Source organism: Colossoma macropomum, unplaced genomic scaffold (assembly GCF_904425465.1).
Source record: "Colossoma macropomum unplaced genomic scaffold, Colossoma_macropomum, whole genome shotgun sequence".
Taxonomy (NCBI): Eukaryota; Metazoa; Chordata; class Actinopteri; order Characiformes; family Serrasalmidae; genus Colossoma; species Colossoma macropomum.
Genome location: NW_023494786.1, coordinates 37,657 through 109,745, shown reverse-complemented (window position 1 = coordinate 109,745; position 72,089 = coordinate 37,657). Strand labels below are relative to the sequence as shown.

The 72,089-nt window shown below is 40.7% G+C and overlaps 4 protein-coding genes and 1 long non-coding RNA gene across 7 annotated transcripts in view; 2 read left to right on the top strand and 3 right to left on the bottom strand.

The window, feature by feature from the left end:
* The window catches only part of LOC118797808 (protein Smaug homolog 2), a 26,429-nt gene extending 11,442 nt beyond the window's left edge, over window positions 1-14,987 (bottom strand). Inside the window, 7 exon segments of the mRNA XM_036557081.1 lie at window positions 329-438; window positions 740-982; window positions 2,405-2,483; window positions 2,485-2,544; window positions 2,546-2,880; window positions 4,739-5,294; window positions 14,716-14,987. Of these exon segments, the coding sequence (XP_036412974.1) occupies window positions 329-438; window positions 740-982; window positions 2,405-2,483; window positions 2,485-2,544; window positions 2,546-2,880; window positions 4,739-4,934 (1,023 nt within the window). The 5' untranslated portion in view covers window positions 4,935-5,294; window positions 14,716-14,987.
* A 2,640-nt stretch (window positions 14,988-17,627) lies between these two features.
* On the top strand, window positions 17,628-26,951 carry gmfg (glia maturation factor, gamma). The gene is made up of 7 exons (XM_036557104.1): window positions 17,628-17,854; window positions 22,358-22,454; window positions 22,972-23,021; window positions 24,285-24,334; window positions 24,628-24,710; window positions 24,971-25,044; window positions 26,107-26,951. Exons 1-7 carry the CDS (start codon window positions 17,852-17,854, stop codon window positions 26,176-26,178), a joined length of 429 nt encoding a protein of 142 aa, XP_036412997.1. The 5' UTR covers window positions 17,628-17,851; the 3' UTR covers window positions 26,179-26,951.
* A 1,341-nt stretch (window positions 26,952-28,292) lies between these two features.
* On the bottom strand, window positions 28,293-45,827 carry paf1 (PAF1 homolog, Paf1/RNA polymerase II complex component). The gene is made up of 14 exons (XM_036557092.1): window positions 45,592-45,827; window positions 43,915-43,944; window positions 43,674-43,766; window positions 42,254-42,375; window positions 39,273-39,339; window positions 38,093-38,194; window positions 37,382-37,487; window positions 35,677-35,745; window positions 35,431-35,534; window positions 34,964-35,080; window positions 33,369-33,497; window positions 32,725-32,830; window positions 31,303-31,387; window positions 28,293-30,843 (listed from the first exon to the last, which is right to left on the bottom strand). Exons 1-14 carry the CDS (start codon window positions 45,636-45,638, stop codon window positions 30,455-30,457), a joined length of 1,566 nt encoding a protein of 521 aa, XP_036412985.1. The 5' UTR covers window positions 45,639-45,827; the 3' UTR covers window positions 28,293-30,454.
* A 3,362-nt stretch (window positions 45,828-49,189) lies between these two features.
* On the bottom strand, window positions 49,190-57,181 carry LOC118797802. The gene is made up of 4 exons (XR_005005962.1): window positions 56,738-57,181; window positions 54,767-54,902; window positions 53,944-53,988; window positions 49,190-51,757 (listed from the first exon to the last, which is right to left on the bottom strand). It is a non-coding gene; the product is annotated as an uncharacterized LOC118797802 (long non-coding RNA).
* Window positions 57,182-62,677: 5,496 nt separating this feature from the next.
* On the top strand, window positions 62,678-69,335 carry socs9 (suppressor of cytokine signaling 9). Of its 3 annotated transcripts, none has more exons than XM_036557049.1 (2): window positions 62,678-62,741; window positions 64,035-69,335. In XM_036557049.1, the coding sequence occupies exon 2, from the start codon at window positions 64,384-64,386 to the stop codon at window positions 66,025-66,027; it is 1,644 nt and encodes a 547-aa protein (XP_036412942.1). In that variant the 5' UTR covers window positions 62,678-62,741; window positions 64,035-64,383; the 3' UTR covers window positions 66,028-69,335. The 3 variants fall into 3 exon arrangements, with proteins under 3 accessions (XP_036412942.1, XP_036412949.1, XP_036412957.1); XM_036557056.1 differs by having other exon boundaries at window positions 62,722-62,824; XM_036557064.1 differs by lacking the exon at window positions 62,678-62,741 and adding an exon at window positions 63,654-63,697.
* Window positions 69,336-72,089: the final 2,754 nt, after the last annotated feature.

Here is a 72,089-nt window from a genome sequence, read left to right as displayed (position 1 = left end):
AAGCACGTTGGATGAATCAGCATCATTATTTAACACGTTTAAGGTTTACTGAAGATTTTGATGAAGACAGTTAATATTAAAAAAAGCATATAAACTCAAAAAAAAGAATTGAAAGCAGGTCAAAGATGCCATGGACCACGTATATTTTTCACTAGAAAATATCATGGTAATTATTTTTAGATATCGCCCGGGTTGAGCACATGTGCACACAAGAAGGTCCAAAACACGAGTGTGATCGTTTTCACGTTTGCACAGCCCTGCCGAACGCAGCAGAAGATCGTCCGAGCGTTTCCGTTTGCTGATGTGTGAGTCAGTGGGCGGAGCTCACCTGTGACTCGAGATGCTGCTCAGTCAGGACCATCATCTCCTCGTAGCTCATCTGGGAGAAAAGTGAGGCGTACTTGTGTAGGCGGAGGCTCTTCAGCCACGTCGGCACGTCTATCAGAACACATACAGACACAGAACCATCACTTTAAGACCAACTAGCTCAGCCTGAAATCTGAAAACTGGCCCCTCTTTTTACCTTGTTAATGCTGGTCCTGATCACATTAAGCACCATTCATCACCCCACATCACATAAAACACACAATCTTCCATTAAAACATTGACGTTTACCCTTTAAAACATCTTCTGGTTTCTGATTATCTTTATATGCACACACTGAGCTTCAGTGCTCGACAATGTAAATGCAAATGAATATCATATTTAAAGGTCAAAGTGCCCCAAGATGCTCTCTGACCTTTCATGCCGCTGCCGTCCTCCTGGAAGGTGTTTCGTGTGTTGGTCTGCTCCTCCGTCTGTTCGCTGCCTGATGACGCCACGCTGCCCTGCGGCGACAGAGGGGCGTGTTCGGCTCCGCCCACGCCTTGCCGTCCGCCCACCTCATCCTGGCTCAGCCAATCGGAGCCGCAGCCCGGCTGAGTGGCGGGAATGAGGGACATGGAGCGCTTCAGAGGGCTCGGCTGCACCTGACTGGGGAGGCCTGAGGAAGCAGTCAGAGAAAACTCAGCTTCTTCACATAGAGGAACCAGGATTTCTCAGTAAAGCTGAAAAATGTTTTAAAAATTAGGTAAAACGAATAAATAAAATTAAAATTAAACACAAAATAATGTTTTTATGCAGTACAAACGCCCCTTATCTCCCCTTATATTCAAAAATACCTGGCTATCTAGCTGGTGAGTGTTGTCGTGAGTGAATGGCTAGACTTCTCCCTCAGTGTCTAGTGTGTAAAAGCTACGCAGCGCCACCCAGTGTTCAGAAATAGTAACTGTTAAATTCTCACATTGTTAAGGATGAGACAGAGAAGGCAAATGCTACTCTAGCCGATGTTAGATGCGTCCAGAAACAAGGGAAATATTTCTCTGATGTTGGGACACTGACCACTGAGGAGACAACGCCTCATACAAGATGATCAGGATACAGTTAGCTGTAGTTTTAGCTCATCTGAAGAGGCAACTAAAAACTACCAGTGTCTCTCTGCTTTACTTGAATAAAATAATTCTTCCTAAGGTAATAAAACCGTGAAATTAATTTGTGCTACTGATTTTAATAGCCTTGGCCTCAGAGCCATCACCTAGACTTGTTAACCGGACACCCATTTATTACCTCGTGTGGATACTCAAAACACCAAAATTAGTAGGAAGACAAGAGACAACGGGATGGGACCAGCACCATTCTCACTGTTACTAATATTACTAACGTTGCTTCTATTTGTTCGTATGGACTCTTTCAGACGGTCTTTTTAAATAAAGAACTAAAATTTAATTTGAAAAAAATTACACATCTCAAAACTGAGTGCGTTTAAACGCATTCATTCTGATCAAAATCAGATTTCTGCAGTTATCCGATTATTCAAATGTAAACACCTTACTCCGATCTAGAAATCAGATAAAGAAATCAGATAAAGAGGCTGGATTTTAGCTCAGTAATCAGATTTCTCAGTGCTGTAAACTCTTACTCTGATTTCTTTCGGATTTCTCAGTCTGAGCAGAAAACAGACTGCGGTACCGGAAATAAGCGAGCAGCGTCGCTGCAAGACGCAGCAAAACACTTTTGGAGTGACGCAGAAACCAAAGACGTTCTCGACGAAATGAAGTATGTAAATATTCTTCATCTTCTAGATGATGTATGTTCATATTTTCAGGTAAAGTGGTGCGATGTTTGAGTTTTACATTCTGTTTACGTCGCGTCTTCTTCTGTGAGTTTATTGGCTGGTTGCAAAGCAGAAATCCGATTACTGTCTGACTCATGTAGACCTGGAGTTTCCCCCATTATCTGATTACTCAAGAACATGTAAACGTGTTGATCGGATTACTGACAAAATCTGATTTTCTGCAGTTATCGGATTGTTAAGTGCATGTAAACGCACTCAAACTATGCCCACACGGTCCCCCGTATTACTGACCCGTGCTGTTGCTGATATTGATTGGCGAGGGCACCCCGCCCGTGCCCGGGAAGGCCATGTGCCCGTTCTGACCGGCAGGGCGAGCTGCAGGTCGATGGGGGCTTATCGTGCCAGCCGTGCGCCTCCAGAGACTCCGTAGGGACCGGGCCACTCGTCCGAGCCCTGCCGGGCGTGGTGGTACGGTCCGGGAGGCGGCGGCGGGCGGGCCGACAGGTGCTCCTCCAGGTGGTTGAGCCAGAGGGCGAGGTTGGTGCGGTCGTCCAGCGTGGTGGCCGGGTGGATGAGGGCGTACGAGAGCAGCTGGCGGCTTTCCTCCACGAACAGGCTGCTCTCGATGGTGTGGCTCAGCACCTTCTGCAGCAGGTTCATGTACTCGCACTTCGCCTCGCTGTTCCGCGGCTGCAGCAGCGGCAGGTGAGACAGCAGCAGAGAGACGGCCTTCTCCTTTGGCTCCTGCTGCCACTGACTGACGATGGCTGGAGGAGGCGGGGTTGAAGGGGAGAGAGAGAGAGAGAGAGAGAGAGAGAGAGAGAGAGAGAGAGAGAGAGAGAGAGATTCATTAATAGATTCTGTATTAAAGGCCAAAGAGATGGACAAGGATTTTCATAATACATGATATGTAACTATATCATTTTTTTTTCCAGACAACATGTTCAGAAAATCATTTTGTACTGACCAAAAAGAAAGAAAAAAAAATTCCACAATAAATCACAATATTTTTTTTCCGAGAATTTTATAAGCTGGAACAGTCGAAATAGAACCTACTGCCACATATAAAAAGAAGCTATAATGATGATAATATTAATAATAATAAAGATAATAATAATAACAACAATAATAATAATAATAAATTATTTATAATAAATCTACAATAACTTTCATTTAATGTTTCATTCAGTGTTTCATTTACTGCACTGCCCTAAATCCAATTAAGCAGACCAAATTATGCTCACTCTGTAATGAAATATGTAGTTAGTCTGTGTTCTTTAAGTACTGACGATTCCCACGATATACTCGGAAAAGCTTACTGTGACATAACTTATCACTGTGATACGTTATCATAATACTTAGAACCAGACCTGGTTTTTGGGCTAAAAAGACCAGCATGTCCACCTTTTCTGAGCTGAGGCTGAACGCGCAGTGTGCCAGACTGCCAGTTAGTAGTGCCGTCATTCGCACAACACAAGGGTGTCTGCTTGCTTCAGATTAGGCAGTTAACAAGCTCTGTTATTAGGTTACATTTCTACAAAACTTCAACAAGGCTGTCGATAACATGAGCTATAATAAATTCGCAGCTCTTTCAAACTGCGACAAAACCGATTCATTCTTCAGGCCTAATTCTATGGTATTGATCTGATAACTTCAATACCATAAAATATCAAACAATCTTCATTATTTAAACCAAATTTCAGCGCCGAAGTACATGATCATTTATTTCGCTGTTGTCGGAACAACATGGCGACTTCAGAGGAGAAGGAAAAAACCTACTTCGCTTTTAATGTAAGTCAATGGAACCAGAACGTTTTCCAAGTAATTTTGGGCCGTTTCTCTTGGTCCATTCATCATGAAATTCACAAACAACATAAAGAGCAACAGGCATTTTCAAATTATGTCAGAAACCGAAAAAACGACAAAAATGGAGATACAAGGTTTTGTTCCGACAACAGCGATATGTGCAACAAATACCCCCACTTCACAGTCTTAACACTTCAGACTGCTGGGTACTGCGCTGTGACTGGAACTGCTGGAATATATGCTGTTCGTAGAACATCAAAAAAAAAGATCAAGGTACTGTATTGACATCAGTGTTGACATAAAAGTTTAAATGTTTTTCAACTCAGTGACAACAGAAGTGCTACAGAAATAAAACTGAATAAGGTTTAATGACTACAAATTAGTTATGAAATTACAATCCAGCTACCAAGATCTTCTGGCAATAATATGCCAGAAAAAATGCATGTTATATTAGTAATCAAATTATCTACATTTTCTGAACAATTAATCGAATAATCAGAGTTTGAAAAAAGGCCAAGCAACATAACAATACAAAACTACATATAATCTTTCAAAGAACCTAAAATAGTTGACTGGAAAAGGGGAAACTAGGAAGCCTTTAAAATGACTGAAATACAATGTATGAAAACCATCAAAAATTCATATAAAAAGCCATGTGGGTGGTAAATAATGCCTATTTTTGCCACATCGCCCCTCCCCAAACGTATTAATGACATAAACCACAGACTAATCACTGCTAATTCATCCAGATTTATTATTATTTTTCTAAATCGAGTTCAACCAATTAATTAGACAGTTCCTCTCTGCACACTGACGTACCTGCATTGTTGGCTTCGGCCTCCAGTAAGTGTATCTCGGTGCAGTCCGCCAGCCAGTGCTCCAGACAGATGTGCAGGAAGCGCGCCTGCGTCCGCGACACCCTCTTCAGCAGCGACAACAGCGCCACCGTCTGTTCGCACTCGTTCCAGCCCTTAAACCAGTCCGTCAGAATCCCCACCTGGTCCCGGAACATCATGGCTAGCCCTCGACGCTAACGGAAAGCTCTCAGGGGGCGGGGTTAAAGGGCCTTTAGTGTAGATCGGGGTTGGGGCGGAGTCTCTGCTCAGGCAGGAGTTAAACAGGGAGCCCCCTACAGGTCTGGAGGGGGGCGTTACTGCAACAGTCCTACAGTCCACTCAGAGCTGCATAAGAAGGGCTTCACATGGTTCTGGCCCGATGCGAAGGGCCACCAGCGCAGGGAGGAGCAGCGAGGTCAACGTCACAGCGCCAAAGGTGAAGAGTTAAGGTGTTATCCAGCAAGTGGGGAGTCGATGGCTCTCCCCTACTGCATCTCAGAGAGGAATACACATCCACAACGAGAAAGGCTGGCCAAGGGCTGAAGAGAAGAAAAGAAAAATATTACATTCTATTATATATGTTATATACTGTCCAATACAGTATCCAAGATCAGATGGAAATGAAAGTATGGACAGGTAAAACTGCACGGCTGATACACATCTCGCTCTTTTCGGAGCATCTCTTATTTACGGCCTTCTATGGAAACCACTATCAATGTTTAAAACTAGGCATCTGGTGCAGCCTATCAGAGTAAAGTGGGCGGAGAGAGGTGAGACTAAGGCCCAATCCCATTTCACACCTCACCCTACCACTCAGCCTCTACCCCTCTGTTATGCGCCCTCATGTCTAGGGGTAGGGTGTCCCGATTCTTGTTGAGATAGAGGGGGAGGGTGAAGTGTTGGGGCTACATGACCCTCCAAACGGAGGTTTTTCAGAGACTCCAAACAGAGAGATATGAGAAAAAAAGAAAAACCGGCGAGACGGCTGAACAAGAGACCGAAGAAACCCACAAATGTGAGAATTTTCTCTTAAAATTTACGATAAACCATAGTATGACCTTAGTTTAATGCTGTTTTAGTGCATTATGGTCATTTTCTTCACAACAAGCTTAAAACAAGTTACATTCTGGCACCTCAGGCATCAAAACTGATGCACCATTTAAGGTGGAACGGGAAAATTCATACAAGAATCTGGTGAATATCTGACTTCAGCTTTATATCACTGAAGATTAGGGGTGGGTGATAATAAATAATTGCCCCCTCTTTGAAGGCATATGATGCCCTAAATGTAACTAAAGCCCAGCAGTGAGGAGCTGAACTTTACCCCCCTCTGCTGTCACTGCAGACTGGCAAGAACATTTTGCCCTTTAAGCATTTTTCATTAATAACTTTCTATTGATCTTTATAGTTAACATTCTCTGCATAGCAATACCAACAAGGAAAAGGACTGGAGGGGGGCCCAAAAAAGAATATATACTATATATCTATATAGTATATGTTTATATATACTGCATGTACTTATATACATAAATAGATAATAAACAGACAATATAAAAAATATTCAATACAAGCACAACAATGATTAGAGTCTTATCATAGTCAATGGCATCAGCCCAACAACGAATCGTTGCTGCCTTGGCGTTACAGAATCTGGCCGTCGCCGGGTCCAGAATAAGAACGTCCAGGAAATATCCGCACCGTAACTGAGATAAAGACAGGTTAGGTTCAACCCAACCTTTCAAGATCGACTTCATGGTTGCAGTTAAGGCTGCGCTCATAACCTTTCTGTGTTGTACGTTATACAGCAGTTAGTTCCGGCCACGCAAGCTGATTGGTTGAGGAGCGTTCTAACGGCGAAATAACATCATGGTTTTTTCACTCCGCTGAGACGCCGTTGCTAAACGTCTTTGACGGCTGTAGGAGACGCTCAAGACATTTGAACGTTTTTACTTCTTACTTTGCCGCAAACAGAAAATGGACACTTTTAAGATCACATTTGACCGACAGCCGATTTGGTCAGACTCTGAAGATGAGACGACACTAAATTCCCAAACCGTCATCACCACTGAGCAGCTTTTCAGTCGGCAGCTGTGACAGAAGAACAGCTGAACAACCTGGAATCAGCCAGAAATGAACCCAACACCATTCGCCAAACTAAACGGGCTGTAAGATGCTTTACAGACTGGCTGGAACAGAACAACATTAATACTGATCTGGCAAAAACTGACAAAACTGAGCTAAACTTGATATTGCGGCAGTTTTATGGCTCAGTCTGATTTGGTCAGACTCTGAAGATCAGACTACACGTTTGGCGAATGGTATTGGGTTCATTTCTGGCTGATTCCAGGTTGTTTAGCTGTTCTTCTGTCACAGCTGCTGACTGAAAAGCTGCTCAGTGGTGATGACAGTTTGGGAATTTAGTATAAGGAGCTGGAGAACGAACTGCCGGCTGTGCAGCGAGTGGGCGGAGCTCGTTACTCTGACGGAGCAACAAGCTGCTTGTTAAGGAACTATAATTTGGCGGAAGGAACTGCGAACATTAAAACATATAAATGCCACATTATTTTATTTATTTAACTGTTGTATAAAAGCAACAGATCACTGCCAATAACATCACGGCAGTGATGATCTACGGCGACCAAATCACAGCTGTGATGTTATTAAATATACAATAATACTGTACATTATATGGAACAAATAGAGTATCGAAGTGGCCCTGGGACTACAGTGCTGCACCAAAGATGTGCTGTAGATATGACTTGGTGGTGCCAAGAGTCATGAGATCCAGATGAAACCGCAGCCTTTTGTGGGAGCAGATATTTCAAATAGAAAACAAGCCGTTATACTGCCTCGAGTGCACAGACGGGACCCGAAACAACGTACGCTAGCAGAGAGCTGGTCACTCAAAGACAAAAATAAGTACTCACTTAAAAAAGTTGGTTCTTCATGGGTTCTTTAGTAAAGAAAATGGTTCTATATAGAACCATAAACACCTAAAGAGCCCTTTGCATGAGTGAAAGGTTCTTTGCATGGTGAAAGATTTCTTCAGATTGATGAAAAATGTGTTTTACATAATTCTACATAGAGCCTATTGAGACCATGTCCAGGTTGTAACGATATCAGAACCATTTTGGTACTATACAGAACCACATGCACATTCTCCATCAATTCGAAGAACCACTTCACCATGCAAACAACCCTTTAATCATGCAAAGCGTTCTTTGAGTGTTTATGGTTCTATACAGAACCATTTTCTTTAGCAAAGAACGCTCGAAGAACCAGAGTGAAGAATATTAATGAAGTCGAGGTCCAGAACTCATAACGCTGGACTATAGACTGAAGATGATTCAGCAGTTTGAGGGTCAGTGACCAAACGAAAAACCAGAAAAATACCATCATCGCCATCATCAGCATCATCATCTTCTTAACCAGGTCAGATTACGGTAACACTTAACGATAATCAGCTTCATGGTGCAAATGAAACAGAGCACCTCACTGCCGACTACAGCAACTCCTAATTACAGATTAGCCTCGTCCAGCAAACCATTCAGCCCCACAGACTAATGACAGATCACACTGTAACCTGAGCTTCCTCATTAACTTAGTCAGCATGATGATTCAGACCATCACCCAGTTCACACAGACACACATCCTGAATCTATTCTTCTATTTGACTTTCCAAAGGTCCAATTATGAAATCTGTGTAGATTCATCCATAAAAACACAGTCACAACTGTTTACGTGACCGTTTTCCAACCTGTTTACACCTTAGAACCGAACAGGCTATTCCTGTTACTGTGCCTTTAAGACCAATATGTAAATGAGCTTTGTTCTGATTGGTTCTGCTGCATTGACAAAACAGTCAGTGCTAAAACACTAACTTTAGTGTGAGTGGGCGGGGCTAAACTGCTGTAGGCGGATCTGTCCCAGAGGGTCCAGCTTCATCTTCGCCAGCATCACAGATACAATCGTGAAGCTTCAGCAGCCACGTTCACATGCAGCCTGATAATCCAATAGATCAGAATAGTCTAGTCCGATTGAGGCCTTTCGGAATACAGCCTCTATCCGATTGATCGAGGTGGGTAATCCTGTAAATAATCTGTTAAATAGAAGAATAATATCCGTGTAAACGTCTGTATCTGATTACATTCCCTATCGGAAAGTTTAAGTCCGTTCTGATCATGTTCGTCGCGTCATAGTGAGAGTTTATACCGTTCAACATGGCGGAGCAGAAACTGGTCTGCAGAGGAGACGAAGTTTCTGCTCTGATCTTTAAAAGACGGCGGTGGGACGGACGTCCAGCTTATGTGTCTCAGAACACGACGTCTTCCTCTCGGCCTTCTTTAATAAGGACATGTGAGGGGCGTTTTCCTGAGTCTGACACCATTTTAAAGTGATTAAAAACACAAGCACTGCTCACTGCTGCTCATCTCACTCTGACTGGACTCACGTGATGCTGGTTGTCATGGTAACGTCTACACTAAGTGGTTCTCTAGGTATGAGTGTATGTTTGGATCTGATCCCTTGTAGTGAGCATGTAAACAGAGATCTTCATCAGATTGTTGAGTAGAGTGAGAATAAACACCTCAGTCTGAATCTATAATGAATGTGTTCAATCAGACTGGAGAAAATCTGTGCATGTAAACACAGACACTGACTGACAGCTGGGCTCATCACCCAGAATGTGTGGGAGCCATAAAAAGGGCGCGGCCACTTCTTTGGTTCGTGTCCTCGGATTCTTTAAACTCTGCTTTCAGACTTTTAGCCGTTCTTTGACGCTGCAGCCTCGTTCTCCTGCGGCCACGATCGGACATTTCTTTAGAAATCTCTTCAAACACTGAGGATTTGGGTGAGTCTCTAATTTTAGAACAGAAACATCAGCCCAGATGTTTTTTAGGTCTCAGCAGTGAGAAATTATGACGAATGTCAAGTTGGATTGACGTAAAAGTCGCATGAACTCCGATCTGGCTTTTTGTCGCATATCGGATACGTATCGGATTTCAGTACCAAATACAAAAGCGTCTCAAATCGGAATTGAAAAAGTCAGATTCAGTGTGTTTATCTGTTCACACAGACACACAACTTTTACCTGCTGTGTTTACAAAGCCTAAATGACCGAGACGGGAGCGGCTACTCGATTTACCCGCCTTCACTTCAGCAAAGAGTAGAAAAGACGTTAAAACGTTTAATTCAGCCGTTATTTCGTTTACCCTAACCGCTCACCTCGGCGTTTTAAGTGAACGCAGTGCTTCATTAGCACTGTTAGCGTGGGAACTCACAGCAGAGAGTCAACTTCAGGGCATTAAATGAAACTTTTTATTCTGAATTTTTACACGTAAGACAGGACAGCATTGTTATATATCGGCCTGATTTTAGTCACAGAGAACGACGAGGCTGAAGGCGGCTTCCTATTCGCCAGCTTCCTGTTCGAATTTTCCCGTTCCACCTTAAATGGTGCAGCAGTTTCACTCTGGGCCCTCAGAGTTACAATAATAACAACTGGTGCATATTTAAGGCGGAACGGGAAAAATCGAAAAGGAAGCTGACTTGAGCTTCGCTGACTTCAGTAAACAAGTCTCCATGCTTAAGAAACTCTGTTTCCACAAGATATAATAGTGTTTTTACAGACATGTGGATTCACACAGGACTAACACAACCTGAGATTATTTTTATGGCTCATTTCATAGAAGGTGAAGGCGCTGGAATCTTTACTGAGGCATGACATGACATGGCGCTTTCGGACGGGACTACAATCTCTGAGAAATACAGGTGATAATTACATTAACTACCTCCTCATGTAAAGCTAATCCCGTCTGAACAGGGCTCCAGTTTCCATACCTGGACCTGACGTTTTGTACAGACAGCACATTTTTAAAGTGCGAAACGTTTTAAAACTAACAAACAGACTCTTCCAAAGAAAGTGAGGAATTTTTCGACCTACTTTCAATTTTTACAATAATTCTGACTCGTTTCCCTTAGAAAAGTACAACAAGCAGCTTGCACTGCATATATAAAACAACAGGTACATATGATATGGGAAGCATATCAGTATCAGCAGATTACTATTGTGAACTATTCAAAAGTGCTCAGATTTGGCAGAGAATTTGCCGCATTTATTGTAATCTGTGCAGACAGTTGTTGCTGCGCTTATTATTTTTATTTTCAACATATTTAGATAAATTGAATCTATTATTTTCTGTACTTGTAACCTTTTTCAAATAAATGTTCAATTTTCCCATAATGGTAATCCAAAAAGTGACCCTTCGATTTTTATTATTTTTTTCCAAATCCGAAACTCACTGTGAGTAACGTTTTATTAGCCGCAATATAAACATTTTTATTCAGCCAAACTGACATTTTAAATCTTAAAAAAGTGCTGAAAAATTGTGAATAATTTGCTTAGTTAAATAAGATGAATCAAACAAAAAGCAACATCAAACAGTAACCCTTCGTTTACACCGGCGGCGACATGATGCAGCAAAGCGTCCGGAAGTCGTTCGTTTTCAACGAGAGCAGCGATTCAGGCGACACAAATGTTGATGAAACAAAGTGGACAAAATCAGCGACACAGCAAAGCTAGCAAAGTTTGAACTTTATGCAAATTAGGTCTGAAGCGAGGTGCCGATAACCAATGGGAACTGAGCCGGGCGGTACGTGGTTCATCTTGCCCAATTATGCAGGACTGCGTTTACAGAAACCCGACCTCTCTCCAGGATTATTATGTATAGTGGGAGTGATTTGTGGAGAGAACTGGGCGGGAAGGTATCTAAAGTACGGCCTACTGCCGTGGCATTCGCTTGGCATCACTGAAACCATGTCAACCAGCGGGCAGCAAGAACTCAGAAACGCCCACAGATGGTGAGCGAGCAGCGCTTTGGGTGCCCAGAGGCAAAAAGTCCCTAAAAGGGTGAATACAGGGTGTTACTGACTGTTCAGTACGAGTCGTGTATAATTACGCTACAAAACGTTGGTCACGGCGCAGCAGCAGCGGCCAAATACAGCACAAACACGTTCACCTGCCTCATGTTACTGACATTAGAGCTGGTCAATAGGATCTTTATCATTATCGTGATAAATTACATTACAGTACGTCACAATACGCCTTTCTGAGAATATCGTGGAAATCGTCAGCACTTTAACTCTTTAACACCGTGGAACCACCGGTGGTCCCAAAACGCACTTCGTCATATTCTTTACTGTATAACTTTCATATTTCATAAGCTGCATTCAAAAGGTGGGGGTCGTATGAGAGCTGTAACTGTCTTCTTTCCAGTCAAATACATGGGTGATGTAATTTTAAACCCTTATAACAAAAGAAGCTGAACTCACAACTTTTTTTCTGACTGAAAATCGACCAATTTTTCCACAAATCTGAGCTACAAACTGGATCTCAGATGGCGTCTCTTCAGTGATCTGCTCTGTAAAAATCACTTTTATAAAAAATACAAAGAGCGTCTAAGATTTTTGGCTTTCAGCAGTAAATTAAAAGCATATGACATTATGTTTATGATCATAAGACACGTTTTCTGTTAATTTGACTTTTTACAACTGATTCATGCAGTTACTGAATAACTTGCCTTAGGATTCGGGCCTGTAAATTCAGACGGAAGAACCGAAAACACTTACCAACCGCATGTTTGATTAAGAAAGGGCAGAATTAATCAGTTTAAATGGATCTGAATGTTGAAAACAACTACCTGAATTCATATTTTTTCAGAGATGTTTTAAAACATGGGCTAACTTTGTCTGTTCAAACTTATCAGACAGCAAAAAAAAACAAAAATCATATACTGTGTATTGTAAAAACACTCTTTGAAGTATTGTGATGACACTGTCCGATATCGCCCACCTCTCACATATATCGCAAAAATGCAGCACAAAAACAAACCAGCCAATTTCATGTTTTTAGAAAAATCTGGTGTTTCCGATTCCGGCTGATTCTAACGTCCACTTAAACATCTAACCGACAGTGACTGTGCAAAAATCTCAAAACACAAACACGTATACAGCTGCTGTCGGAACAAAACCTCGTATCTCCATTCTTGGCGTTTTTCAGTTTTTGACATCATTTCAAAGCACCTGTTGTTCTTTGCATTGTGTGTAAATTTCATGATGAACAAACCAAAAGAAACGACCCAAAACTACTTGGGAAAAAGTCTGGTTCCATTGACTTACATTAAAAGTAAAGTATGTTTTTTCCTTCTCCTGTAAAGGCACCATTTTGGAGATACGAGGTTTCGTTCCGACAACAGCGATATGTTAGATTAAAGCAACACTATGTAGGATTTGCGGATTTGGATTTTGTGCTTTCGGTTGTGCTTCGGACCCCCACAGTCGGATGAATCTGACTTTTGCGAGTGCGTTTAAAGAGAATTCGAAGAAAACTCGGTCAAAACTTGGTTGCATCTTCCGAGGACGTGAGCGAATTATCTACTACCATCATCAGTATGATGTCGATTTTGAGACCATTTGAGGTCTAAACATTGAGTCGGACCTTCTTTTTGAGTCTGTGTGTGACGTTAATACATAAAGACGTACGACGTGGTGTGAAAAACTCGACGCCTCTGACTTTTAAATGATGATTTCAGGCTCTACAGCGCGACTCATAGACCCTGTTTATAGTCTCCTCACTCAGTAATGAGACTTTTTTCAGCTTTTACACAAATATTACATTGTTTAGCTTCCCTAAATGTGAGCACGACTGAAAATCAAACCCATCTGGACCAGATAAACTGTGACTTTCAGCCTTGATGACTTGACAGTAATGTCCACGATGCTGTCGGAGAAGGAAACAGCCTCACTGACAGGCTGATTTTCCCGTGCACAAACTCAGAAACTGAAAAAAGTGAAATAGTTTTAGTTATTCCAGCTCAACAGCAACAAATATCTGGGTCAGGCGGCTCTGGACACCACCTCATTCCAGGGGGAGTGGAAAAAACAAACCGTAAAGTTAGTAAGAGTGAAAATCAGGCCAAAAAACAAAACAAGAAATAAAGAAATGCAGTGCATTTTTACATGCAATGTTGCAATCCTGCATTTTAACTGGAGAGGGCTGGGCACCATTCATCGAAACATTTTTTTTTCCTGCACATTTTTCCTCCCTCTCTCTCTCTTTCTCTCTCCCTCTCTCTGCAGGCCACCCCTCCCTTTTTCCCCAGCTCGCAGACTGGCTGCAAGGAAAAATACGGCTATAATAAACAAATTTAATAAACCAGCACTGCCAGATTAAAAACAACACGAAATGCTGTACTCAGGGTGAACAAAACGAAACGTGTAACTGCACTAAAGCCAAAATAAGCATGGACAGGCTCGGCTAGCCAGCACTGCTAACGCCGCTACACAGACTTTTGGCTTTATAAACGACTAAATAAAGACGTTTTAACTCTTATATCAGCGTGGATTTGTTACAAACGACGTAAATTCACACATCAGAGCTGTTTAAACGAAGCAGGTAGGCTGGAGTGTTAAATGTGGCTGCTTGAGCTTCCAATTCGCCAGCTTCATCTTCGAATTTACCCGTTCCACCTTAAATGGTGCAGCAGTTACGTTCTGGCGCCCGAGGCGCCAGAACGTAACTGCTGCACCATTTAAGGTGGAACGGGAAAATTCGAAGAAGTCGTGAGCTGTCAGTCTGTCTGCTTAGCTTCAGCGCTAACGGCCTGCTGCTGACTAAACTGAAAAGCCACAGCAAATATAAACGCCGTTTTAATGAGAGGCGAACAGATGAATAAGAAATAAAAATAAACGCGGGAACAAACCGTTGAGATTTTGGGGGAAAGAAGCGATTCGTGCCTTTATCCTAGCTAGCGTTAGCTTAGCTACCGTTAAACCCAGTTACGTTAGCCGCACAGAATGTACAGAAAACAGACCATATCTGAGATAAATATGAACTAAAAAAGGTCTCAGTGTAGCTGAAAGATAGCAGAGGGGAAAACGTGAGGGATATTCGAGTCAACTTACCAGGCAGACGGATAGAAACCCGCACGGTTCGCGTTAGCTTAGCCTAGCCCGAGTTTATTTACCTCACAATAACCTGCTCCGTCCGAGCCTCGGAAAAACGGCTTTTCTTCCCGAAGTGAGGTCCGAGCCGAGTCGTCGATGGAAGAAATTATTATCGAGATGAGTGCAGTGCCGATAGAAAACAAAAAGCGCACACATATAGGCTTTAAAAAGCGTTTTAGTCGTCTGTAGAAAATAGGGACTGGGCTGTGTAACGGTAAAACCTGGTTCGGACTCGCCGGCGCTGGAGTGGACTTGTGTTTGCGGTTCGTTGTAAAGCCCGGACGTGGATTGGAAGGCCCCAAAGCGTGGAAAACGTGATATTTTTAAAGTTTTCCTCACTTTTTTCTTTTAAATGTTGCAGTATATGATGAATGTATAAGAACTGTCAACGTTTCGGAGCATATATGGAAAGTAAACGGCTTGTTTTTTAATTGTCTTTTTTGTTTTGTCAAGAAAAACTGGCGCACTTGCTGCAGTTTAGCCCCGCCCACTCACGCCGAAGTTGTAAGGAGTGCTTTGGAGATGATGGGAGCCAATCAGAACATAGCTCATTTACATATGTCATTCTTAAAGGCACCATAAGAAAAAAAAGAAGTCATGTTTATTTATAAGGGATAAAGAGAGGCTGGAAAACGGTCAAATAAAAATGAATTATGGCAGTGTTTGTTATATTAAACCACACAAATGTGGTTTATAACACCATAACAAATATGACTGGACCTCATGGGGAGGAATAAGATGTGAAAAATGTAGGATATGGGCACTTTAAGGAATTAGGAATAGGAAATAAAGGATCACATGCAGCGAAAAAAGCACTTAATTATGAATTATTTATTTATTTCATTCATTATCAGCAAAACAGTTAATATTGCAGTATTTCCAGATGTTATAAACAGAAATTGTGTGGTGTTTTGTGAATGGATGCCAGCTAAATGCAAAATTATGTTGCATTCATGCTTCTATTCTTTAATCATTAAAAATGCCCTACGATCCTGTTCACACTAAACACTATGATTCGGTTTGTGAAACTGATTTAAAGCTGAAAGGGGTTTTATTGTCAAATTGCCCCCTACACTCTCAGAAAAGATGGTTCTTTAAGGGTTCTTTAGTAAAGACAATGGTTCTGTGTGCCATTTCACCATGCACCAAAAGGGGAAACAAATATAGCAACAGCGAGGGTTCTTGTAAGAACAGAAGAATAATTTTATATATAGAACCTTTTTGAAAATTGTTCTATATAGGTTTTTCTATTGTTACAAGAACGCGTTTTGATGCTATATAGAACCATTGTCAACACTTTCTCCATCAGTCTAAAGAACCATCTCACCATGCAAAGAACCATTCAAGCATGCAAATTGTTCTTTCAGTGTTCATGGTTCTATACAGAACCATATTCTTTACAATAGAACCCTTGAAGAACCATCTTTTTTTAAGAATGTTGAACTTATGGTTCCATACAGAACCATACTTTTTACTAAAGAACCTTTGAAGAACCATTTTTATGAATGTTGAACCTATGGTTCCATACAGAACCACACTCTTTACTAAAGAACCTTTGAAGAACCATTTTTATGAATGTTGAACCTATGGTTCCATACAGAACCACACTCTTTACTAAAGAACCTTTGAAGAACCATTTTTTTATGAATGTTGAACTTATGGTTCCATAGAGAACCATATTCTTTACTAAAGAACCCTTGAAGAACCATTTTTTATGAATGTTGAACTTATGGTTCCATACAGAACCACACTCTTTACTAAAGAACCTTTGAAGAACCATTTTTTATGAATGTTGAACTTATGGTTCCATAGAGAACCATCCTCTTTACTATAAAACCTTTGAAGAACCATTTTTTATAAAAATGTTGAACTTATGGTTCCATAGAGAACCATACTCTTTACTATAAAACCTTTGAAGAACCATTTTTATAAGAATGTTGAACTTATGGTTCCATACAGAACCATATTCTTTACTAAAGAACCCTTGAAGAACCATTTTTTCTGAATGTTGAACTTATGGTTCCATAGAGAACCACACTTTTTACTAAAGAACTTTTGAAGAACCATTTTTTTATGAATGTTGAACTTATGGTTCCATAGAGAACCACACTCTTTACTAAAGAACCCTTGAAGAACCATCTTTGTTTAAGAGTTTAAGACTTAATGAGAGGAACTGAATCTCTTACGCTGTATAATTCAGTGAGATGCAGTTCAGCTATGATGTAAATTCTTTTGAGGTCGGTGAAAAAGTCTGAGAAGGTAAATAAACATGTTCGCTTCTAATTAAACCGAGAGAAAAAGGACAGAAAGAAGCCCAGAGTGAAGAGTGTGGGTCAGGATTGCCCCCTGGTGTCCATCCCATGTCACTACAGCCTGTGTTGAACAGCAGAGGTTTTCAAACCTAGACCTCACATCCAAATCTGGTAGCAGTGACACAGTACTGCGCTGAGAACGATGCCCCACCCAAATATCTGGACAACAGCTGTTCTGTGGTCAGAAACGAACCGGTGATGAATGGAGTTGAGGAGGGTGATAAACAGGCTACAGTCTGTAACTGTTCACTTACATACGTAAAGTCGGTGTTTCTAATAAAGTGGTCACTTAGTAGAAGCCCAGGTTAGGTGTTTCTAATAAAGTGGCCAGTTAGTGCAAGCGTAAGGTAGCTGTTTCTAGTAAAGTGGCCAGTTAATGGAAGCACAGAGTAGGTGTTTCTAATAAAGTGGCCAGTTAGTGGAAGCACAAGGTAGGTGTTTCTAATAAAGTGGCCAGTGAGTGGAAGCACAAGGTAGGTGTTTCTAATAAAGTGGCCAGTGAGTGAAAGCACAGAGTAGGTGTTTCTAATAAATTGACCACTGAGTATGAGTTCAAGGTGGGTGTTTCTAATAAAGTGGACATTTAGTGGAAGTGAAAAGTTGGTGTTTCTAATAAAGTGGCCAGTGAGTGAAAGTCATTTAAATACTGCTGCTGCTGTCATTCTTCTCGAGTTAGTGCCCTCCCCGTTCTGTGTGCAGTCTGGGATGTCAGCAGCATCCTGTCACAAGCTCGCCGCCGAAGGAGGAACTAGGTTAGCCTGCGACCCAGAACAGCGTGCAGAATGGTAAGAGACGTGCTTTAACTTTCAGACTCGGTCTAGTACACTGTGGACCAAGTGGAACAAGTATTAAAGCTAATGAAGTGTGTATTCTGCAGTTTTAACCCTCTAGAGAGATTTTTTGGTACTGATTTTGGTGCAGTCACCTCCGTTCCCCGCCTTGTTTTCAACTGTAGAGGAAGTTTCGACAGCAATAACATTTCCTGCCGCACTGTTTAACCGACACAGCGCACATATTCACTTCAATAATGCATCTGCAGCACATATATTATTCAGCAGGCCTGGGCTGCCGTCGGTGGCCAAGAAAAGCTGTGATGGATGGTATTTTTTGCTCTCTGGAAGGGTTTTTATTTCATTTTTGGGGGGATTTTACAGCTAAACTAAGAGAATCTTTTGTTAAATTAAATGCTGTTTTATCTACAGATTAACAAGACGTCTCTAAACTATCATTTAAGTGATGCAGTTTAGCTCTCGGCCTTTGTTCTGCTTTCTTTTTACAGATAAAATTAAAGGTGTGCATTCAGTCACATGACTGTCATCTATTGCCTTTCATTACTTATAACTGGCAACCCGTAGCAGATATTAAAGGGCACATATCACGGAAAACTCAAACGTTTTTTTTTCGAACAAAAGATTAGGATTTAGAGTTTCACAACTCTAAATTTCACTTCCCAGTCCTCACAGTCCATGTATGGCAGCTAAACTTGCGAAAACAATCGTGCATTGTGGCTGTGACATCACAACCATGAATGCATTTACCTGTGACAACCAGTTCGTCGCCTGCGATAGTCTAGCCCCACCCATTCCCGCTGGAGTGAATGTTGCTCCAGCCTGATGTTCATTTTCGGCCTAAACTGTAGTGTTTGTTTTGTACAGGACAGGACAGCCAATCAGAATAGAGCTCATTCGCATATTGCTGCTGTCGGAAGAAAACCTTTTATCTCCATTTTTGGCGTTTTTCAGTTTTTGACATAATTTGAAAATACCTGTTGTCCTTTACATTGTGCGGAAATTTCATGAAGAATGGACCAAAAGAAACGGCTCAAAATGACTTGGGGAAAAAGTCTGGTTCCATTGACTTACATTAAAAGTAAAGCATGTTTTTTCCTTCTTCTGTAAAGTCACCATTTTGGAGATACAAGGTTTTCTTCCAACAACAGTGATATCTACATCTATTAAAAGAATGGTTTGGCGAAAAAACACAGTTTCTACAGATTTTCCAATTTTTCCTCAAATGTTGCTTCTGTACTTCAGTGCTGGAGTTGCAAAGCTAATGTTGCTCATACTAGACGTCAATAGATAGATAGAACTTTATTCGTCCCGAAGGGAAATTGCAGTGTTTCAGTAGCAACACATATAATTGCACATAAACTAACATAAACTATGCAGAAAAATAGAAAATAGAAATAAAAATAGACATGAGTTAAAGTACAAGAGAAATAAAAAGTATATCTGTTTACATATTTACACGGCATATGAGACAGATTTGTTGTATTTACATGAGAGCAGGCCCTGAGTGGTGTGAGGTTGTCTAATAACAATTAGTTAGAGTTGCAGCAGTATTACAGTGTACAGTGCGCAGTGAGAGTCATTACAGTAGTAGTTGTGATATATTACACAGTGTGTATTAACAGGAGAGGAGATATAGTGATGAGGTTCAGCACAGTTCAGACAGCAGGAGATCAGTACCGTCTCTGCAGTGAGGAGACTCGCTGTAGAGCCGTATATCAGTGGGTAAGAAAGATCTCACACGGCCTCTTTAACACAGCTCAGCTGCAACAGTCTGACCTGAATGAGCTTCTCTGTTTATCCAGTGTAGCATGCAGGGGGTGTGAGGTGTTGTCCAATATGGCTAACAGCCTGTTGAGCGTCCGCTGTTCTGCCACAACCTCCAGAGAGTCCAGCTTGACTCCTACAGCAGAGCCAGCCTTCCTAATCAGTGTGTTTATTTTGTTCAGAGCACTGTTGTTGATGCTGCTGCTCCAGAACACAACAGCACAGAGTAAAGCACTCGATACAGCAGACTGGTAGAGTCCATAGGAGCTCAGTGCCACACCAAAAGACCTCAGCCTCCTCAGGAAGTAGAGACGGCTTTGACCTCTCTTGTACACTGAGAGTGTTACAGCTCCAGTCCAGCTTGTTGTCTAAGTGCACACCTAGATACCTGTAGGTCTCAACAACCTCCACATCAACTCCATCAATAGTCACCCAAATCTTTTCTGTAAATGCAGCCTAAAACCTTCTCTCAATGCGCCGAAACTGCATCCAGCTTTTCAGTAAGACACAGTGTGACTTACTGTGAGCTATAAAAATGAATGGCCTTCACGCAGTGTAGCTGTGGGCAGCCAATTTAGACAGCAGTGGTGTTGCGCCGACCGCCTGGCATATATTTTCGATTCATAAACAGCTGTTAATTTCAATTTTTGGATGGAAGACACATTTTTATAAATAGAAAAATGACAGAATTTTCAAATGTAATCTACTGTGTACTGAACCACATCAACAAGTCCGAGTGACCTTAATGAAGACCGGCAAGAGGTTTGAGTTGAGTCGAGAGAAGTTTTGGGGATGTATTTACAGAACTGATTTGGGTGACTATTGACTTCTAGTGTTAGCACAGTTAGCCTTGTAGCTCCAGGGCTAAAATAAAGAATGAAAATTTTAACTTGACTTGGCTGATCGGCTACATCTGGCATGATGCTGCTTTCATGACACATTTGAACTCTCGGCTTCCTACTTTATTCACACAACTTCACCAGTTGTATGCTAGAAAATATGGAAGTTCACAGAAAGCTGGTGCTTGTTTGGCTGCTGTGAGCATATAAAACGCTTTTTAAAAGCTTTTACAAGAGGCTTACGAAGTTGTTGGGTTAGTGCTTTATTGATTTTAAGAGTGGACGTAGGATATTACTGTTAATATAGAGCGGAAAGTGAGAGGACACAATTATGCAATTATCCTGCATTTAATGATAGCATTTCATAACAAAAAGAAACTGTAATATTCTTCCAACACAATATCTCTTCTGTAATATCAGTATAAGACACTATCCCTTGTGTAATATCAGTCTATTACAATATCTCTTCTGTAATATCAGCTTTTTACAATATTCATTCTGTGATATCAGCTTATTATAATATCCCTTCTGTAATTGCACCTTATTACAATAACCCTTCAGTAATATCAGTCTATTACAATATCCCTTCTGCGATACCAGTCTATTACATATCCCCTCTGCAATACCATTCTATTATCATAATATCAGCCTTTTACAATATCCTTTCTGTAATATCACTCTATTATAATATCCCATCTGTACCATTGGTCTTCTATGTTATTCCATTTGTAATATCAGTGTTAAAACATCCCCTCTACAATATCAGTCTCTTGCAATATCTATTCTGTAATATCAGTCTGTTACAATATTCCTTCTGTGATATCAGTCTATTACAATGTCTTACGTGTAATTTCACCTTATTACAATATCTCTTCAGTAATATCAGTCTATTACAATATCCTGTCTGCAATATCAGCTTATTACAATATCTCAGCTGTACTATCACTCTGTTACGATATTCCATTTGTAATATCAGTCTTGTACAATATCCCTTCTGTAATATCACTGTATTACAATATCTCATCTGTAATATCAATCTATTACAATATCTCGTCTGCAATATCGTATTATTACAGTATCCCATCTGTACCATCAGTTTGTTACAATATTCCATTTGTAATATCACTCTATTACAATATTGCTCCTCTAATGTCAGTCTATTACAATATCCCTTCTGCAATATCAGTCTCTTACAATATCCCTTCAGTAATATCAGTCTGTTACAATATCCTTTCTGTAATATCAATGTTACAATATCCCTTCTGTAATTTCACCTTATTACAATATCCCTTCTGTAATATCAGTCTATTACAATATCCCTTCTGTCATATCAGTCTATTACAATATCCCTTCTGTAATTTCACCTTAGTACAATATCCCTTCTGTAATATCAGTCTATTAGAATATCTCTTCTGTAATATCAGTTTGTTACAATAACCTTCCTGTAATATTAATGTTATGATATCAGAAATAACGTCATGCACAAAAAAAAACGTAAAGATCTGTGTAAAAGCCTAAAACATGCTGTTACTAACTGTTCTATGATGCCACCATGCTGGCGTGTTGTCATGGAATTGCAACTAGGAGCTCTTTCTGAGCAGGAATTAGAAGTTGGGTGGTTGTTATAAGTCAGAAAATTAATGAACGCAGTATTAGTGGAGAATTTTGTAAATTTGACCAAAACTGATTGCTAAATTCTTACGAATAAAGAGGGGTTTGGAGAAGGATGTGTAAAAATGTATTAAAATGACATTTTTGGTACATAAAACCACACAAATTCAGGAAATCTAAGGAAAAAAAATAAAACACAAGAATGTGGGCCTCTTAATAAGTTCAGCTTTGAGCGACTTGCAGATAAAAAATGTAACACTGATTCATTTTTATGCCATTTCAGTCGAGCTCACTGGTTGTGTGTGAAGTGGACCCAAGCCTGAAGGAAAAACTGAAGAAGTTTCGCTTTCGGAAGGAGACCACGAACGCCGCCATACTGAGTAGGTGTCAACACCAAACGTCCTAAATTATGAGGAAATCTGTATTTTTCAGCTCTCTACAGCCCCCATCACTGGGATACCTGCTCAAAGCCTGATATCCTGAAGGGAAACAGAAGTGGAGCCATCAGGAGCTCCAATCCTGCTCCACAGATCTGAGATATTATAGATCTGAACATGCAGTTCATACTGGGTTCACCTACACAACCATAAAGAAGCCCTTTTGAGAAAAGCTTTGGGAGAAAATCACAGTTTAATCCCAAAAGTAGTCGAGCCACAACCTGCTTGGCACAATTTAGCACAATGCTAATAGGTGGGGTATTAGTTTCCATTTTAGCTACCTTAGCCTTGTAGCTTCAATGCTAAAACTACAGAAGTAAACTCCAGACATCAAGCATGTCTTGACTGATTAACTACATTTAAGTGGTTAAAATGTGCGAAAGAAATATTAATTTAACTATTTCTATTTCACAATATTAAAACATGATATTAAAACTAAATTATTTTTTTGTTTTCTCAGTCAAAATTGATATGGAAAAACAACTGGTCATCTTAGAAGAGGAGTATGAGGTATGTTCTTGACCCTCCTTCAGTCTGAGGAATTTGTTATATCACTTTGTTCCAATATACATTTATGATATCTCTTCTCTAATATCAGTCTGATAGGATATCCCTTCTGTAATATCAGCCTGTTATAACATTCCTTCTCTAATATCAGTCTAATAGGATATCCCTCCTCTAATATTAGTCTATTACAATACCCCTTCTGTGATATCAGTCTGTTAGGATATCCCTTCTCTAATATCAGTCTGATAGGATATCCCTCCTCTAATATTAGTCTGTTACAATATCTCTTCTGTAATATCAGCCTGTTATAATATCCCTTCTCTAATATCAGTCTGATAGGATATCCCTCCTCTAATATTAGTCTGTTACAATATCCCCTCCGTGATATCAGTCTGTTATGATATCCCTTCTCTAATAGTCTGATAGGATATCCCTTCTCTAATATTAGTCTAATATCTCTTCTGTAATACCAGCCTGTTATATCCCTTCTCTAATATCAGATCAGTCTGATAGGATATCCCTCCTCTAATATCAGTTTGATAGAATATCCCTTCTGTGATATCAGTCTGTTACAATATCCCTTCTCTAATATCAGTCTGTTACAATATCCCTCCTGTAATATTAGTCTGTTACAGTATCCCTTTTCTAATCAGTCTCTTACAATATCTCTTCTGTAATATCAGCCTGTTAAAATCTCACTACTGTAATATCACAGTTACCATATTTTTTCTGTAATATCAGTCTGTTACAATATCCTTTCTCTAATATCAGTCTGTAATGATATCCCTTCTGTAATATGTCTGTTACAATATCCCTTCTCTAATATCAGTCTCTTACGATATCACTTCTATATCAGCCAGCCAAAATGTCACTTCTGTAATATCTCAGTTATGAGATCCCTTCTGTAGTATCATTATCATAGAATATCCCTTCTCTAATGTCCGTCTCTTACGATATCCCTTTGTAATATTGTAAGGAATTGTAAGGAATATCGTAAGAAACTGATCTGTAATATGTTTCTTACAATATTCCTTCTCTAATATCAGTCTCTTATGATATCTCTTCTGTAATACCAGCCTGTTAAAATCTCACTTCTGTGATATCAGTTACAATATCCCTTCTGTAATAACAGACTGTCACAGTCCGTTACAATACGATATCCCTTTTCTAATCAGTCTTTTTACTCAGTCCTTTTTGCAGCTTTTTACAGTGACCGTTGTCTAATATTGGTTCTCTAACTGTGAAACATTTATTTACATGTTGCAGGACATCTCACTGGATGACCTGAGGGAGGAGCTTCCAGAGCGACAGCCCAGATATCCTTACCATTTTGATATATAAAGAAATAAAATTTGTTATTTAAATATGAATTAATATAATTCATACTTCTGTACAATTTTATTGTTTTCAAACTAAACTGACAGTCATTTAGTGGACTGGTGTTTCTTATAAAGTGGACAGTGTGGACATAGTAGGTAGGTGTTTCTAATAAAGTGGCCAGTGAGTGGAAGCACAAGGTTGGTGTTTCTAATAAAGTGGTCAGTTTGTGGAAGTACACAGTAGGTGTTTCTAATAAAGCGGCCAGTGAGTGACCTTAACTGAAGTGCACATACATAGTGTACAGTTACAAGCTGACACACTCAGATGGGCGAGTGTCGTATCCGCTGTGCTTCATCTTCTCCAGCCCTGTAGGTGAGTCTGACCTCCGCACTTCACTATCACTCCATCATTAATCCACTATGTTTCACTTTAGCCCTGGTTTAAGAAGTGAAATGAATAGAAATGATGCAGAAATACATCTTTAATGCTTTATGTCATATACAGACGTGCTGTGAGATCAGATCATAACTCAGGAACGTCGTTGGTTTCCCAGAAGAACAAGAAACTTTTATTAACTAAACCTTGTTGTGAAACAGGGTGTCTCTTTGTAATAAACGTGGTTTTCTGAACAGGCTGCAAACCTGAACAGCAGATGATGTACGCCGGCAGCAAAAACAGACTGGTCCAATCAGCAGAGCTGACCAAGGTAAACATCTCTAATTCCCAGCCTGGTAGGGAGGAGTTTGAACGATCAAAGTCATGAACGTTTTTAAAAAAAGGAACAGTAAATCAGAATTTTTGATAAGCAGTGTAGCTTCTCACTCACGTTATACATTCTCATATTTTCAAAAACCATGAGGCGTCTGAACTCCTCCGCTAGTGGGCAGTTCATGGCCGTTCACAGGTGCACAGAAAGACTACTGCAGCCGTCTAAAGGCTACCAAACACTGCAAAAGGAACTGCATGCAGCTTCAGTGTTTTGGGGGGTAATTTTTAAATACATTTCACACAATGAATGTGTTTATATGCATCTAATAATCCGAAAACTGCAGAAAATCGGATTTTGTCAGTAATCCGATCAACAAGTTTACATGCACTTGAGTAATCAGATAATGCGGGAAACTCCAGGTCTACATGAGTCAGACAGTAATCAGATTTCTGCTTTACAACCATCCAATAAAATCAAATGTAACGAAAAATCAAACTTCATGCCGCGGCTTTTTATTTAAACTTTGCGCCACTTTACCTGAAAATATGAACATACATCATCTAGAAGATGAAGAATATTTAAATCTTTCTTTTAATCGAGAATGTATTTGGTTTTAGCGTCGCTCCAGAAAGTGTTTCTTGCGGCGGCGCTGCTCGCTTATTTCTGGTACCGCCATCTGTTTTCGCACATGCGCAGGCTGAGAAATCCGAAAGAAATCAGAGTAAGAGTTTACATGCACTGAATCTGATTACTGAGCTGAAATCCAGCCTCTTTATCTGATTTCTAGATAGGAGTACGGTGTTTACATGGCAGTTATCGGATTATTAAGTGCATGTAAACGCACTCATTGTGTCCTGATTTTAAAAACTGCTTACTATCCCAGCCCTAATTAATTAATCAATCAGTCAATACATTGAAAATCTTTCCATTTCCACCACCTGCTCAGAGCGACACCTCCCAAACTCAGTCGTCGGTGCTTGGACCCCTAATTACACAAATCTTGCTAGATCATCCATTCAGGTTCAGCCCACTGATGCTCCTTCTTCTCCTTCTCCGCAGGTGTTCGAGATCCGGAACGCAGACGACCTGTCTGAGGAGTGGCTGAAAGAAAAACTGTCTTTCTTTCGCTGATTCGCTCTGTTCATCATCAGAGGAGCTGATGCTCATTTTAACGTCGACTTTTACGTTTTTGGTACCAGTTTTGTGGAAAACCACATTTTTCTAAGACTTTTGTTAAATTTAAAAACGTGCCGTTCACTCCTCCGTCCACAGCTGCCAAAACAGCCTGTTTGGAATTCTTTGTTGTTGTTTTTTTTGTGACATCACAAAAACCAATGCATTTTCATATCTATATCCGCCTATTCAGCCTACAGCAGTTTAGCCCCGCCCACTCACACAGACATCATCAGAAGTGTTTCGGCTCAGACTACTTCTGGAATCAAGCGCAATACAGAGCAGCCAATCAGAACAGAGCTCATTTACATATATCACTTAAAAAGCACAGCCTGTTTATTCCAAATTGATAGAGGTTAAAAAATAAATGGTAAAGTTTATAAAATGACTGTTTTTGGTGTGAAATATGAAAAATAACAGTGATTAGGGTCCCTTAACAATGCAGATGTTTTATTGTTATGAATCGTCATACGACTGTTTTTCCTGTTGATTGAAAATGATTAATTAAGGTTAAATACACTGAAAACGAGTCTGTGGATCCAGCACTTCATTACGCTGATATACAGGCCGAGTTAATGTAACACATCACAGCAGGGAGGGAACTTTCTACCTGCAGTTCCAGCAACAAACAAGCTTTTGCTTTTTTCTGTTATTCTGGAATCTTAAAAAAAGATGTTTTTTATATTTTGCAGTGTAAAATGAATAATAAATCGCGTGCTCTCTGAACTGACCCATTTATCCATTTCATATTTTGTCTGTTTCCCGTCTGTCTGCTCGGGTCATTCTCACAAACATGACAAACTCTGGGACCAAGCTTGAAATGAAAAGACTAAAACCGTGTTTTCTGAATGATTAACTGATGTTAAATCGATTTTTAGTAACATTTTCCTGACCACATTCTGGTAAGATAAAAAAAAAATCATTTTTCCCCCCCAACTCTTCTTTTCACAGTCTGTACACTGTTGTCAGACTAAGTATTTTAAAGCTAATTATTATAATATAGATGTGGCCACAGTGTGGACACCCCTCCTAATTGTTGAGTTCAGGTGTATATAATCAAGCACATAGCCTTGCAGTCTCCACAGATGAACACTGGCTGTAGAATGGGTCGTACTGAAGAGCTCAGTGACTTTAAACATGGCGCTGTCATAGAAACCTCCGCTATAACTGTAATTTCTTCCCTGTTAGAGCTGCCCTAGACAACTGTAAGTGCTCTTTCTGTGAAATGGAGGCGTTTACGAGCAACAGCAGCTCAGCCACGAAGCGGTAGACCACGCCAACCCACAGCAAGTCTCTTATAAACATCATCAACACCCTCCGATTTCTTGGATTGGAATTAGGTCTAGAAATCCGATTAAGAAATCCGATAAAGAGGCTGGGTTTTAGCTCAGTAATCAGATTTCTCAGTGCATCTAACCTCTTACTCTGATTTCTTTCGGATTTCTCAGTCTGTGCGTGTGTGAAAACAGACGGCGGTACCGGAAATAAGTAAGCAACGTTTAACGCAGCGCCCAAACGAGATGCAACAAAACACTCCTGAATATTCCCATAAAAAAAAACTCATGTAAGTTCACTAACGTATAACGTAGACGCTCTTTCATTTACCACATGTACGATGCACTCACGTCCCTTCTTTTATAGAAGCTCAGCCTTAAACCGTAAGCTTTTCTAACTCTAGTGAAAATCTGGACTATGTAGGTTTTAGGGATTTTGGAGACCCCTCTGGTGGAAATGCGTAACTGCACGCTTTTGTAATGTTAATGGGCTGTGCTTTAGACCCCTTCACCAAGCAGATGAAACTGATAAGTGAGTGTTCAAAGAGAACTAGAGACAAAACCTGTCATCTCCATTTCTTGTTTTTCACTCTTTTTGCATAATTTGGAAACTCCAGTTACTATTTGCGCTGTGTTAAAATGTCGAACAGGCCAACGGAAATAATGCAAAATTATTCGGAAAAAAGTCTCGTTACATTAACTTCCATTTTTTAGTTACTATTCTGGAGATACCAGGTTTTGTTCCAACAGCAACAATATATTGATAAACTCTGTACAAACTAAATACACAGATAATGATTTTTTTAAACAAAAACCACTAGTTAATCTTTATTTACAGCAGTTTATACAGCAAAGTGACCATGTATCACTGTCTGTGATGAGACGTTACAACCTACCGCTACTAAAATAACAACTAAACAAACAAAACAGTCCACAAATTAGATGATCTTTGGATCATAACATAGAAAACAGCATAATTAGCCCTCAAAGCTTTATATCAGGGCTGAACAAGTCCGGTCCTGGTGGGACGGTGTCCTGCACAGTTTGGTAGTCGCCCTCCTTAAACACACTCGTTAAACCTGGCAATTAACAGAGGAGTTGAATGAGGTGTGTACGGTCTGTGAGACCTCAAAAGTGTGCTGGACACTGGGCCTCCAGGACCGGAGTTGTGCACAATCGCTTTACATGAAGGTTTTCTCTGCTTCGTGAGGAGAAGCAATTTCCTCAAACAGAAAAAACGAAAAGGGAGAAGAAGCAGAACTGGACAAATCTGGCCGAGAATCGGCTCCACCAGACTAATGAACGGTAATCATTAGGGCTCATTTAAGGCAGAAGGCATTGTGAAATCATCACAACACCACAGAAGAGCCTGAACGCTGTCTAGTACCACTACACAAGAACAGCGTCCAGCTTAATGTCCTGCAGCCTTGAGGTTTCTGCCATTTACCCTTCAGTTTGCAAGAGATTCTGAGCCCAAGCTGTCATTAAAGGGGAAAAGATTCATTCAGAGTGGTTTGAAATGAAAGGGTTAACTAGAGAGACGTGGACCCTGCATGTCCCTCGTTGCCATGAATCGGTTTTATAAGTACATTTTGGCCCGAAACAGTGTCTCAGTCATCAGGCAGTGAATTCATAACCATTTCATGTAGGAACTTTCTGTGAGGGAGCTTTTAGAGGTGGACGTCTGGTTCCTATCACCACCACTGTGAACAGTTCTGACTCAGCGTTTCACACCAAACCACTCTGAATGACTCTGTTTATACTGTAACTTTTTAATTAATTAATGAGAAATTTTGAAGATTTTGGTGGAATTCCTCGTTATGAAATAACATGGGTAGTTCTTATAGTAAAATTTTAATCCAGAAGTGGACAGACAGCATTTTTAAGCATCAAATAAGTGTACAGGTCATGAGAACAGCGGTCAAGGCGTCAGCTCAGTTCATCAGTTCTCATGATGCTGGTTAACTTGCAGGACTATTAAAAAAAACTGAAAAATAATGGAAAAAATAACAAAAAACAACAAAAAAAGTTATTTATTGTTCGTCTCCCTCTCCAAAAAGTAAACAGAGGAACAAGTGCAATGGAGGAAACGAGTGTGGGATCTGGGACAGACGGGGATGATGGGAGTTGTAGTCCTTAACAGAGGGGAAGAACCACGAGAGCAGAAGGTGGGTCAGTGGAGCAACCAAGGATGATGGTAGTTGTAGTTCTCTTTAGTGGGTGGGGAAACAGAACAGCTGAGGATGATGGTAGTTGTAGTTCTCTTCAGTGGGTGGGGAAACTGAACAGCTGAGGATGATGGTAGTTGTAGTTCTCTTTAGTGGGTGGGGGAAACAGAACAGCTGAGGATGATGGTAGCTGTAGTTCTCTTTAGTGGGTTGGGAAACAGAACAGCTGAGGATGATGGTAGTTGTAGTTCTCTTCAGTGGGTGGGGAAACAGAACAGCTGAGGATGATGGTAGCTGTAGTTCTCTTCAGTGGGTGGGGAAACAGAACAGCTGAGGATGATGGGAGATGTCACCCCAGAGGAGCACTGCAAAAGTGAGGTATTCTGGGAGATGTAGCTCTCCATGGTGGATGGAAAACAGACAACTGGGGATGACTGGAGATGTAGTCCCTCCAGTGGGTGAAGAACTAAGACAGCAAGGGATGATAGGGAGCTGTACTCCTCTACAGAGGGTGGCCAACAAGGAATGATGGGAGTTGTAATCCTCCACAGTGGCTAGAAAACTGGGCAACTGGGACAGCTAGGGATGATGGGAGTTGTAGTTTCCTCCAGTGGCTGGGGAACTGGGATAGCCAGGGATGATGGGTGTTGTAGTCCTTCTATCAGGCACGGCACCACAAACGAACAGAGCACATGAACAGAGCACATGAGGGAATGAAAGAGATAACTAAGAAAAAGCCAGGGATGATGGGAGTTGTAGTCCCCCCAGTGCGTTTCTGTTGTCGGCAGCATCTCATTCACTGTCGCTGCCGTCGCTGGAGTCCGACGCCCTCTCGCTGCCGCTGTGCTGGCCGGCCTCAGAGTGGCCGCTGCTGCTGTGAGCTGGAGAGGCGCTGCCGCTTCTCCTTCCTCCTCCCTCACCCTCCTCCTCGTCCTCGCTGCCGCTGCGTCGTCCTCCGTCCTCTTCCTCGCTGTCGTCGTCGCTGCCGAAGATCTCTTCTTCGTCCCGGGCCTGCCGGTCCTCTCCGCTCTCGCTGCCGCTCCCGCTGGCCTTCCTCTCCCGCCGCTTCCCTCCTTCCTCCTCTTCCTCATCCTCATCGTCCTCGCCTCGCCGCTCTTCATCCTCGCGGTCCGAGTCGCTCTCCGAATTCTCACTCTCGCTGCCTTTCTCCTTCTCGTCACCTGCACGGAGACAGGGAGGTGCAGGAGTTTAGGATATCATAAGGCGCATTTACATCACAAGCCTTATTATTTAATTACTTTCCCTCATATTTAGTCTTTCTGCCTTTTTCACACATAATCTCATCAATCAAAAACACTCCCAATTCACATTCTGTGTGTTTCTATGGAAACGTATGATTGTGAAAGCTTACAATCCACTGTATACAGAGTGATTTTGTTTAATAAAACAAATCAATTTTAAAAATGTGGATTCTCACCTGACCGTCATTATGGTCACACTGGACAGAGTAACGATCTAAGTGAACGACTCTGTAAGCACTGCCACCGTTCTTCGAAAGCCTGTGCTGTTCCTGTATTAAGACTAACCCACCGGCTGCAGTCTTTTATGTCCAGTATGATGTGAGTATGTGACCACTACGTCCAGTGTGATGTGTGTGCTGGAAACCTGATGTATGTTACCTGAGTCTTGCAAGTCTTTGTCAATGTCAATGTCCTCCTCCTCGTCCTCCGGCTCGTGATTCTCCAGCTGAGCTTTGCGAGCTTCCTGCAGGTCACAAACACAGTTTCAGACACAGTTTTTTTTTTTCTTTCACTTCATTAATCCAGTTTGATTTTAATAGTGAATTACTACATATCCCAGGGTAAAGCTGTCTTCAGAAGGCGGAGCAGATCTTTATGGGAGGGATGTTCAACAACGCAACACATCACACTAAATAGACACACTAAAGAGGATGTGGCACCTATTGCGCTTCTTTTTGAAGAAGAAAGATGAGAAGAAACAATCCAGCATGTAAACAAAAGCAACGTAACCAATCCCATTTCACCCCTTTTCGCCTACCACTCAGCCCTACCCCTCCGTTTAGCGCGTTCATGTCTAGGGGTAGGGTTTCCTGATTCGTGTTGAGATAGAGGGGGAGGGTGAAGTGTTAGGGCTAGAGTGTTATGAGAAAAGAAGAACTGGCAAGACGGCTGAACGAGAGACCAAAGAAACCCACAAGTGTGAGAATTTTCTCTGTTAAAAAATACAATAACGACTGTATTATCTCAGTTTAATGTCATTTTGATGTATTATAGCCCTTTTCATCATAACAAGCGTTAAAATTGCTAGTACTATGCTGACGTCTCTGTAGCTAGTTAAATTTCCCGTTCCACCTTAAATGATGCAGCAGTCACATTCTGGCGCCTCAGACATCAGAACTGCTGCTCCATTTAAGGTGGGACGGGAAAATTCGAACAAGAAGCTGGTGAATATCTGACTTCAGCTTCATATCACTGAAGAATTAGGGGTGGGTGATAATAAATAATTGCCCCCCCCTTTGAAGATCATATGATGCCCTAAATGTAACTAAAGCCCAGCAGTGAGGAGCTGAACTTTACCCTCCTCTGCTGTCACTGCAGACTGGCAGGGTCGCCTACAGAGCAGCGCTGGTAGCTGTTAATGAAGTGATGCTCTTTTTATCTGAGGGTCCCATTTCAGAGGAAGATTTCAACCACTACCCCTTGTAGCACAGTTCGAAGGGGCAACGTGACACTCTAAAACATGGGGTGGGTGTAAAAATAAGACGAGATTTCAATATTTATCTTTAAGCAAAATATTATTTAAACAGCAAATAAGAGCAAAACTACTGTATAGCCCCGCCTTCACTTTTCCGTTCAATTTTACCCCCCTCTTTTTTGATTGGTTATCTTGTGAAAAGTAACATATGACAAGTGGAGCTTTTCAATGGAAACTGAACATTTTTTTAACTCCATCCACTTCCCACAACAGATCGAGCTGAGCCCGCCTCCTGCCATAGGATATAAAGGCCTTTTGGCTGGAACATGGCCGCCGTCTGAACGCAGCCAAAATGTGTTTGTGTGAGGATGTGTTCGTTTCCAAACCTGTGCTTCCAGCTCTTTCTCGTTCATGTCTCTGTGCTTGCAGACCAGTACAGCGTTGGTGGTGGACTGAGCTCCAGCCTTCGCCCTCCTCTTACTCAAACGCACTCTGTAGAACATGCACAGCGTTAGAAAACTCATCCAGAACGAACTGGGCTTCACAAAAGAGTTGCAGGATTAATACTATGTTCACTGATTATTACCAGAATAATTTTAGAAAAAAAATGACCCACAATAATGTTCAATAAAGAAATGCAACCTGCCTCAAAATGACTTCTTCTGTAGCTACAGTTGCTACAGGCAGGACAATGTTACAGAATGATAGAAAACATTTCATTTTAACTAGTTTTTTCCAAATAAATGAGCTTAGATTGCGTTAATAATGTCAAATGATCTATATATTATATGTGTATGACAGATAAAACCTTTAGAACAAATTTCCATTATTGCAAAATCCAGCTAATATAAGCATGGTGACGATTTCTGTTGTTTTTGTTATTGTATATTAAAAAATGACTTATTTCTACAAATACTGGGTTTTGTGGTGTCACTTTCATTACATTAAATGAGATTTGTGCCATGCTAGCGACATTAGGTAGGTCAACAGCACAGCTCAGTGCTTTAGATCTGCTGAGACAAACACTCACCTGGTCTCCAGCTCGTTGTAGTAGACGCCGTCTCCGTCTCTGAAGATGAAGAAGTAGTTCTCCTCGTAGCCTTTACTGGCCTTATTCTTCACGTTCCAGTTGTACTCCCTTGCTATCTTATATTCATACCTGTAGACAAACAGGGAGTCCGAAAGAGTGAGCAAAACTATAGGAGGCAACATCATAAAGACAAATTCAGATAATAAATAAAACAACTGAGAGCCAACCACAACAGGCTGGCATGAGGAACTGGCAGGTATGGACAGCAGCCCTTATTCAGCAAAGTCGTGGTCAGATCTGACCGTAAAATGAGCCATATTTCACAGACCGTTATGTTATTCATCAATTTCATTCATTTCACTCACTGCTCCACCTCAAACTCTGCCTATGAGCACTGCCATTGGCTCATGAGCTGCTGGGGGCTGTCATGTGACTGGCTCCTGACCAAAACATCTGCATGAATTAGGGCATGCTTCATGTAAATGATATTTAAATGAGGTCCTATTAGGCTGGCGCTTGATTTCACGCACTGAAGCCGACTCACCCTTTATGTGCAAATCTCTGCTTGTTTCCACATCGTACGAAAGTTTCATGAATCAGACTCAGAGCAGTTTGTACGTCGTGAAAAGCGGTAAAATCTGTTCTTTTTTACACAACTTAAGGCTACGTTCACATTACAAGCCTCGTTGCTCAAATCCGATTTTTTGCTCAAATCCGATCTCTCTGACGCGATGGTTCACACTCGTTTAGGTAAGTGACTCAAATCTGCCATTAATGTGACGAACCGGCGTCCTGAAATGACCCACATGAGCTCATCCTACTCAGTAACGTCACGTGAATGAATCACGTTCATCATCAGCAACAAACTAACGAGCAGAACGAGCTTCGCTGAGAAGATAATTAACTCTGAAAAGGAGAAAAAGGTGAGATGAGCTGCTTTTCCACCGTTTACAGGCTTTAACTTCTGTTCAGCGCTGTTGCCATGGTAATGCTGAATGATGGTCACGTGCAGTGAAAAAAAAGCACATGAATTCCGATCTGAGCGTCACATTAAGGTCGCACGGCCACGAATCGGATACGCATCCGATCTAGGACCACATATTAAAGTGGCTCAGGTCGGATTTGAAAAGATCAGATTTGTGTCCACACAGCTCTGAAAACATCAGATCTGAGTCACATTAGGGCAAAAAATCTGATTTGTGCCACTTCAGCCTGGGTAATGTGAAACGTAGCCTAAGATTATTAACAGCCAACATGCTTTTCTGAGCGTATGTTGATATGGTCCACACTCTGAGCCGCTGACCAACCGCATATTTGATTACAGAGCTAAATTAGTCCAGTTTATCTGGGTTTAATGCTGTGCAGTGTCTGAAAAGTTCATTAAAAATGATTGTACCCAGGTTTTGATGGCTGGTGTGCACTGTGTCCTTGTCAGGATATAGTGACACATACCGTGTATTGTGAAAATATCATGAAATGATATGTTGCCATACCGTGAAACCCCTCCTGCAAAGCACTTTGAGCTGCATTTTTAAATGTAGGCCTTATTATTATTATTATTATTATCATTATTATTATCATATCAGTTATCTTACAGATCATCAGGCATGTAGTCCACGTCCTCCTCCACGTCTCTCTTTCGCTTGCGGATTGTGTCCTCGTTGGGCAGGAAGTACGCCACAAACTGGTTTCCTTCTTCGTCCATCATTCCCCTGCAGGGACAAACAACAGAGTGCGGTCAGCAACACATCAGCTACTGCTCAACAATAACAGCAGACTACAGTGCTCGACAGTCTGAGGACACGCTGCCTTATTTTGAAATAAAAAAATATCGTTACGGAGGTTTAGTGATCGTAATATTAGTATATTTATCTTCAATACTCATTTTCCTTGGTATGAAAAGCAGCTTTTGCCTTAATAATGATTTGCCAGTTTTCTTTTCCAACTCATACTGAAACTATTTTGGTCCAAAGCTGGTTTAAACAGCTGAGAGGTTTGTGTGCTGTGAGCGGAAAACAGTGTGGCCTTTGGCTTTATTCTCAAAGCAGGAATTCTGGCAAACCTGATCATGGCCTGAGACATCATCTCCACAGCAGCGGAGCCGGCCACCTCTTTAGGAGCTGGGTCGGAGTCGAAGATGACCTGAGCGCAGGGGTTTATCCACATCTATGGGGGAAAGAAATGAAGTGAGATGAAAAGGTAAATAAATGCAAATATTTTACATTTATTCGCTTAAAGGCGACAAAACCACTGTCTATAAGCTGAGTGCAATATGTAGTGCGTGTTATTAACATGAGCTTGCAGTTACCTTAAAGTCGGGGAAGACGGGCAGCACCTCCACAGGTGTAACTCTCGGTTTGCTGTAATGCTGTGCAATCTGTACAGAGAATAATAATAAAAAACCTCATAAATTCACTTTAAGTGCCATCTGAATAATTCACAGTACAAAATAGAGTAGATACACAGTAATTCACAGTATACGATAAATAATTCAGAGTAGACATTTCAAGTAAATACAGATACTTAAGTAGATACTGAATAATTCATAGTAGATACTGAACAATTCATAGTAGATACCGAATAATTCACTGAAGACACAAAGTAACCAAGTACTTTATAGTAGACACCGAATAATTCACAGTAGATACCAAAAACCCATAGAAGATACTGAATAATTCATAATGTGTACCAAGTAATTCATAACAGATGTCTACTCTACTCAACAGACACCAAGTAACTCATAGTAGATTTGGCATTTCTTGCGGAGTGCCTCAAGGTTCAGTTTTAGGGCCTTTGCTTTTCTCTTCGTACATGCACCTCTAGGTGATGTCATTAGGAAACATAATATACATTTTCATAGCTATGCTGACGACACGCAGTTATACGTGTCCATTCCTTCTGAAGATCAAGACTCTGTAGACAGACTGACCAGCTGTGTGTCAGATATTTCTCAGTGGATGCTGCAAAATTTTCTACAATTAAATCACGAAAAAACTAAAATACTCATAATTGGTACAGAAACTCAGAAAAAAATGCTTTATGAGAAACTTGGTTCTGTAGCTTCATCTACCAAACCTGAAGTAGGAAACTTTAGTGTGTTAGACTCTGTTTCATCTGCATGTAAACACAGTCACTAAAGCAGCTTCTTATCATGTGAGAAAATCACTAAAGTTTGGTCTTTTCTCTCTCAGAGCGACGCAGAGAAACTTGTTCATGCATTTGTTACCAGCAGAGTCGATCACCGACTAACTGATTACAGACTTGAATACTGAGTGATTCATAATAGATAGCAAGTAATTCACAGTACATACTGAGTAATTCATGATAATGAATAATTCATAAAAGACACCGAACAGTTCATTGTACACATCAATCCAATGGTTATATACAACAAATTCACAGGAGATACTAAGTAATTAATAGTAGATACCAAATAATTTATTATTTTTATTTATTGGTATGTTTATTTATTATTATTCATATTCTTATTCTTATTTTAATTATGGTTATTTTACTATTATTTTAGTCATTTTTATTCATTTTTAGTTTACTTTTTGATTTTATTCTCCTTTTACTTTTTCATTTGATTTTATTAACTTTTACATTTTAGCTATGTTTAAATTATTGTTTCATATTTTTATTATTAATGTTTCATTTTTTTATACTTACCTGATTTGAGTATTTTTTTTATTATTATTTATTAAATTTACTTTTATTATTTGATGTTCTTACACATTACCAATCCAAAAATGCTCTGCATCAACTCGGCAACACTGTAAATGAGGGTCACCCTCAATGTTCTCCGAGATTAAATAAAGGTTGATTGATTGACTGATTGAAATAATACAAAGTAAATACTGCGTAATAATACACAGTAGATACCGAACAATTCATAGTGGATACTGCTCAGTATTTATCTTTGAAGTAAGATTTCTCCACAGGTTTCCTGAGGGTCTGTTTTCTGCTGAACGCTGGTTAAGAAACTCTTACAGTGACACTTTCCTGGTACTCACATTTTTCTGGGCATCCTCGAAGGTTTTTTCGATAGCAGCGATCTGACTGTCTCTGTCCTTGTAGATCTCCTCTTCTGTGAACTGCTGCTTGACTGACACACCAATCCTACACACACACACACACACACACACACACACACACACACACACACACACAGAATGACAAGGTGCATTGGTGAGTTACTGCAGAACTGCAGGAAACGTCCAAATAAGAGGCAACGCAAAGTTAATAAAACAGCACTGAAAAAGTGACACCTGCAGCTCTATGGTCATGTGCAAAAGTTTGTGCGCCCCAGTCAAACGTTTTATACATATTTGGTTTTGTTGATTTTCAAAAAGAAAAGAAGTAAACACATCCTCTCCACCTGCATATTTTAACACATAGTTACTGTTTATTCTCTGAATTTTATTTAATTTGGTCTGTACAAAAATATGGCACGATACACTGGGTTTTGGTTTTTGTTTTCAAGTATGTGAAACAAATAAATAGAAACTGTGCATTAAAATGTGCACAAAATGCCGTTTTAAAGTTTGATCACTGTAGAGGATGTTTTATTCGCATATTTCACTTTAAAACAATCAACAAAACATGTCAAAGCGTGTTCAAACTGCATACGTCTGTAGATGAGCGAGCGACTGCTGTGTGTGAATATCAGTGAGAACAAGCGAGAGAGAGAGAGAGAGAGAGAGAGATGTTTGAGTTCTACTCACTTGACCTCCACTTTGTCGTTGGAGACTCCGTATCTGTTGAACTCTGTGGAGATGTACTCTGTCTTCCTCATCCACGGGACCACCTTAGCATGCTGCTGGGACCTGCGCATGAGTACATGCATAGACACACACACACACACACACACACACACACACACACACACTTAATGTGTTGCTTGTTATAACTGTAGTTTTGTCTGGGTGTCCTGCTTAGCCCGTTAATTTAAAGAGGAATTTAAAATTTCGGAATAATTCAGTGTGTGAGACGTAAACAGAGAGATTCAGAGGGGTTTGGTGTGAAATGGTTCAGATGTCTTTACAGTGGTGGTGATAGGAACCAGGGGTCGCCATGACTACAACACAAATATAGACAGTGAACCTACACGAGTCTTCTGAGTTTATATGGAATGTTGATGATGGAAAATAGTGGAAAATCTGAAATAATAAGTTTTCTTTGGGGACTATTTTGCCTCACAGCGCCCTGCATATTACGTATCCCTCCACCATGAATGGAGTTCAAGGCCAAAATCCTCTCTAAACTATCATAAACAGTGTCTCAGTCATCAGGCAGTGAATTCATAACCATTTCATATAGTAACTTTCTGTGAGGGAGCTTTTAGAGGTGGACGTCTGGTTTCTATCACCACCACTGTGAGCAGTTCTGACTCGGTAAGTTTCTCTAGAGCAGAGCGTTTCACACCAAACCACTCTGAACGACTCTGTTTACATCTTAACCGTTTAACGATGCAGAAATTTAGAAAAATCGAATAGATTTCCCCTTTAAACTTAAGTCTAACCCTAACCTGACCACAGCATCGTATGCTGCACACCTAACTTGCTGCAGGGCAGGTTAAGTTTGGGATTTCAGATCATTAACAGCTCCTGAACCAACTCTCAGCCGTTTTATGAGGGTGGCGGCAAAACACAGGGCTGAACGTTACCTAACAGCGATTTCTCCAACCAGTATTATGACTTCAAATGCAGTTACTTTACATACATTAAGCTCTGGGTTCTTTCCACTGGTTCCTTTAGGCTTCAGGCCTGAACACTGCGTACAGTGCGTCAGACGGTCAGCTGGATTATTTTCCCTCTTAAAACTTTCCCATTTCAATTTTGATCTAAAACCGATTCACTGCTCAGCCCTGCTACATGTAAGCAAGTTCGGCTGTTTATCTCTGACCTCTTGGAGCTGGAGGGAGCCTGGATGTCCTCTTCCAGAAGCTTCTCGTCCGCAGGGTCCAGCACAACTGAATGAGGAGCACCACAGAGTCATGATCAGATCTACAACATCCAAATCTAACTCTAAAGCTTAGCTCTGTTTTTCGTATAACCGTATAAGAAAAACGTATGCTGTAGAACAACATTTATATTACATATTAATGTGTTATATAATCTTAAACAATACTGTGATTCAAATTCAGTCATAAGGTACGTCGTGAAAGCTACAATAATATTAATGTAATACGATTACCAAGTGGGCTAGCTAACATTTCAAATTCAATAAAAAAAAAGTTGCGAACGTCAATATGCAGAATGTAATAAGCATGTAATAAGCATGTACACACAGTGGTCTGCAGTATGTGATAAGCTTGTCTGCACACTTGTCTATGCAGCATGTAATAAGCATGTAAGCACTGTTGACTATGCAACATATAATAAGCATGTACGCACTTGACTATGCAGTATGTAATAAGCATGTACGACACAGTTGTCTATGCAGTATGTAATAAGCATGTACGCACACTGTTGTCTATGCAGTATGTAATAAGAATGTACGCGCTGTTGTCTATGCAGTATGTAATAAGCATGTACGCACTGTTGTCTATGCAGTATGTAATAAGAACGTACGCACTGTTGTCTATGCAGTATGTAATAAGCATGTACACACTGTTGTCTATGCAGTATGTAATAAGCATGTACACACACTGTTGTCTATGCAGTATGTAATAAGCATGTACGCACTGTTGTCTATGCAGTATGTAATAAGCATGTACACACAGTTGTCTATGCAGTATGTAATAAGCACGTACGCACACAGTTGTCTATGGAGTATGTAATAAGAACGTACGCACTGTTGTCTATGCAGTATGTAATAAGAACGTACGCACTGTTGTCTATGCAGTATGTAATAAGAACGTACGCACTGTTGTCTATGCAGTATGTAATAAGCATGTACGCACTGTTGTCTATGCAGTATGTAATAAGCATGTACGCACTGTTGTCTATGCAGTATGTAATAAGCATGAACACACTCTTGTCTATGCAGTATGTAATAAGCATGTACACACACTGTTGTCTATGCAGTATGTAATAAGCATGTACGCACTGTTGTCTATGCAGTATGTAATAAGCATGAACACTTGTCTGTGCAGTATGTAATAAGCATGTATACACATTGTTGTCTATGCAGTATGTAATAAGCATGTACACACTTGTCTAAGCAGTATGTAATAAGCATGTACACACTTGTCTAAGCAGTATGTAATAAGCATGTATAGACACTTGTCTATGCATTATGTAATAAGCATGTACACACTGTTGTCTATGCAGTATGTAATAAGCATGTACACACTGTTGTCTATGCAGTATGTAATAAGCATGTACACATTGTTGTCTATGCAGTATGTAATAAGCATGTACGCACTGTTGTCTATGCAGTATGTAATAAGCATGTACGCACTGTTGTCTATGCAGTATGTAATAAGCATGAACACACTCTTGTCTATGCAGTATGTAATAAGCATGAACACACTCTTGTCTATGCAGTATGTAATAAGCATGAACACTTGTCTGTGCAGTATGTAATAAGCATGTATACACATTGTTGTCTATGCAGTATGTAATAAGCATGTACACACTTGTCTAAGCAGTATGTAATAAGCATGTACACACTTGTCTAAGCAGTATGTAATAAGCATGTATAGACACTTGTCTATGCATTATGTAATAAGCATGTACACACTGTTGTCTATGCAGTATGTAATAAGCATGTACACATTGTTGTCTATGCAGTATGTAATAAGCATGAACACTTGTCTGTGCAGTATGTAATAAGCATGTACACACTGTTGTCTATGCAGTATGTAATAAGCATGTACACATTGTTGTCTATGCAGTATGTAATAAGCATGTACGCACTGTTGTCTATGCAGTATGTAATAAGCATGTACGCACTGTTGTCTATGCAGTATGTAATAAGCATGAACACACTCTTGTCTATGCAGTATGTAATAAGCATGAACACACTCTTGTCTATGCAGTATGTAATAAGCATGTACACACACTGTTGTCTATGCAGTATGTAATAAGCATAAACACTTGTCTGTGTAGTATGTAATAAGCATGTACACACTGTTGTCTATACAGTATGTAATAAGCATGTACACACTGTTGTCTATGCAGTATGTAATAAACATGTATACACACTGTTGTCTAAGCAGTATGTAATAAGCATGTACGCACACTGTTGTCTATGCAGTATGTATTAAGCATGTACGCACTGTTGTCTATGCAGTATGTATTAAGCATGTACGCACTGTTGTCTATGCAGTATGTATTAAGCATGTACGCACTGTTGTCTATGCAGTATGTATTAAGCATGTACACACTGTTGTCTATGCAGTATGTAATAAGCATGTACACACTGTTGTCTATGCAGTATGTAATAAGCATGTACGCACTGTTGTCTATGCAGTATGTAATAAGCATGAACACACTCTTGTCTATGCAGTATGTAATAAGCATGTACACACACTGTTGTCTATGCAGTATGTAATAAGCATGTACGCACTGTTGTCTATGCAGTATGTAATAAGCATGAACACTTGTCTGTGTAGTATGTAATAAGCATGTACACACTGTTGTCTATGCAGTATGTAATAAGCATGTACACACACTGTTGTCTATGCAGTATGTAATAAGCATGTACACACTGTTGTCTATGCAGTATGTAATAAGCATGTATACACACTGTTGTCTATGCAGTATGTAATAAGCATGTACGCACTGTTGTCTATGCAGTATGTAATAAGCATGTACACTGTTGTCTATGCAGTATGTTATAAACACGTATACACACTGCTGTCTATGCAGTATGTAATAAGCATATATAATATATATATATATACACTGTTGTCTATGCAGTATGTAATAAGCACTTACTATTGGGGTCTATGCGGTACGTGTCTGGGTTGATGAGATCAATAGTGACCCCCAGGTCTGGCTCGGTAAGCAGTTCATGTTTGTGCTGTTTCTCCAGTGAAGTGGCTTTATACTGCACAAACCTGCAGGAGGCAAAACACAGTCAACACAGACAACCAGGGACGCGCAGGTCACAGATACGATAACAGATACAATAACATAACACAGTCTAATTACTTACACTTACCACATATTATCAGCCCAAACTAACCAACACACGTCCTGAACGCAGCCAGCCTGGAGTTCACAGGCATAATTTAAACAACACTCACATCAGGCTGCACATCTGTAACCATTTACTGTAGTAACTTTCTGTGAGGGAGCTTTTAGAGGTGGACGTCTGGTTCCTATCACCACCACTGTGAACAATTCTGACTGTAAGTTTCTCTAGAACAGAGCGTTTCACACCAAACCACTCTGAACCACTCTGTTTACATCTTACCAGTTTAGAAGCGAACATTACAGTCCCTGGCCACTTTATCGGAAACTCCTGTACCTTGCTGGTGTACAGTGAGACTGTAGGCCAGTTTGTGTTAGCCATTCTTCATCAGCGATCAGTCTCTGACCACAGAGCTGCTCTGGGCTGGATTTTATTGGCCGGCAGTGGAAAAAGTGGACTTTTATTGAGTGTTTTATTTCGTTACTCTGCCCTTTTAGGCACGAGACTCTGGTCAGCTCCCCTGACCTTTTAACCCCATTTAATTACAGAGAAAGTTTGCCATTCAAAAATGGCTCTCATGTTGAATGAAAAGCATCGCAGACAGTTAACAGGTTAACAGGCTCCTCCAATAATATTCAAACACTGGCTTTATGTTAATATACACCACCACTAGCTTGGAGCTAATATTACATAGGAAATCAGACAGGAAATTAGCACTACACTAGCGTTGGTGGTCAGATGAAAAGGCTACTTATGAAGCAAATCACACGGTTTCTACATTAAGCACTGCTGGCACATGTTCATGATCGACTTCGTATAAACAAATACATTAAAAAAATTAAGAAAATGCACTTTACAACTGAGCAGCTGGAAAGAAGACATCAGCAAGTACGTCTAAATAGCTACCTTTTCCTAAATGATTAATCTAAAATATATTTATGCATTGAAAAGAATGATTTAGCAGGCACGGGAGGGGCCTTCAGTACAAAAACCCATAAGAGGTTAAACCAAATTAGACCACTGAACTGGAGGAACTACTGGTACAGTAGTGGAATACAGATGATGAAGAAAATCAAGAAATAGCTTGGAGAATTAACAAGTTTGAAAACAGCCACAGCCAATAACAGCACTGGCTTTGCTGCCCCAACGTTCAGATATTAAGTCAGTATTAGAAAAAGGCCTTTTGGTCAGCGTACAGAGGTGAACAGGGAGCTCTCGTACCTGTGCTGGTCGAAGGGGTACGTGATGAACTTTGGGTCAAACGGGATGTCAGGGAGGCTGTTGCAGTATTTGACACGGCACACGACACCTGACCTGAGGAAAGGAGAAGAAAACAGTCCATATTAAAGCCTGAACCTTTAAAAGCTGCTGAAAAAGCCATGTTTAAACCCGTCTAGGCCGGGGTCGGCGTCTGATAACTGATACTGAATACTGAGATATATTAATATCAATCATACGGTACCTTTCGGGTATGGCTCTGTGCGAAGAGCTCCTGTATCACAGGAAACAAGATAAAACAAAGATAGCAATTAGGGCAGAATATGAAATACAGCATACAGAAGATGATAAACCTGACGAGACTCACGTATTAAGATCTTTATGGTTTATTATTTACATCAGCAAACCAGCTAAAGTAACTCTAAACTAAACGGCTGTAATGTATATCGCTTAATAAACATGCATAACGAAGGAAAATTCCCACTCCTAATATGAATATGAATTCAAAACAGTGATTTCTTTTAGTTCTGTGCACAGACTGTAGGTTTCATGTACATAAAATATGTTTAAATTTTATCCTGCTGATATTCGCTGATCTACCTTGTGGTAGAAAACACATTTGACACGGCTTCTTTCAACCAATCATACTTATTTTGAGAAAAAAAAGATTTTTTTATTGCGTTTTCAAAGAACGCAGAACTGTATGGAATTAAAGGGAAATTCCAAACAAAATTATAATTCAGTGTGTGAGATGTAAACCGAGAGATTCAGAGTGGTTTGGCGTGAAATGGTTCAGATGTCTTTACAGTGGTGGTGATAGGAACCAGGGGGCGCCATGACTACAACACAAATATAGACATTTTATTTACTATCCAGAACCACCAGTGAACCTACATGAGTCTTCTGAGTTTATATGGAATGTTGATGATGGGAAAATAGTGGCAAATCTGAAATATTAAGTTTTCTTTGGGGACTATTTTGCCTCACAGCACCCTGCATATTACGTATCCCTCCACCATGAATGGCTTATAAAAATATGTTTTAGACCAAATTGTTACCTCAAAACTACCATAAACAGTGTCTCAGTCATCAGGCAGTGAATTCATAACCATTTCATGTAGTAACTTTCTGTGAGGGAGCTTTTAGAGGTGGACGTCTGGTTCCTATCACCACCACTGTGAACAGTCCAGACTCGGTAAGTTAAAGTGTTTCACACCAAACCACTCTGAACGACTCTGTTCACATTTTAACACATTTATCATACACAATTTTTCGAATTTCTCCAAAAGTAACCATTACATATACATATATATATATGTATATAAATATATATACATATACGTACGTACACACACACACACACACATATGTATGAGTGGTGTCTGTATAATGCTAATCCATACTGACCTCATCTACATTTTATAAGCGATTATGTATCGACATCGTCAAATACGCGCATTAAGATCGAGTATCGAATATCGGCATCGACTCTCGGGTCATCACATCGACGCAGCCGCAGTAAACATTAGCTAGTAATGCTAACATATTTTGATTACCGCAGCGTTAGCCAGCATGCTAACGCGAGTTTAAACTGTACTTTACTCGAGCGATTTAAGGTGAAAACACGGAGTACAGACGGCTCGAGACCTCTAACGACGGAGAAACCGATTTAAACCGTGTTTATAGTGTGAAGCCTGGTGACGGCAGGGTAGGTTAGCCAGGCTACCAGCGTAGCACGCAGCGTTAGCCTCGACACCGTTTATCGAAAACCCCCGGTTTAAACGCCGAACAGAGGATCAGTCCGTGACTGAAGGGCTCGGTGAGCCCGGTGTGTCGGAGCCCGTCCGCTAACCGCAGGCAGGCCTGCATACAGCGCGTTTCAGGGCATCAGCGCGGGGACGCTGCTTTGCTAGCCGCTCACCGGTGACCGTCCTCCCGCTGCGCCTGAGTCTGAATCGTCGGCGCCATTTCCCGGAGAAATCCTTCCTTCGAATAAAGAACAAAGACTCCTCCTCGGAGCTCAAACGAGCTTCGGCTCAAATCCGTCCGGAATAAAGAGCCGTTCACGGCCGTTAGGGCTGCTCCGCGGCGCACGCTCAGGCAGAACCCCCGACTGACCTCGGCCGGGCCCAAAGGAGGGAAAGGAAAGCGCCTGAGTTTCTGACGGAGCCGCTAAGGTCACGTGGTGATCATTCTTAATAAGGCGTGGCCACAGATTAATATATGTGAGGCCACGAGTTAATATATTGAGGCCACGAGTTATTACATTCAGGCCACAAATAACTACACTGAAGTCAGCAATTAATATCAAAGATTAAGATATTGAGGCCACGAGTTACTATACTGGGGCCACAAATTATTATTTTGAAGCCACAAATTAACATATTGAGACCAAACAACTGTATTGAGGCCACAAAGAAATATAGTGACGTCAGATATTCATATATTAAGGCCATGAGTTACCATATTGGGGCCACAAATTATTACACTGAGGCCAGAAATTAATATACTGAGGCCACAGGTTAGTATATTGCGGCCACAAATTATTATATTACAGCCATGAGTTACTATACTGAGGCCACAAATTATTATATTGAGGCCACAAATTAATATTTTGAGACCAAACAACTATATAGAGGCAACAAATTACTATACTGAGGTCAGAAATTAAAATATTGAGGCCACAAGTTACTATATTGGGGCCACAAATTATTATACTGAGGCCATACATTAATATACTGGGGCCAAAAATCACTATATTGAGGCCAGAAATTAGTATACTGAGACCACAGGTTGCTATATTGAGGCCACAAATAATTATATTGAGGGCACAAATTAATATATTGACACCAAACAACTATATTGAGGCCACAAAGAACTATCCTGAGGTCAGAAATTAATATATTGAGGCCACAAGTTACTATACCGGGACCACAAATTATTATATTGAGGCCACAAATTAATACATTGAGACCACAAATTAATGTACTGAAGCCACGAGTTATGAAAAACCTCAAAAATAATCACACCCCATAGGGGCTCTGTAGGTGTGTTAGTAAAATAAATCTTATAATACACTATTTTTTTCACTTTGTTTAATGTTTTCACATCAGTAGGAACAAATAAAGATATTTTAGATCCAAAAACCTCCTGATGTACTCAGAGTCCTCTTGGAGGGCTGGGCGATATCACTCATTTCAATCCGATACCAAGCAATGCCAAATCGGTATCCTGATAGCGATACTTTTCAAAGTCGGGGAATTCTGTGTTGGATTATTGTGATTTCTACAGTAAATGTGAACATCATGACTGATATTTAAAAACATCTGAATTAGTTTTAAATAAACTGCCACATAAACTGTCTGTATAGTGGAGTGAAATATGGACGAACGTGGTAAAATGAAAAGATCTGCCATTATAGAGTTCCTGGCATAGGGAATTTCTCTTCTATACATTTATTTGTATATTTTTTCATTTTTTGAGTGTTAAAAGTTTGGTGGAGGAGGGATGATGAGCTGAGCCTGTTTTTCAGGATCCCCCAGTTCCAGTGAAGGGTGATGTTGATGCTGCAGCACAAAGGCATTTTACACAGTTATACGTTTCCAGCTTTGTGTCAGCAGTTTGGGGAAGAGCCTTTCCTGTTCCAGCATGACTGAGCCTCTGTGCACAAAGCAGCTCCATAAAGACATGGAGTGACCAGTTTGGTGTGGAGGAACTCCAATGGCCCTCATAGATCCCTGACCTCAACCCCACTGAACACCTTTGGGATGAACTGACCCTCTGAACCAGACCCTCTCGTCCAACATCAGTGCCTGACCTCACAAATGCTCTTTAGACTAAATGGACACAAATTCCCACAGACACTCTCCAACATCTTGGAGAAAGCTTCCCATAAGAGCTGAAAAGGGGAAACTCCATATTAATGGTTTTGGTTGTGGTTTTGGAACGGGACGTCCAACAAGCTCATATAGGTGATGGTCAGGTGTCCACATACTTTGGGCCATATAGTGTACTTGAGTTTAGTCATTAGAAAATATACAAACCAATCATAAGTAGATTTAAACCGTCATGGAAAATACTACTGGACATTTTATAGTTTTGCTAAAAAAATTATAGTAAATTCAGACAATTATTATATTTTTACAGATTAATATAAGAAGAATGCTACAAGACAAGGCGGTGTGCAGTGTCCGAGCACCCCAGGGGACTGAGTTAGCTCCATTCCAGTTCAACCTGTACACCTCTGACTTCAGGTACAACACTGAGCCGTGTCATCTGCAGAAATTCTCGGATGACACGGGCGTGGCGGGGTTCATGAGGAACGGACAGGAGGAGGAATACAGGACGCTGGTGAAGGACTTGTGAACATCATGCAGACTACGGACATGGTGCTGGACTTTAGGAAGTCCAAACCTGCCTTGTCACCAGTCACCATTGATGGAGTTGATGTGGAGGTTGTTGAGACCTACAGGTATCTAGGTGTGCACTTAGACAACAAGCTGGACTGGAGCTGTAACACTCTCAGTGTACAAGAGAGGCCAAAGCCGTCTCTACTTCCTGAGGAGGCTGAGGTCTTTTGGTGTGGCACTGAGCTCCTATGGACTCTACCAGTCTGCTGTATCGACTGCTTTACTCTGTGCTGTTGTGTTCTGGAGCAGCAGCACCAACAACAGTGCTCTGAACAAAATAAACACACTGATTAGGAAGGCTGGCTCTGCTGTTGGAGTCAAGCTGGACTCTCTGGAGGTTGAGGCAGAACAGAGGACGCTCAACAGGCTGTTAGCCATCCTGGACAACACCTCACACCCCCTGCATGCTATACTGGATAAACAGAGAAGCTCAATCAGGTCAGACTGTTCCAGCTGAGCTGTGTTAAAGAGGCGTGTGAGATCTTTCTTACCCACTGATATACGGCTCTACAGCGAGTCTCCTCACTGCAGAGACGGTACTGATCTCCTGCTGTCTGAACTGTGCTGAACCTCATCACTATATCTCCTCTCCTGTTAACACACACTGTGTAATATATCACAACTACTACTGTAATGACTCTCACTGCGCACTGTACACTGTAATATTGACGCAACTCTGAGTTAGTAATGTTTATACTCATTGTTATTAGACAACCTCACACCACTCAGTGCCTGCTCTCATGTAAACACAACAAATCTGTTTCATATGCCGTGTAAATATGTAAATAGAGATACTTTTATTTCTCTTGTACTTTAACTTATGTCTATTTTTATTAATATTATTTATTTTCTGCATAGTATACGTAAGTTTATGTGCAATTATATGTGTTGCTACTGTACACTGCAATTTCCCTTTGGGATCAATAAAGGTCTATCTATCTATCTAAGAGCGAAAACTATAGAATATTATAGAATTGTTATACAGCGCTATATAAATCCTGTTTCTCAGCTTTAATATGGATATTTTTGGAAGGAAACACAATATGCATCAATATATCTAGTTGCTACTCACCTCTGACCACAAGCTAACAGGAAAAAAAAAAAAATCAAGAATTTCATTTGCCAAATATGTTGGTTTTATTGCTTAGACAAAAAATTATGAAGTAAATTCAGAAAGAACAAAAGTCAGAAACAGTGCAAACACTGTTGCATTATCACCATGAATAACAATCATGTATCATCAACTGTACAGCTTTGTTACAAAAACGCCATCGAGAACCGCATGACGGGTTTAAACGTATATTCACTTCTCTTATATTTAAACAGAACATATACAAAAAGGTACATAACAGCAGATCTGCCAGAACTAAAGCATCAGTTCTCTTTCGAAATGAAGGAGAATGGACATTTACGGTCAGGGGTTAAACACAGATCTCCGATACCTTCACCTGACTGAACTCACCGTCTGTGAAGGTCAGGACGTCTCGCTCTGGACTAGATCTCTATGATCAGTGATGTTCTGATTTGTTGGCCCACCCAGGTTTTTATCTCATACAGAGAGGAATTCGTGCCAAACTGAAGAGCAATCGCCGCAGAAGAAAAACGTGAAATGCCATCCACATCACTTTTCCACTGGTGACGTGCAGAATATGTGGCAAAATGAAAAGCAAAACCCCCACAACACTGTTTTCATATAGCTTGACTTCTATTTTATCCATCGAATGTATCCACCTGATTGAAATGCAACCAAAACAGTGAAATGCAGTGCACACATGGGACTGCATTTAAGCAGTGACACATGGAAAACATGGCAAAATAAAAAGTAAAAGATCCACTGCACTGATTTAACATTGTTTTAAGTACTGCACAATGGAAAGTAATACAGTCATGCCTTTATTACGTTTCAAGGCGAACTGTATTGAATTCTGACATGTATTCAGCGTTTCGTTTTTAAAATGCAAATCCTCATGTACTGTTTTCCAGTAGAGAGGTTAAGCGACGAAAACAACGGCACATATTCTGCAGGTCACCTGTGGAAAAGTGATGTCCTGTGCACTGCATGTCACATTTCTCCACTGTAGCGACTGCTCAATTTGGCACGAATTACCCTCCATAATCTGATCTGGCGTCTGAGTTAAAGCTGCACTATGTAAGTTTTGAGGATTTGGTGACCTCTCTGGTGGAAACGTGTAACTGCACTCCCAACATACAGAAGAACATTTTGTAGCGTGGGTTGTGCTTCGGACCCCTTTCCCAAACGGCTGAAAGAGAATTCAAAGAGAACTGATTGGTTGGTATTGATTGGTATGAGTAACTATTTAGGTGAAAATTCAGATTCCTGCTTCTTAAATTTGAATATTTTCTGGCTTCTTTACTCCTCTGTGACACCAACCTGAATATCATTGTAGTGTAGACAAAAAAACAAAACAAAACCGTTTTCACCATTTTCAGACATTTTATAGACCAAACTGATCAATTAATCAAGAAAATAATCAACAGATTAATCAACAATGAAAATAATCGTTGGTCGTTTTATTGTGTGCAGTGAGCATCCTGACCAATCACAGCTCCAGACGAGGTTCTGTACCCCCCTAAAAATAAAGACTCCTAAATGGTTCCTGGCTTAGACATGTGGTTCTAGGGAAAAAAAAAAACTTGGTATAGAACCTTTAGGCTTTTTAAACATTTTATTTACAAATATGGTCCCATTAAAAAAAAAGCTCTTCAGGGAACCCCAAGTGGTTCTTTCTGGTTCCATGCGGCACCTTTGTATTCACGTAATGCAACAAAACTATTTTGGTCAAAATAAGGCTAAATTGAACTATGTTACATTATTGATTCACCAGTGAGTTTTTAATTTAAGGCGATCGCAATAAGCGGCATTTAATGTTTTTACATTTTATATATGTCTTACTTACTCGTCCAGCCCTAGTTTCAAGCTTTTCGATTTTAAAGAAAAAAGAAAAAACAAATTTTCCATTTAAGGCCCCATTTCGAACTGATCGGAGGTGAAAATGAGACTCAAAGTCTCAAAGTGAGTGAAAACGTGTAGCATTACTACGGATTAACCACTTTAGGTGGAATCCAATCAGCTATAAAGCTATAAAGTTGTTGCTAAGATTACAGGCGAGAGCCCCCCGTTCTGAACCTTAACACGATTTAATGAATAAAAACAACGCTTTATCACGGGGGCTGGACAGATTACAGGAGCCCACCTTCACTAGGTCAACCTGCACAGCCCCTAAACTGCAAGAATAACAAATCAAAAGCTGGCAGCCTTCGAAAGACGGCTGAGCAAACAATCCCAACGATTCGAGAACACGCCAGAAAAGAGAAAACGTCCCCCCAGAGACCTTTTTGGTCCAATTCGGAGGGGACAGGAAACAGAAATGTAGGCAGAGTTCCCATTTTATAAAACACCACGACAGATTCTACATTCACCGTGCCCGTCGACGCTCTTCAAGCTCAGCGTAAACGCTCCATCCTCAGCCGTGGGCATCTTTAAGACACGTCATTCAAGCCCAGTGCAGGTTGTTGAAAGACAGCAGTAGTGGAAGGGAAGCCAATTTTCACCCCCATCGCGGTGATCCCTCCGCTGTCTGGAACGTTTTGGTCTGTTGATTGACGTTCCCAGCTGTCCCGCATCCTCAGGTCTGGGTGTGTTCAGAACGTTCCACTCTAGAAGAACAGGACAGAAAACAGACACGTTTGAGCTGAACAAGCCACTGTGGGGTATTTCGAAACAGGATTTCTCAGGAGAATTTAGTGATGAGGATTTACACCTTAACTCTCCTCCAACCAGACAGCTCTGACTTTTGATTTAAGGCCAACAATAAATTAATTAGATCACATGAATAACTGACTCTCGCACACCAAACACGACTTTTTCGGACGGCAAAAATGCAACGCAATTTTCTTTGCATTTTGGAAAAGTAAACGTAGCACAGACAGTTCCACCACCTCATTCAGGAGGGGGAGAGCTTTCAGACACAGCTTGGGTCTCTGTAACGCAGTTTGAGCTCCGTCTGAGCTGCTTTTGGAGATGCTAACGGCATCCATGCTGAAGCAGAAGGTGAACAAATCCACCTGACATTTGTCAATAAGTTCCAGTTGCTGGAAAAAAAAGCCGTTCTGTCAGCTTGGCTGTCGTCGTGCCAACAGCAGAGACATCTGTGATTGGTCAGCGAGTTCAGGTAGCTGGCAAAAGTTCGCAAAAATTGAACAGAGCATGAATGAAATAATGCTGCATGTTCGTCAATCGAAAAATGGTGTTTGGCTTGCAAGATACTACCAGCTACACACATGCTCGAACAATTTACTGCACAAATAAATCGATTCCGTGTGTAAAACCGCACTGTGCTGCAGCTCAAACGCCATTTCAAACGAGGCTTTGAATCCAAACGAATTAAGCCGTCAACTGGAGGCTAAACTGAGACAGAAGTCCTTTTGCAACTTCCATTTCTGTCATCCAGCACTGGGTAGCTGCCAAACAACATCAGCTAACCTATCAGGCAAGTTTAAAAAGTTTGGTTATTTATTAGTGTTCACTGTGTTGTGTTATACAGGGAGATACAAAAAGATTCGTCCGATTTCAAATTTTTACAACCGTGAGGTGTCTAGGAACCAATCACAATCCAACTGAAAGAGGGGGTCACAGTTTCTGACCATCACCGGAAGATGGCTCCCTTCAGTCTGTGAGGAGATGAGACCCCTGAGCAGAAAGCGTTCTGCGTTCTCCACTTCAATAAGAGTGAATCCGTCATAACTGTGCAGTGTGATTTTCGTGGGCAGTGAAGCTCCAACAGCTCAGAGCGTTCGTCGTTGGTTCCACAACACTGGATGATCTCCGAAATCACACTGAAAGAGCCGTGAGTGCAGCGACACCCGACATGCTCAATCCAGTATGGGGTGAGTTTGACTATGGCGTTGATGTTGTCTGTACAGCTGGAGGAGGTTCATACTGAGACCTTGTACAATTACATAATAAACTTCATGCTCATTTAAACCATTTACAGTTTACTGCATTGATCTGTAATGACTTACAAGAGAAATAAATCATTTTAAAATCGGGTCAATCTTTTTCAATCACCCTGTATTATAAAGTCCAGCAAAACTGATAAGCTACACTGATAATTGTATGATGTTTATTTGCACTTTAAATGATCTGGTCAGTAAAATCTGGGCCACGGAAGCTTTTGCGGTCGGTTGGGTGGGCCGCCAGTTAGAAAAGGGTGGGAACCAGTGGATTGGGTGATTATGTAATAACTGTGACAGAACTAGTCAGTACTTAAAGAACACTGACTGACCGCATGTTTCATCACAAGGAGAGCATATTAAGCCCTGTTTAGTTGTATTTACTGTAATGAAGTGAAACACTGATCAAAAATGACTGTATAGTTTTCTGTAGTATTCTTAAACATAGCAAACTAGTTCTGCTTGTTTCCATTCCAGCTTATCAGACTAAATACCGTGATACGTATCATGTATCGTGAAAATGTCTTCTAGTACCGCGATGTTATATTTTTGCCATATCATCCACCTCTACACCACACGGGAGGAAGAACACTTCCTGTGGCCCATTCTAAATGCAACTTACTGTTGTAGCCAGCAATTAGGCCACAGACGTTCGTGTACATCTGCAACATCTGTAAATATCAGTGGGTATTATGTATATTTTCGCAGTGAGGAGAAGTGGAACAGGAAAATACCAAATAAATCAGACTGGCCAAACAGGCTCAGCTAGACAGTCAGTCATATTTCTAACTGAAAGGCACTTCAACATCTCAGCATTACGACGAAAGAGGGACATCCAATCAGCACGAGACGGCAGTGAAGGCTCTAATCTGATGCACTCTGATTATTACCTGCTCAACATGTAGAGCATCTGACCAGGATCATCAGCAAACACGCTGTAAAAGTGCAGAACAGAATATATTAGAACTGTAATAAACATTTATAAAACACTTCCATTAACATGCAATGTAATGTAGATTTATCTCCCTGTAATGTAATAAATGATACGTCAAGGCCAGACTGCATCTTAAAGGGGAATCCCACTGATTTTTCAAAATTTCCACACAATTCAGAGATGTGAACAGAGAGATTCAGAGTGGTTTGGTGTGAAATGGTTCAGATGTCTTTACAGTGGTGGTGATAGGAACCAGGGGTCACCATGACTACAACACAAATATAGACATTTTATTTACTATCCAGAACCAACAATGAACCTACACGAGTCTTCTGAGTTTATATGGAGTGTTGATGATGGAAAATAGTGGAAAATCTGAAATGATAAGTTTTCTTTGGGGACTATTTTGCCTCATAACACCCTGCATGTATCCCTCTGCCATAAAAAAATAAATATATTCAAAAAGAACCATCATAAAACAGTGTCTCAGTCATCAGGCAGTGAATTCATAACCATTTCATGTAGTAACTTTCTGTGAGGGAGCTTTTAGAGGTGGACGTCTGGTTCCTATCACCACCACTGTGAACAGTTCTGACTCAGTAAGTTTATCTAGAACCGAGCGTTTCACACCAAACCACTCTGAGCCACTGATTAAGTTTTAACCATTTAATTATGAGGGGATTTTGAGAAAGATTGGTGGAATTCCCCTTCTACAGAAAGTAATGTAGTGTATAAAGAAACATGGACTCCAGAGGCGGGTCAGTGAGACCGGTGCTCACCCGTCGCCCCAGTGGTAGAAGGCTCTGTCCTGATAGAACAGACAGAGAAACAGCCAAACGCTGATGGTCTCCACCCAGAACACGACGAAGAGCAGCCACACGGAGGAGAGCAGGAGCTCACAGACCATCCTGGTGCCTGTAGAACGAGAAAAGGAAAGAAGTGAGTGAGTGCAAGATACATGTTCTAGATGCGCTGGGACGCATCATCAGTGATGTATCCTGGGATCCTCGGGTGTTTCGGGTCTCTCAACATCAGACTCCCTCGCCCAGGCGACCCAGCCGGGGTTGATCAGGCCCCGACTTGCCTCCCAGCAGCAACTGCCCACGGGTCAGCCCTCTTAATCCAAAGCCACCTGGTGGCTTTCACTGCGGCTTCGCTCGCGGATCGAATGGCCCTCTTCTTTGAAGGAAGAGGGCCATAAAATTTTTACTTACAAAGTCAAAATAATAACTTATTTTCTCAAGATGTTGACGGTTTCTAAAAACTATGGCAGTGTCAAAATAACTTATTTTCTCATACTTTTTGACTTGCAATGTCAAAGTCACTTTTTTCCCCAAAGTTTTTGACTTCGTAACTCAATTTAATGGCATATTTTCTCATATTTTTTGACTTACAGCATCAATATAATGACTTATTTTCTTATGAACAATGACTATCAATTTCAAAATAATCATTTCTTTTCTCAATTTTCACTTCATGTCAAAATTATGACTTTTTTCTTTAAAGAAATGACTTACAAAGTCAAAATAATGACTTCTTTTCTCAAAAGAATGACTTGCAAAGTCCAATCACTTCTTTATTTCAAAATTTTGACTTAGAATCTCAAATCAAGGACTTACAATGCCAAAATAATGACTTATTCCCTTAAAGTTGTGACTTAGTATCTCAAAATAATGACTGCTTTTCTCTAGATTTTGTTTTACAATGTCAAAATAATGACTTTTTTTCTGCAAAATGTTAATTTATGATCTCAAATAACAGTCAAAATAATGACATTTTCTGGCTTTTTTCATCTTCTCAAAACATAACTAATTTTTCCCAAGATAATAAGTTTTTTTTTCATTTATTTTCTTGAGATCTTGAGTTATTCATGCAACAAGCGCAATATAACATGAGTTTTCTCAAGATTTCGAGATATTTGTGCCATAATCACAACATCATCAATGCTGTTTTCTCAAGATCTCAAAATATTCATGCCATGATCCACAACAGATATTCTGAACTAAACAGCGTCCATTTTGTCTTGATAATGATATAAATGACTTGACATCTCGACAAAACATCTGTTTTCCTTGATAATAACAAATATCACGAGATCTTGAGAAAAAAAAAGACATTCACACTCTCAAAGAAAGACAAAGAATATTGGTAAAAATTATGTGGGTCAGTTTTTTAACTATGTCTGTTCTAGATAAACTTACAGAGTCAGAACTGTTCACAGTGGTGGTGATAGGAACCAGACGTCCACCTCTAAAAGCTCCCTCACAGAAAGTTACTACATGAAATGGTTATGAATTCACTGCCTGATGACTGAGACACTGTTTTAGGATAGTTTTGAGGTTAAATTTTGGCCTAAAACGAATTATAATCGATTTACTTTAATCCAATCATGGTGGAGGGACACACAAAGGGTGTTCTAAGGCAAACTAGTCCCCAAAGAAAACCTATTACTTTCTCTTTTATCACTATTTCACCACCATCATTACACACAAACACTCAGGAGACTCGTGTAGGTTCACTGGTGGTTCTGGACAGTAAATAAAATGTCTGTATTTGTGTTGTGGTCACGGTTCCCATCACCACCACTGTGGTCAATAACTTTCTCTACAACATAAACCACTCCACCCCAAACCACCCCGAACGACTATGTATATCTAATCCACTAAATTACGTAGAAATTTTGAAAAATTGGTGGAATTCCCCTTTAACGTACTTCAATACACAACAACAACAACAAACTACAAACTTACCGCCTTTGTTTGGAAATACGCTTCGCAGGACTTCACAACCTCCGCCGAAAGAAGGCAAACGAGGGATTTTCTCACTTTTGCAACCTGTTTGGAGTGAAAAGCGGAAGGAAAACACTTTTCTGAGCAAAAATCGTCGTGAAGAGAAAAGAAGAGCGGAATCGCCGAGTCCTCACTGCGCTAGCCTGTTAGCACCGCAGCTAGCGCCACCGCTGATATCCCGCCGATTAACCGGTTTCTGGAAGGGAAAATCGGGCTAATGTTAGGATAACGAGGCTCCGTAGTTACTGAAGACGACATTAATGTCGAGCCTTCGGTTAACTATGAAGGGTAAAGTCCGCCGGAAGGAGGGTAAGCTTGTTAGCTTGTTAGCTCGTTAGCCCGGTAGCTCGGTAGCTCCTGCAGGTCTCTGCAGGGAAACCCAAACAGAGCGGAGTTCCTCAGCGCTGCGGCTCAGTCAGACTCTCTGAGCCGCTACTGCCGCCTGCGGCCACAGACAGCACCAACAACGGGTCAGGGTCAGTTTCACAGGCCCGGACTAAACACAACGGGTCAGGGTCAGCTTCACAGGCAGAGACTGAACATGAACCCCATACCGCTACTGCCGCCTGCGACCACAGACAGGACCAACAACGGGTCAGGGTCAGGCCTGACCACAAACACAAACCTTATATATATATATATATATATATATATAGTAAGTCAAAAATAGTGAGAACGTTTTCCATCATTATGACTTAACATCTCATAATTATGACTTAACATCTCATAATTATAACTTACTTTCTTATAGATTTGACTTAGTATCTCATAATTGAGTGATGTTGTTAAGTCATAATTATGAGACGCCAAGTCATATTTATGAGATTGTAGTCATAACTATGACGTAGTAAGTCATTATTATGAGATACTAAATCATAATTAAGAGACGCCAGACGTTATCATTGTGAGATATTAAGTCAAAATTATGAGAAAGTAAGTCATGAGATACTAAGTCAGAATTATCGGAAGGTTTTCCATAATTATGGCTTAGGATCTCATAATAATGACTTACTATGTCATAATTATGACGAAACATCTTATAATTATAACTTGCTTTCTTATAATTTTAACTTAGTATCTCAGAATAATGTCTGTCATAATTGTGACTTGGTGTCTCATAATTCTGACTTAGTATCCCATCATTTTGACTTGAGTCATGAGATACTAAGTCAGAATTATGAGGTGTTAAGTCATAACTACGAGATTGTAATCATAACTATGACATAGTAAGTCATTATTATGAGAGACAAAATCATAATTAAGAGCTATTAAGTCAGAACTATGAAAAGTAAGTCATGAGATACTAAGTCATAATTATGAGATATTAAGTCATAATTATAAGATATTAAGTCAGAATTATGAGAAAGTAAGCCATGAGATAATAAGTCAAGCTTATGTGATGCCAAGTCATATTTATGAGATATTAAGTCATCATTACGTAAAACGTTCTCAGTATTATGACTTATGAAATTTATATATATTTTTTGCAGTGGTGGAAATGAGCTTCCATTAAAATCTGGACTAAAAAGAAGACTAGGCTTCATCTGAGTCCAGAAACCGTTCCTTTTTCAGCACACAGAGGAAATAACGTATGTGTTCTCCTTCGCTCTTCTGTCAGCGGTCAAGATGTTGACTCAATATCTCAAAATAATGACTTATTTCTCAAACTATTGACTCAGTATCTCAAAATAATGATGTATGATTCCGAGATTTTGAATTATTAATACAAAATTACGTCAAGATTTGTCAAAGTCTTAGGTTATTATGGGGATAAGTACATTTTGACATAGTTAAGTCAATATTTGAGAAAGCATGTCTTGTTATTTCGAGATAATAAATCATTATTACGAAAAAACAAACCGAAGAAAGAAGAAGAAACAATTGTTTTGACTTGAATTAACGTTTTGAGAAAACAAGTCATTGTTTTGACACACAAAGTCAAAATGTGGAGGAAACAAACGATTATTCTAACCATTGTTTTTACACAGTAAGTCGATATTTGGAGATAATAAGTCATTATTTCAACATAGTAAGTCATTATTTCGAGATACTGAGTCAAGATTTTTACACACTGCTGTCAGAAACAGAGAAGGTTAAAGAAATATGGGTTTTTTCTCCTTTACCTGAAAGGAATTGGATTTCTAAGCCATTATATATAACTAGGTGTAGATTACCACATTTCTGAGTGTAAATCGGGCCGGTGTGGCTTTATTGTGTATGATAATATTCTGTCCAGTGTAAATCGGGCCGGTGTGGCTTTATTGTGTATGATAATATTCTGTCCAGTGTAAATCGGACCGGTGTGGCTTTATTGTGTATGATAATATTCTGTCCAGTGTAAATCGGGCCGGTGTGGCTTTATTGTGTATGATAATATTCTGTCCAGTGTAAATCGGGCCGGTGTGGCTTTATTGTGTATGATAATATTCTGTCCAGTGTAAATCGGACCGGTGTGGCTTTATTGTGTATGATAATATTCTGTCCAGTGTAAATCGGGCCGGTGTGGCTTTATTGTGTATAATATTGTATAATGATATTCTGTCCAGTGTAAATCGGACTGGTGTGGCTTTATTGTGTATAATATTGTATAATGATATTCTGTCCAGTGTAAATCGGGCCGGTGTGGCTTTATTGTGTATAATATTGTATAATGATATTCTGTCCAGTGTAAATCGGACTGGTGTGGCTTTATTGTGTATGATAATATTCTGTCCAGTGTAAATCGGACCGGTGTGGCTTTATTGTGTATGATAATATTCTGTCCAGTGTAAATCGGACCGGTGTGGCCTTATTGTGTATAATAATATTCTGTTCAGTGTAAATCGGACTGGTGTGGCTTTATTGTGTATAATATTGTATAATGATATTCTGTCCAGTGTAAATCGGGCCGGTGTGGCTTTATTGTGTATAATATTGTATAATGATATTCTGTCCAGTGTAAATCGGACTGGTGTGGCTTTATTGTGTATGATAATATTCTGTCCAGTGTAAATCGGACCGGTGTGGCTTTATTGTGTATGATAATATTCTGTCCAGTGTAAATCGGGCCGGTGTGGCTTTATTGTGTATGATAATATTCTGTCCAGTGTAAATCGGGCCGGTGTGGCTTTATTGTGTATGATAATATTCTGTCCAGTGTAAATCGGACCGGTGTGGCTTTATTGTGTATGATAATATTCTGTCCAGTGTAAATCGGACCGGTGTGGCCTTATTGTGTATAATAATATTCTGTTCAGTGTAAATCGGGCCGGTGTGGCTTTATTGTGTATAATATTGTATAATGATATTCTGTCCAGTGTAAATCGGACTGGTGTGGCTTTATTGCGCATTATGTTGTATAATAATATCCTGTCCGGTATAAATCGGACTGGTGTGCCTTTATTGCGTATAATATTGTATAATAATATTCTGTCCAGTGTAAATCGGACTGGTGTCCACTGTGTTTTGTTCCTATCCAGTGCCTGTAATCCTCTCCTTGCTGATAGGGGGCAGCATACCTGACTGTGTGTAACCTGCCAATAACATCATAGAAAAAGTAGGACGTGTTCCAAATCGGTGCCTGGTGCAGAAATAGTGCACTAAAAAGGTGTCGGCCATTTTGTAGTGTTGTTTGACGGGCCAGATCTGCCAAAACGAAAAATAAATAAAATCTAAATAAAAAATAAATTAAACGACTCAGTAAATTAATATATGAGTTAGAATCACAAAGAATAATGATGATAAATCTAAAAATAAATAAATATACACAAAAATTCATATATTAATAAATAAAACCTTACATAAATTAATGTCTGCATTTTTGTATTTATTTTTTATTTATGGTTTTTTATTAAGATTTTTTTTTATTAATTTATTTCCATAACTGTCAATTCCTAAATGTATTTATTTCCCTATTTATTTATTTCTGTATTTCCTTGTCCTTATGCTAATAAAGGGGCTGTCAGTCAATGATGTCACATGGTCTTAACATTCCTATTGGTTGATCGATGTCAGATTGTGGAGATCGATTGTTCGTGTCCTGCTCTCTCAGCGGTAACTAAGGACCAGACAGTACAGTAGTGGCTGCTTACAGCAGCAGACAGTCAGAGATCTGAGAGTCTCGGCTGATCTGACTGAAAATGCAGGTCCGGATTATTGACTCTTCGTTGGAGGCTGTGGGGACAGATGGGTCCATTTAGCTGACCTGCTGATTCAGAGGTTGACCAGTAGTGTTCAGAACTGTGGAGGAGGCGGTTCCTTCGGACGCCCGTCTCACACACGGCCTGTGGAGACACCAAGAGTTATTCATCAGCAGGTCAGTCTGTCTGAGACACTGCAGCTCTTTATGGAGTGAAAGAACAGTTTAATCAGCTCTTCTTCTCCTGGGCCTGATTGCTTAGCCTGAATGTGAAGGACACGCCCCCTCATTATCATATGAACAAAGAAATACAGAAATAAATACATGAATTAATGAAAGAATAAATAAATTAATAAATATCTGAAGTGAACAGTTGTTTAAAAAATAGACACGGGAAAAAAACATAAAAATAGCATTAATAAAAAAATAAATTATACAGAAATTAATAAATTGAGAGATATATAACTGCATATAACTGCAGAAAAAGGAAATATGTGTATAATTACAATCAAAATAAGCAACATATACTTTAGTTATTTTTATTTATTGATTGATTTACTGAACCATTTATTTTTTCATTTTATTCATTTTTCATTTTGGCAAATCTGGTCTGCAGTTGTGGTTCCCAGATGATTGACTGGAAATACAAATTCACTCCACTTGAGTGCTCGTTGGAAGATACACACCCTACACAAAACAGAAACAGAAAGAAGACGCCTAGAAGATCACCCAGGCCTACATTTTCACACACCCTCCATTCGCTGTTTATTCATCAGTGGAAAAGGTGAAAGGTCGTCACATTTGGTAAATCGAGAAACAATTAGTGGCACATTCAGCAGAATAGTTTGCCTAGTGTGGTAGTATGTGGTTTAGGACGCAGCCCTAATCAATGAAAGCGAGTGATCGAGTCATAAAGGGCTCTAGATTCACTGGATCACTGGACAGTCAGCTACACATCGACTGGCAGACTTCGCTGAATGGTTTATTGTCTCCTTTTGTGACGTAACTTGATTAGTTCAGTAACACTGGTGATTGAAAAGGCTCTTGGCTCTACCTATAAGCGACATAAGAGGTTGCTTATTGCCCCACGGCCACCAGGGGGCCCCCTAACAACTTGTGAGTTGTTACTGTGGCGTTGGCCGGACAACAAGCAGTAGTGGATCTGGGGCCTGTCTAACAGAGCAGGTTCAGCTTAGGCTTTCTGTGTTAATCCATGCATAGACGCTCGGGGGCGGAACCGAGACGTTTATGACGAACAGCCAATCGCAAGACACGTGAGGAGAAGCCGCTAAAGAGTATGTGTGTAACCTACCCTGCTTGCAGAATCATTGTTATTAGTTAGCATCTAATTTTATAGTACGTCAACCAAGATGGGGCCCAAAAAATCCCACTTAGAGTCCCTAAAAGGCTAGAGCCGGCCCTGACCGAGGGAGGGTTCTGACCTGTTGAGTGTACGGAGCCCTGCTGGTGACATCCTGTATAAATAAAATTAATGCGTGGCCACGACTTAGTAAGGCGTGGGAATGAGATGATTAAGTCGTGGCCACGACTTTGTGAGGCGTGGGAATGAGATCACGGCTTACCAAGTCGTGGCCACGCATTAGGATCTCGTTCCCACGCCTTACTAAGTCGTGGCCATGACTTAATCAACTCATTCCCGGTCATATTCCCGTTTTGTTTGCCAGTTCCCTGTGTTCTTCTTGTTGAGGGCGTAGGGAGCGAGTGAACGAGTGAACTATTTGGAACGCGCCCCAGTCTTCCAAACCCTAGAGGGCGCGTTCCAGTTCCCCCTCCTCTGCGGCGTCCCGGTAGTTAGCAAGGTTGCTACCAAACACAACAGCAAAGAAAGTAAGTGAAGTGGTTTAAACGGCGCCTGTTACCCGCGACACCGTCCTCCTCCACCTCGGGAGCGGGTTATAGGACCTGACCCGGTGAGCGGGGTCAATACTGATTAAATCAAACTTTATTTTGAAGGGTGTAACGCAGGACTGTGCTAACGTTAGCCGTTCGGCTAACCCTCACTGACGGCGCCACCGCGCTTAACGTTACACTGAGAAAAGCTCGACTGGGTGTCTTTTCTTTTAATCGTTTTAAGACCAGGAGACTTTATAACTTGACAAAATTCCGTGAGAATGTATTAAAAGTAGTCATTGATCGTATGAGGCTGAAGTTGGCTTCCTATTCGCCGGCTTCTTGTTCGAACTTTCCGTTCCACCTTAAATGGTTCAGCAGTTATAATAAAAACGCCCGAGGCGCCAGAATGTAACGCTGCGCCATTTAAGGTGGAACGGGGAAATTCGAACAAGAAGCTGATTTTAGCTTCGTAGACTCCAGCAGGCAGATGTAACAGCTGAAGGCAGACGTTATAGACCTATTTTATTCAAATATGTTCACTTTGGAAGCGGAAAAGTGAGATTTTTAACAAATAGTGAACGTAAATGTGAAGTGTGCGCTCATATTACTACTGAATAACAGGCTGAACACCTTAAAGGGACATTTTACTGATTTAAACATATCAGATCTCCATGTTTATTGATCATGATACATCACTGAAGTGTTACCAGTGTCATTCAGAGCGGTTAAATGTGAAATTCTTCATTGTAGAGCCTCTGCATGTACCTCTCCACCATGAATATATAGTTAAAAAATATGTTTTAGGCCAAAATCGTGATTCAGAACTATAGTAAAACAATGTCTCACACGTTAGGCAGCATATTTATAATCTTTTCACGTAATAACTTTATGTTTCTTTTCGAGGAGGATGTCTGGTTCCCATCACAACCATTGTGAACAATTCTGACTAGGTAATTTTTTCTAGTATGGAGCATTTCGAACCAAACCACTCTGAATGATTTTGTTTACATCTTAACCATGTAATTATGGAGGTTTCTATTTTAAATCTGAGTGAGGTATTCACTTTTTAAGTCTAAGAAGGTGTCAGTGTTTTATTGAGTAAGTCCCTCATCAATGATAAAACTGATTTGAATTAGTTTGAACCACTTGTATGATACTTTTCTTGTATGTTTGGAAGAGAAGCCCTAGTTTTAAAGTGAGTGGGACCCCAACCTACAAAGCAGAACTTTAATTTGACACATTTGTGTAATTGTTAACCTAATTATTTTTGTTTTTTCCACCCTACAGATAGAAAACATCAACTTTTGTGAAGGACAAACTCACCTGGAGTGCTGCATTACCAACAGGACTTGGTAGTCTGCGACCTTTGGACTCCGAAGACTAAGATTGCTTCATCAGTTGTGGAACTTTTATGAAAATGTTCTGCGACTCTTTTTGGTTATGTCGGGATGTCTCCAGCAGTTGATGGTGCTTGTCCATGTTCTGATTTGATTGGTCTTCCTTCCTTTTGTTGGAATGTTAGTGTTGACTGCTGGACCTACAGCTGACAACCAGTTGCACCTCGCCGAAATTGATCCTAACCTCCTGTGAAGAGTCTCGTATCTCAGATACATTTGTCCCAAATTTCCAGCCAGTAATGTCGACAGACGGAGGGGATCGTGGGAAAGAAAGAGAGCGGGGCGCCCGTCCCAAGGCCCGCCAGAGCCGCTCCGAAGAACGACAGGATGGAGGAAGGCGGAAAGGAGGCAGAGGGAAGAGGAAAGGCCACCTGGCCCATGAACCGGCATCCGAGCGACCGGTTAGTGATGGGTTTGAATATGGAGACTTCTTAAATAGGCTGGACTCTGGAAACGGAAACTCTTCGTCTCCTGTACGTGAACGCCGTTGGAGGCAGGTTCTTGGCTCATCAAGTTCTTTGCTGCCTGAGAGAGCCTCCGCCAGGCCAGTTTCGAATTCCCTCAGTGCAGACCAGCCAGTTTCTGAGACCAGCAGCAAGTCTTCCAGCGGCAGTCGCACCCTCAGGCAGAAGATCCAAGATGCTGTAGGCCAGTGCTTTCCCATCAAGTCCCACAGTGGTGCTTGTGCTTCTGCACAGGGTCTGTCGGCATCTCCTTCCACATCCTCATCCCGGAGGAAGATCCATTTGAGTGAGCTGATGCTGGACAGTTGCCCATTCCCAGCTGGTTCGGACCTTGCCCAGAAGTGGTACCTCATCAAGCAGCACACGGCTCCCATCTCCCAGCCGCCTGTCCTGGAATCCCTTGCTGGAGCCACAACTAGATCATCCTCATCCACCAGCATTGCTGCTGCTGCTGGTGCTTCAGCTGCTCCTGTGGTCGAGGACGAGGACGACCGTTTGCGGGAAAGAAGGAGAATAAGCATCGAGCAAGGAGTCGACCCACCACCCAATGCCCAGATCCACACATTTGAGGTGACTGCTCAGATCAACCCACTGTACAAGTTGGGTCCCAAGTTAGCACATGGGATGAACGAGTTGGCGGGGGATGACCGTGCCACTCTTCAGCAACAGCAGCAGATGCTGCAGAGGCAGCAGCAACAGCATCAGCTTCTTCTGCAAAGCTGCTTGGACACTCTTGACGAGGTTGCCGCTGCTTCTGCTTCCTCTGTGCCCTCATTCCCCACCGAATCCCATCCAGATTCGGACTCTTCTTCCTCCTCGTCTCCCCATTCCTTGACAAGAGGTTCCTCGGTTCAAGTGGATCACCCCCAATCCCAGGATGCCCAGCATCGCATCCACACCCAGATTGATTACATCCACTGCCTGGTGCCAGACCTGTTGGAGATTACAAACCTGTCGTGCTACTGGGGTGTGATGGACCGCTACGAGGCCGAGACGCTCCTGGAAGGTAAACCCGAGGGTACTTTCCTTCTGCGGGACTCTGCCCAGGAAGACTACCTGTTCTCCGTCAGCTTCCGGCGCTACGGCCGCTCACTACATGCCCGCATCGAGCAGTGGAACCACAACTTCAGCTTCGACGTGCATGACCCCAGCGTGTTCCATGCACCCACGGTCACAGGGCTCCTGGAGCACTACAAGGATCCCAACTCCTGCATGTTCTTCGAGCCACTGCTATCCAACCCCATCTACCGCACGCAGCCGTTCAGCCTCCAGCACATCTGCCGGGCTGTGATCAGCAGCTGCACCACTTACGACGGCATCACCGCCTTGCCCATCCCCAACGCACTCAAGGAACACCTGAAGGAGTACCACTACAAGCAGAGGGTCCGTGTACGCAGGCTTGACACCTGGAGGGAATGAAGCCTGCACAGTGTGGTAACTGCTTCCACGGCCAGTATCAACAAGTGCATTACTGACCACTTCAAGGAACCACTGCACACTGACCCAGCTTGCTACAGCAAACCCGGATGTCCTGATGCTTGCGATTTTGAATGTTCAGGGAAAAATAAACTGATGAGCGTGAAAGGGCTAGAATATCCTTGAGAGCTTGCAACAAACCCAGCAAGCTCTGGGTTAATGGGTGCATGTCAGTTAGTGTGCCATGGGCTTATTTATGATCTATTGCAGGCAAAGGCTCTACGAGTGCCTTTGTGCTATTGCAGTATTGTCTTGTGGCGGGAATGAATACCAAAGTGCCACTTTTGTTAAAGAAACCGTTTACCCAGTTTTTCAAATGGCGTTTTTCCACCGTGCAGTGTGGTACGGTACGGTTACACACTACTGTCATTCCCACTGCCAAGTGAGCAACACCTTACTTGAGCATCCGTGCTGAATTTGGTTACCTTTCTCGCTGGAGGATACAAGTGGGCCCAGCCATAATATGTAAGGGTGGCTGGTCAAGCGTCATCAGAGTCAGATGACCCCGGTTCAGATTTGTAACCGCACTGCGTTGGACCGGACTTCACGGTGGGAAAACGCAAAGTTTCACAATTGCCGTCTTGCCTTTGGAGGGAGACCGAGTTGTTCAACGGGCTGCGTAGCCTGATTCTTAAGCCATTTTATCTCACTTTTAGTTTAGTTCAGGTTGTTTTAGCACACAGTCACTGATGTTTCGCTGTTTTTCTTGAGTACCTACCCTAAAAAGGTGCAGTAAGTAATATTTGTATGTTTTGCTTGGCTTGTCAGGTCATCAGAATATGAAGTCACGTGCATAGTCCTTCAAACTACTGTAGAAAAGAGCGGCATGGTGCACATCTTTTGCATCACGTCAGTTCACTGGGTAACTTTCCGAACCTGCTGACTACTGTTGATCTTTGTTGCGCTGTCACGAAACGTATTACTTATTGTACCTTTTGAGGCAGGGTCAAGTGAAAGTTTGAAAGTTTGATCAACTTGTCCTTTAACACCTGTCTGTCATCAGTTTTAGGCGTTTCAGAGAAGGAATACAGATTAAAGGCCACTTCGATCTTATCTTATCGATAAGACAGGCTAGATCGGCGGTGCTGCTTTGAATGACTAAACCACGCTGGAGAGCGCCTTGGGAAATTTCCTATCTAACTGAATGTAGCAGTTTAATATTTTTATTTTGCTCAGTAAGACAGAAGAAGAAAGTACACCAACAAACTTCAGTGGTTGGTAATGCCTTCACCTGCTCGTAATTGCGTACTTGAGAGTTAATTCAGGGAACTGCATGTTGAAATGTCGCAGAGTAAGAGCTCCAGCTTTCGGGTATTAACGGTAACCGTGTACATGAGTCACCAAGTCCACTACTGTTATCAGTATTACCGTCTCAGCGCCTTATGAGATACTTGGTTTTTCTCAGTCTGGGTCTGTTTTTGCCGCTTGAGGGTTTTAAGATGGTGAAAAGATGAACAATTTCACGCAGTCACCCCCTTACACCACATGTAATCAGTCAACCAAGACATGTTTAGCATCAAAAAGTAGCTAAGAACCTGTATTTACAGCCGTCTTGTGGCCTGAATTTGTTTTCTTTGATACAAACCACGTCTGTTCGAGATTCTTAAAGGGGCACTCCGGCCAAAATGAGAAGTGAACTAACATGCTACAGTGGTGCCACTGTATACTCTAGAGCACTCTAGAGAGGTCACTAATAGGCGGACTGCGGTCCAAGTCCGGACCCAGACGCTGTCCTATGCGGACCTGGACCTGTAACCGATAAACTATGGAGAATTATTTAATTTTGACGGGGTGGTCCTATTTTAAGCGTAACTTTTCTATTCATTACGGTGCCGGTTTAGCGGCCCGGGAGACTCACAGACCAACCGCATGCGTTGTAAAAATCACACCTGACGCTACTCAGCCAATCAGATCTGTGCATTACGATGAGCACTGAGACTCGAGTGAGTGACGCAGGGACGAGGCGAGACAGGCAGTTGGAGGAGAAAGTGAGTCAGAGGGAAGTTATTTCACATGGCGTGCTGTAAAAAGAGAAAACTGACAAATGTTGTTGAAATATGACTGAATTGGACTTTATTTGATTTGATATTCAGTTGTTGACTGTATAAGATGCTGATATACCTACTAGGCTACTTCAGTAAACAGTATATGGCACTGAATCATGATGCAACTTAGACATTATAATGTTCTGGACCTTCGCTTGAGGAAATTTTCTCTAACTGGACCTTATTGACTTTTTAATTAAAGACCCCTGATCTAGAGTGAGATTTTCCCTTTTAAATGCTAATAAAAGCCCCTCCTGATGATGTATCTTGAAGGTAGGAGGGGCTTTCTGTATTTGAATTAATTAATTAATTAATTTGTATTGATTTGTATTGATTTTTTTAGCTAGTGAAGTAGAGATAGCTAACGTTAACTGCTATCTTATTGTATTCAGCGCTGTGCTAAAATCTGCACGGTTTTAGGCCGGAGTCTAGCCTTTAGGCCGGAATGCCCCTTTAACGAAGCTTTCGCTTGGTGAAAAAGTCCCGAATTAACCTGCCTTATAGCAAATAACCTCACATATTCACAGATAATACTCTCTGAGGCTCTGATTTCACTGTACTCACATTTATCTACTGCACAACACAGCCCAAACAGATCGTACTAACTAAGAACTGTTGCTTCATCCTTGCAATTCTTATTTTCCGTGGACTGAATGCACACAATGTTTATTGCAAAGTGTCCTCTCTGATTTTAACTTGGATTAATGTCTCTTTTTATATTGAACTGGCTCCTCTGTATAACACTGATGAGTACTGGATTTGAAGGGGAATTCCACCAATTTTTTCAAAATTTTTGCACAGTTAAATGGTAACGATGTGAACAGTCAGTCAGAGTGGTTTGGTGTGAAATCAAGAGAAACTTACAGTCGGAATCGTTCACAGTGGTGGTGATAGGAACCAGACGTCAGTCCTTAAAAGCTCCGTCACTGAAAGTTATTACATTAAATGGTTATGATCAGGGACGTGGTAAATGGGGGTGCTAACGGTGCTGTAGCACCTCCAGACTGCCAATAATAATAATAATAATAATAATAAGTTCTGAACTTTATAATGACTTTAGCAAAGCAAAGACCTGTGTGTGCTTGTTTTAAAGTGGAGTTTGTATGTTTATATTCTGTTTATGTATTATTAAAACCTCCAGTAGTGCTGTATTTTCATTACAGCGAGCCGAATTGCTTCCTTGACAACTGTTGGGTGCTTTGGGGGCCCATCACTAAAACACATTCAGAGTTATAGGCCTGTTCTGACCCCATAGCAACCTATTAATATATTGATAATAATGTTTTTAAACTCAGAAATGATAATCTAGCCCAACAATGTTTTTATCAACTGTTATATTTCTTGCTCAGTGTATATTCCAGTGTTGAGTCCCACTGTGTTACTATGGGAGTGACACAATCAGTTATCGCGCCACACATCATCAATCTGATTGGTCGCTGGTTCATTTGCATAAAGTTCGTCCATTCCAAATAGCAGAGAGAGGATGTAGGCCTGCATCAGCAGTCTGATGTCTCAGTTATATGTATGTGTTGTTGTCTTTAACTTCATTATAGCACGTTTTGACACATTCTCCTGATGATCTGATATAAAAAGGAAAATCCTTTTGCATGACATCATCATTCACGTCACATATGCTGCTTAAAATTTCAGCACCTTCAACTTTAAGTACCTTCCCTGGTTAAGGATACGCTGCCTGATGTCTGAGAGGTTGTGTTACAGTAGTTTTACAGTAACGTTTTGGCCAGAAATGTATTTTGGTGGAGGGATACATAACATGCAGGGTGCTGTGAGGCAAAATAGTCCCCAAAGAAAACTTATTATTTCAGATTTTCCACTATTTTCCATCATCAACATTCCATATAAACTCAGAAGACTCGTGTAGGTTCACTGGTGGTTCTGGATAGTAAATAAAATGTCTATATTTGTGTTGTAGTCATGGCGACCCCTGGTTCCCATCACCACCACTGTAAAGAAGTCTGAACCATTTCACACCAAACCACTCTTAATCACTCTGATTACAGCTCACACACTGTATGCAGAAATGTGGAAACATCAGTAAAATTCCCTTTAAGGCACAAAAAAGGGCTTTGCTGATTGGCCTGTTACCTTAAGGCAGGGCTGGGTTAATTCATATATAATTCAAATCATGATTACCGATGTAGAACGACTGGGTCTGTTTAATGACGATAATGCAGTATAAATGAACTACAGAACCAGCACACTTTTATTTTTTGTAAAAGCAACTCGACTTTGTTAACTAACCAGTCAGGTTTTCAGATTTTTGTCCAGGCATAAAGGTATTTACTAATTTATTTCCTTTATTTATTAAGTTCATACAAAAAAACCATTACTTCTATACCCTGAAAACAGCTTGAGCTCATAAAAAAATACATATATCATTGCTGTTGTATTCAGAGTTGGCAGAGCCTACTTGAACTGCATATGATGACATGAATTTCATTAAGATAAATATATTATTAATTAATATCGTCCAAAAAAAAAGCATTTTCTTAAATGAAAGCGTATGGTTTGCTCTTAGTATTCTTGAATGTGGAGGGTTGCTCTCCTGAAGAAAATATATACATACACACTATGTGGACAAAAGTATTGGGACACCTACACATCACACCCACAGGAGCTTTTATGACTCCCATTCTAAATCCATAGGCATTAATATGGAGTTGGTCGCCCTTTGCAGCTCTAACAGCTTCCACTCTTCTGGGAAGCTTCTACAAGATGTTGGAGAGTGTCTGTGGGAATTTCTGCCCATTCATCTAGAAGAGCATTTGTGAGGTCAGACACTGATGTTGGACGAGAGGGCCTGGCTCTCAATCTCCATTCTAGTTCATCCCAAAGGTGTTTGATGGGGTTGAGGTCAGGACTCTGTGAGGGTTAGTCAAGTTCCTCCACACCAAACTCACCCAGCCAGACCTTTATGGAGCTGCTTTGTGCACTCATTGTTCAGTGAGACTGAATGAAACACCTGAATTCAATGATTAAGAGGTGTGTCCCAATACTTTTGTCCATATAGTGTGTATATATAAGTGAATGGAAAGCCTTAAAGGTGAAATTCATCAGTTTGCCGCGAGCCAAGTGATGCATTTTGATACATTTGGAGACCAGTGAGTAGTCATTTGCTTGAAGTGCTCGAGCTGTTATTGATTTATGAGTTATTTCTTTTTTTTTGTTTTGTTTTTTGTTTGTTTTTTGTGTTTTTTTTTTTTTTTAATTCTTTTCAACATATCAAATCTGGAAAATATGGAACATGTGTTCGGGGTGAGGGAGTAAGTTAATCAACTACCTATCTCTCATTTGATTTGTTGCTGTATGCAATAGTTTCATGTTTGTAAGCACAGTTTCCTTCACTGACTCCATCAAATGGCACTTTTTTTGTTGATTTTCTGTTTTTTGATGTATAAATAAGTTAACACATCCTCTACGGAGAACACAGTTGTGCATGTTTTAGTGCACGATTACTGCTGAATTTAACATATTAGGGGAAAAAAATAAAACATGAAATGTGGCCTGTGCAAAAGTATAGCACATTTTAAATTCATCAAAAAAAATAGACACTGTGCAGTAAAATGAGCATAAATGTGTTCTCTATAGAGGATTTTCAGTCAGAAAATGTGGAATTTGACTAGGGCTGTTCAAACTTTTGCATATGACTGTAAATCTTGTAATTCTAGCTGAATGGGCAAGAGTTCAGGCCAGTTATTATTACTATTAAAACTACTATTTAAACTTTAAAAATCACATTTTAGCATTTCCACCTTCCTCAAAATGCCAAAATTCTTTCTTTAGCTTTAGCACTGGGGCTATGAGGCTAATGTAGCTAACAAGTAATGGAAGCCACTCCCACCAATTTGCACTGTACTTTATCCATATTTACAGATAATAGTGTATCATACAGTGTCAGAAACCACATAATCAAGTCTATTAGAGAGACTGAACTCCACA

Coding starts and splice junctions, on each gene's coding strand:
- paf1 (XM_036557092.1), bottom strand. CDS start 45,638: ATGGCGCCGACGATTCAGACTCAGGCGCAGCGGGAGGACGGTCACCG. Junction 35,746..37,381: donor TCGAGGATGCCCAGAAAAAT/GTGAGTACCAGG, acceptor TTCTCTGTACAG/ATTGCACAGCATTACAGCAA. Junction 31,388..32,724: donor AGAAAGAGCTGGAAGCACAG/GTTTGGAAACGA, acceptor TGTGACCTGCAG/GAAGCTCGCAAAGCTCAGCT.
- socs9 (XM_036557049.1), top strand. CDS start 64,384: ATGTCGACAGACGGAGGGGATCGTGGGAAAGAAAGAGAGCGGGGCGCC.
- gmfg (XM_036557104.1), top strand. Junction 22,455..22,971: donor CACGAACGCCGCCATACTGA/GTAGGTGTCAAC, acceptor TTGTTTTCTCAG/TCAAAATTGATATGGAAAAA. Junction 23,022..24,284: donor TCTTAGAAGAGGAGTATGAG/GTATGTTCTTGA, acceptor TACATGTTGCAG/GACATCTCACTGGATGACCT.